Below are 72,089 nucleotides of genomic sequence, written 5' to 3' on the forward strand. Positions count from 1 at the left end.
TAAAGTGTAGTGATTCTATTACGTGATTGAGTCATTTATACTAAACTTATACTAAATTTATAGATCATTTCTTTCAAATATGTAATATTATGTATTGCTTATATGTATACTGTTTTGGTGAATTTAGGGTAGTTGTATTAAAAAATGTAACCAAGGGTATACAGGTTCATTTGTCATATTCTGTAATAATAAATAAACAAAAGCACAGTCGAGGTTTCACGGCTCATAGGTTTAAACATATGTATTCCGACAGTATTTGGCTATAAGCACTTTCCATCAGGGACTAATATATGTAAGCTTTGCGAATGTTATTTTGAGTATGCCGAATGTGCTTGTGTACATTTTCACTGTACTGTACATTTCAGAATTTAATATATCAGAACATATAATACCAGTATGTAACAGAATGTACATACTGGAGTATTTGCACAAAAATTCAGTTTGATTTGGGATAACAGAACACATAGAGTACAAGTTAGCTGTATGTTAATTGTAAATGGAAAGAAAGCAAACAGCATATAAGGTGACAGTAGTGAAGCTGTAGTTGAGTATTGTTTAAATTCCAAAATACTCATTTCCCGAACTCCAGAGTATACATTACGGCATCGGCCCATGTGTGCTGAGCCACTCTAGGTTTTGGAATCAAGCCCAATGAAAAGTCATTCTATGCTGCATTGGGCTGACTGGAGAAAGGGGTTGAGCAATTCAAGTGTAGCTGTTAAATATGTGACAGGAAAAGTGAGAAAGTCTCTGTTATGGCAACAAAACTGGATATTGTGAAGACATATGAATTTTATGGGTGTTACTGACATAGGTAACTATGAGGATATTGTTCTGAAGCTATCAAGCTGCAAAATCGCACATAGAGACTTTATAACCAATGTTTTTTTTTTCTCAGATTATGTCAGCAGATAATTTCCTGGTTGAAACTTCACTAATTAATTTATGTAATGCATTGCTACTTCAACTGTAAATGGTAGCATTATTTGTGAAACATGTCGTAATACATAAAAGCTGTGAAAAATTCCACTATTATTAAATATATATATATATATATACATCCTAGGTATCCTTTTGCCTTGTGTCATATATTCTTCCTGAGATGGACTCCAGGTTCACCATGATAGTGTAACACCAAAACCATTTGGATGGATGGATGGATTTTAAAGGTTACATGAGAAAATACCTTGTGCATATCCTGTGGTCTCCACGACACTCACCAGGAAAATAAAAAAATTTTAAAAAAACGGTGGGAAAATGAAGTTAGTGATGGTGTCCTCTGGTTTATAACTAGTTTTACTTGACAGTTGTTTACTTTTATAATTGTCATCACTGTCATATTGAGAAAGCTCACTTTATCAAAATACTCAAATAAGCCAAAAACCACATTTTGTGGGCATTTTTTTACTTCCCAGAGCATCTCGGTCTGACCCCCCTAAAGCAGTGTGACCCCTCTCTTAGTCGTCATTTTGGGGAGGCAAGAAAACATGATGGATAACAGGCTTTTACAGTTCTGGGGCAAAATGGTTTCCGTCATGTTAAACACCCACAAAGTATCCATCCTTGTTGAGAAATACAAAGTGACCATTAGATATCTGCTGTTGATATCATTATATCAATGTTTTGAGGATTAAAAAGACAGATTATAGAACTCCATGTTCTCTTTGTGTTTTAAGCTGTTTGGTTTCTTTGAAGCAGGAAGATCAAGAAAGACCATGATCATATATCAATTCATTCATTTCTCCATCAATCTTCAGTATATGCTTAACCCTATAGGGTCATAACTGTCTGGAGGGGTTTGCGGTTCACCAGAGCCACAAGTCTTCTTAAATTTGGTACGAGGACCTATATCCATAGGAAAAGGGTAAGAAAACTCCAGCCAAGGACGCATGAATGAAAGAACATTTCCACACCTTCTTGGTTATATACACATTCATTGAGCCATATATAACACATGTGATAATAAGAAGCTTGACAATGACAAGCAAAAAGTTTGTTCAATAGCCTTGAAATCTTATTTAGTTTCATTTTTCAGCTAAAAGGAAGGATTTTAGTTCTAGCCTCTGAAATGTCTGGGCAACTTCCAATATGATGGAGGAAGAAGAGTGAACGTACGACAAAATGTCAGACCAAGGCCAAAGATAACGTCTCGGAAGCAAACGTGAATTGTGTTATTTATGTATTTACTTAGAAATTTGCAGGAAATAGTTTCAGTTAAAACAATATTGTTAATAACATTCAACAATAAGGAACAAAATACAAAATTACTAAGATAGGAGAAAAGGGTTACACTTTCTGTGAGGCTCTCATGTATAATGTATTATGGGCACCTTCATAACGCATTACATAACATCTGTAATGCACGGTATTAGTAGTCTTTGAAACAGGTTTCAGTGAATGATTATTTTTGTTTGAAATAAAATAGAAAGCCCTTTGTGACACAATTGAGCCTTTCATGTTTTACATTTGTGCTTCACATTTGCCATTTGGAATTCATTGAAGACCATTTCAAACATATTATAGCTAGCTATAGGTTTGTAGATATACTTTGTAGATATGTATGTGTCATTACTTTACGTGAAGCAGACAATAAACTGTTATAAATGCATTATGGGATGTGTTTGTATTTTGATCACAAAGAGCAGCAAGGTATATATATTAGAATTAGGTGATCAGTGTTCATCGTTAACACGCCACAGCACAAAGTGCACAACAATGAAATGTGTCCTCTGCATTTGACCCATATGTGACTTTTCGTGACAGCAGGGGGCAGCTAATTCAGCGCCCAGGGGCGGAACATCACTGGTCGGGGATACAAACCAGCAATATACCCTGAGATGGGATGGCGCTCCATCCTAGGTTGTTTGCTGCCTTGTGGCCAGAGGCTTCGGGATGGGCTCCGGACCCCCCGCGACTCTGAATAGGACAAGTGGTTACAGAAAAAGGATGGATGGACTATAAGCAGTTATGATGATGGAGCTTATGAAGTATTATAATCAACACTATAATGCTTTATGAATGTCACCAGAAGATTATGTAATGCTTTATTAATTCTTATACTATGCATTATAGATGATTTATAATGCATAATGAAGGTGTCCATAATGCATTATAGATGAATACTTCATAGACAGTTACCAAAAAGAATTTGAAAATATCTGACGATTGCTGCTTTTTACTTTTTATGTACAGATGTAAAAGTTATAATGTCATACTTCAATTGGAAAAAACAGTATAACCTTATCTTTATTTTTCATCCATCCATCCATCCATCCTGGTCAAAGTCACTCTCATTTTATAATTTTTAAAACTCTGTGAACCTCCTCCTGTGATTAATTATAAGTGCCTCAAAACTGAATTGTCTATGAACACTCTGCAAGCGTCTCTTCAATTTACGCCGTGGAGTTAAAGGCCTTCATCTTAAAGTAGTAGTTAGATTTGCAATGACTGTGTTACTGTGAGATCACGTGCTTTTATAATCACTCTTCAGGTGCGTTGACTCAGGACTCAGCTTTGTTAGCATTTACTTCCATCACTGCTTTCTTCATCTGCTCTGATCAGCTTTAGCAATAACGTCTAGCAGAGCTCCACTGTAAGCCAGACTAATATGCTTCCTGGCACGGAAATATACCATTTCACCTTGGCCTGCCGTTGCATCAGGTTTCCACTAGGCCGTAGCTGTTGTTTTCATTGCAATCTATGACTGCGCTTGGGGGGGGGGGGGGGGGGGTTGCTACTAATCTAATTCCTTCATACAGAAGAAGTTATTCACTGAGGTATTTCAATGCGTCCAATTCATTCAGCTATATCTACATACTAAAAATCTCTTTCAGGCATAATAGACCTGTGTGTTATCTATAAATTGTAAATATCACAATTTTTCTACATTCCCCCTGCTGTACTGTATGTATCTCTTTTCCCAGGAATATCTTCTAGATTTGCGTAGATGGAAGCCTCATTCCAGTTTTACTCATTCCTATTAAAATTTTTTAAAGCAATATATAACTAGAGACATGTAATCTCTGAGCAGGCAGTCTAGATAAGACACTCAGATAAATTTCTCCCTTAAATGAGCTGTGGTGATATGTGCACTATGGAGGATTTGCTTGGTGGGGTTTCTGACTGACATGATGGTTTCTCGCCTGTAGCAGTGACCAGTGGGTAAACTTTGCATGATAAAGATTCTCTGTTCAGGTCTTGGCTTCAAATCATTCATCCTGGATGTAATGAGTGATGTTTTCTCTTTTTTTTATCTGTGTGAATATTATTACCAAGAGAGGTAGGTCGTGGGGGCGGGCAGCTGCACTGTAAGCTAAAATCCTTAAAAACTGGTTCAGGCTCAGAGCATTGAAAGTTATCTCGCTTGAACGATCTATCTGGGTCCCAGACATTACAGCCATCTGAACCCAGCTTGACTCCTCATCTTCCGAATCTGCAGCAGCTGAAGGAATGATGGTTGCTGGAGATAACTGAACTTGATAAACATACTTAAAAAAATGTTAAGCCACCCTGTGGAATCTGGAATATGTTAATGGGATTATAGAAGCGTCACCGTGACACTGAGGAGCCACGTAAACCAGAGGTCAGAATGCTGTACGGCTGCAAGACTGAATCCAAGGTGGGCTGGGACTTTGTTATGGTGCCTGTTACACTGTCACACATCAATGGCTCCAAGAAGAGCCAGTTATATAAATACTTCTGCCAGGAGCTGAAACTTCACTATGTGCTTCAGCAGAGCTCACAAGGCTTTGGTGGAGAAAGATTAATTAGAGCTCTATTTTAAGGTGGGGAAATGCAGCCCAAACGATCGCAAGGTTTCTGTGGTGATGAGCAACATTCCTAATTAAACTGCTGCAGTTCACATTGCAGGTGTGTGGCTTTAACTGACAAAAGTTTGTAAGTGACTTTGGCTACCATTGCTAAGAGTATTTAGTGAATAAAATCATACATCCAATCATCAATCCATCCACCAATCCATCCATAAATTCATATATCCATCTGCCAGTCCATCCATCAATTTATACATTCATCCATCTATCTATCCATCCACCAGTTCATACACCAATCCATCCATCCATCAGTTCATCCATCGATCAATCCATCCATCCATCCATCTCTATCCTAGGCAGTTCGGGTTTGGTGCCAGTCCTTTGCAGGGCTCACACAATCAATCATAAAAATGATCATTATTAACTAAAATCATTAGTATTTCACTCACAACATCTGTAGTGTGTTTCTCTGTAGTTCATGGATTATTGTTCACCTTTAAGACCGAGAAAACACGTGAGCATCATTTGTGTATGCAAACTTTTGTGCTTCGCTTCGTTGTTGGTACATTTTGCCTTGGCTTGCAGAAATGTGGGACTCGAGATAGACGGCCCCCAAGGAGCCTTCTGTTAAGTAAGTGCCATTACTCTTCGCAGTAGACCAAAGGATTTGTAGCCTCCCTAGACCTCAGACATGGATCCCTGTTGTCCACACGACTGTGCAACAGTTGAACAGAAATGTCACCGGATTTCTGGTGGCGCTTGTCACACAAAGACCTCAGGTCGTCCTTTTTTTCCACAGAGATCCGAAAAATCGACCACCGCTGCCGCCTCCTTTCCTCAAACTCCTGCCCGACCTGCTGACCCTCCTCCCCCCCTCCCCATTGTATTCTGCCCAGCACCCTTTAAATGTCACAGTTCAGGTGAGTAGGACGCTTTTCATGAAACTGCTGTCATTGTTGTTGCTGGTTAATGTGCACGGGGCTGTTGGCCGCGGGCTAAATCCTACACCGTCACCCACGGCTCTTCACATGCTTAGACACGGGTTGGAGCTTCATTTTTTTTCAATATCGGTAGGATAAGCGAGCAATTTCAGCAAAGCCTACAGCCGCGGGTGGTCAGCTCTGATTCCCAGACAAAGGTGACCTCTTCCTTGTCCGGCCAGCCATACAGCAAAGAGTGGGACGCTGCCTCTTTTGTGAGGCCAGCACTATTTACTGCCACTTATCAGTGAGCTTCTCTGTCTGACTTCTCCTTCGAGGACACGGTCTGTAGCCATCCGGGGTCTCCCAATGCACTTGCCTAGGTGTTTCCCATCTCTTGTTCTGTGTCCTGCAGAGCTTTGCGTGGCAGTGAGCGAGGGTGACATCACTGCAGCTGAGTCCCTTCATGCTTTGGATTTTATTTTATTTTTTTTCGACACCTTTTCAAAGCTACCTGCGTGCAGCTGGGGGGGCCTCAGCTGGGGGGGGCTGGCGCAGGCATCAGCAGCCCCTCACACTCTGTTTCCTCTCCCTCTCCTTCTTGTCACACCAGCACAGATATTGATCTGTTTCAGGAAGGCTGCTGCCTTGACGTGATATAATTGCCCTGTAACTATCTCCTCCAGCTCCCACCAAACAAATGGCAGCTTATTGTATTTGGGGGGTGGGCTTCCATGGCCGCATTAATTGTTTCATCAGTGAATGCACTTAATTAAAATCCTGGAGCCAAAATTGATAGTGATGCGACAGATAGAGTCCTTCTTTGCTGGGTTTGCTTCCTTATTTAATGGGTGCTAATCACTTTCATGTTCGCAAATTGTTAGTGTTAGTGTTGACACCAAAGCTGGATGTCTTATTGTACTTATTGGGTTGTAAAACGAACTGGCTGACAGCCCGTTGGCAGGATTAAACTTCCCGGAGGTTGTTCTGATGCTGTGAAAATGAGTCCTGTCGAGCGCAGAAATGGAATTAATACACAATGCAAGATATACTGCAGCTGTTTCCAGTACTATATAACAAACAAGTTCCATTGTCGCTATTTTATCAAGGGATGTTGAAAGGCTGTATGATGGCATGGAAGGGAATGCAACTATCCCGTTAATAAATTATAAGTGAACAAACCATTTGAGGTCATTAGTTCTTATACAATGAACTGGGCTACAAACAAAATGTAAATCAGGCAGTCAGACAGAAGCTGAAGCTCTCTTATTAAATCTTATTTTGTTTTATGGTTTTCTTCCTCTGATTCTGAATATGAAAGACATTATGTAACTTAGACTTTATCACCTCTATACTGTCAACGACTACAGTGAAAATCTAACTCATAGTCACTGATAAAATGAGGCACGTTAAAAGCCAGACACTGTGTTCAGTCTGGCTGTAAATTTGCAAAAAAGTCCATTTGATTAATGCATGCAATCAAAAGAGTTGTTTGTTTGCTATTACTGCAATATTTTCATATAAATAATGTATGTAAAACAAAATGATAATTGCTTAGATATGTGCATCAACGATAAGGACACACATTAAGGTAAACAATCGTAATGGGAAAGCATAAGCGTTATATATGTCTGTGTCTGTGTAGCGCACTACCAGGAGTGCAAATTTAGACAAACACTATTTTTTTTGTCTTTTTGCATATTTTTCATGAAATGAAGCAACAGCGGTAACACATTATTTTTATTTATTTCAATGGCAAGCTCCAAAGATCCTCAATGGGAAAATAATTGCCCCAAAACCACTTTGCAGAGGGTCACTGGGGAGGCAGTTTCCATTGAAACTGTACCCATGGGCAGTCGATTGTGATACATCTACCCAGATCAGCATAAAACTACTGAGCCCCCAGCTGCATAATAAAGGTCACGGGTCTTTGGTGCTGTCATTTTGGGGGTCGTGGGCTGAAAAGTTTGAGAGCCTTTGCATTAGTGAACGAGTTGCATCACGAAAATGAAAAGCCACGACTTGTCTGCCAAGGTAACGGGACAGTGTGTGGCTCTGCATGTTAGGGCTCTGAGCCTGTGATCAAAAGGGTATTGGTTCAAATCCCTGGTGGAGTGATATCACTGCCAGGTCCTTGTGAAAGGCCTTTTATCCCAACCGCTCCAAAGTCATTGGCTAATGCTGTTCTCTGGTCACAAACTATGTCACTCAGAGGCAAAAACATTTGATAAATAAATGAAATGTTATTGATGATTTTCCCATAAGTGCCACAGACAAATTTCCTACATTTGTGGAATTACAAGTATGAACTACTCATTCATTGCATCAGCATCACCATTTCAGTGAACTTTAGGTTTAAAATTTGACCAGCTTGTTCCAAAACTTGAATTTAGCATGATATGGAATTCATCATCATTCATCTCTCAGGCCATTACCTTGCTGCATAATCTATCTGAACAATTCAGTTCCAGCCTGAATAACAGACACACACAAGCAAATAATTTACAGATTATCCTTCACTATTAAATATTTTTATAACAAAATCATTGACTGCAGAAGTGAAACTTTTAATTCAGTTAGCTATAACACTTATTCGACTGCCAAAATTGCAATCAAACATTTCCACTTGATTTGAAAGCTATCTAGCATGAACAGCCTGCTTTAGATCTTGGCACAAGATTAGTTCAGGTGAGGTTTACCTCACGACTAATTCCTTGGTAAATATGCTGGAATATTTGCACTATTTGTCGTGCTAGAACTGCATCTCCTCGACCAAGGGCCTGACATTCTCATATGGAATGTTTTGTTAAGACTATGAACGATTCCTTCAATGATGGTAAGTCATCCAGACTCATAGGCAAAAAAGCAACCCAAACCCCAACTCCCACAGCCCTGCTTGACATTTGCGGTGACTTATTTTAGTGAAGGACTGTATTAAGTTTTTTGGATTTTTTTGAGTTAGAGAAAAAGAAAGATCCTTTTCGGCTTATTTATAAAAGGAGAATTTGCTTCCAAAATATACAGCAGAAATATTCTTTTTGACAAGCATTTTTTTCTGGCTAATCTCCCATGATTCTCATTGCTATTCAATGTGAATCACACTGTTGAGGTATGAATATGGACGTTAGCTGAGAGGAGGGAGGTCTCCAGAACCCTGAATGTTGCCCTGCGGTTATTCTGGACATCATGTATGATTTTTCTTGCTGCCAAGTTATTTTGAAGGATATCATTCTGGCCATACAGATTCTCTGTTTGTAGACTTTCAGGGAACCAATCCAAAGGGTTTACAATAGTTTTACAACCATCTGCTGACTGATATGAATGTCCGGCGCTCCTCTTTAAGTCTTTGTACATATTTGTATGGTGTTTTATTCTAAGCCACACAGGTATGAACAAATAGGCCATATTTGTACCTTTATGTAACAAACGTCTACACAGGCTTCATCTTGGTTATTGGTTCTTTCTGGATAACTTGGTACCTAGTTATTTCTATACAGCAGATTACCTCATTGACTGAGTTAACGAACCTTGCAGTTCTCTTGTCTTCTGTAGAGCTACTGATTCTTATTTCCCTATTTTTATTCTATTACATGCATCGGTTCCTGTAAACAACACATACAATTTGTGGGTATAAACCTTTCGTTTTTTTTACATAAGTGAGGACAACTTTTGAATAAACAAGAGTGACCAATAAACCTTGTTTGGGTGGCAGTATGCCTTATAAGGTAGTAACGAGCGTTATTTATAATATATAATATAATCAGTACCTGTTATTTAATTTCTAATTGTAATATAAGACCATGCATGTGATCACATAGCTCTTTTTGTCACGGATATAAATGCGTTGAGGGAATGTACTGGATCTACTGCAACATTCAGTTTACTAAATACATTATAATGTTGTTGTTTTTTTGTTTGTTTTTTGCTAATTGCACACAAAACACAATGGGAAAGCAGTATGAATAACTCATATTGAATTACACAACCTGTGCAATTTGACCACAGAATTAAATGGATTATATCACTCGGTTCAGGAAGTAGAGACAGCAGAAAGTGCAGCATTAGTAAGAAAAGGTAAGTGACCGAGTGGGTGAGATAATGTACCTCTACAACAGACAGCTAGGCGATGAACAGTCCTTTGAGAATTAATTCAAAACAACAAAGCTACTGCTACGGGTAAACATCTATTTTTTCCAACGAAGAAAGAAACACATAACACACTTAACAGCATTTCTGTTAGTATCATTTCCATTTCTTCCATTTTTCAGGTCTCGTATACTTTGCCGTGATGCTATGCTAGATACAGACACTCCTCACTTAACGACCAAATTCCGTTCCTCTGACGAGGTCGTTACGCGGATTGGTTGATAAGCAGGAGCCGCCCCTGACCAATATTTCAAGCATATGTGCTTGGATGTATTTTATTAAATGTATTTGATGTGTTGATCATCATATTGTTTTTATTTTAAAATGTTCTTCTTGTTCACACTGCTTATGTTTGTCTGTGTACAGGCTGGGTGTACTGAGTGCGTATTGATGCACACAGATGGAGCCCTGCTTGGTACTGATGCCAGTTACCTGGGAGCCTTTGATCATTGTCCCAGCCGGACCTGAGACGCTGTCCTCAGAGAGCTGTCAGGCACTGATGGTTCTGTGCCACCAACAGCCTCCATGTACGGTTGGCCTGCTATCGAGAAACTTAATCGATTCCCAGCCACATGAGGCCTCTGCTGAATTTATTAGTGCCTTTATAGGGTATGCTGTAAAGAAGAAAAAAAAAACAGTATGTTTAAGTTTAACAAATTCCAACATTTAACCAAGGTATATTGAGACAAATATAAAGCAATGTTTTACATTTGTTTGACAGTTTGAATTTCTTTCTTTATACTTTTGTCTTTATATATTTTCATTTCAGAAGAAGGTAAATTCTGCATTATAAGCTGTCCATCATAGAAAGACAAAGGCAGAATCAAAAGTAGACTTTAATCACACAATAAGTTTTCCCAAAGTCAACCATGAACATAGAATTCAGAGACCAGAAATACCTGACTTTTGCTTTATATATCCCCTTTGATATCCCTTTGACTATAGGAAATGCAAGAAAAGCACAGATAATCCCTGTGTGTGCTTTGGATCCATGCAATCACACAATGCTAGGGAAGGAAAAAGAAGCACAAGAGAGGAGGTGAGATCAGATGAGAGGAGGACAAAAAGGACAAAACAAAGACAAGAGATAGGTAAATGATTAACACATATAATTGATGTATTATATCCATCCATCCTCTGGCCTCATATCCTGGGTCATGGGGTTGCCAGGAGCAGAAAAGGGTACAGGGTACAGCTGCAATGGAATGCCAATCCAAAATACGTAATTCATGCATTACGTGCAAATATAATCAGACTTACGCAGTTCATATGCAGCACGTGGGGCTACATTAGCGGTCATGCGCACTCAGTGGCCTCCCTACCAGTCATACCCTGCAGCATTTGTCAGGTAAAAATAGTCAAACTGGGAGCGGGACTGGGTGCGTGTAGGGGTAAGTATGTTAGTGCTGGAAGGGATGAAAACTCCCGGCTGTGACTGAGCTAACATGATAGAAGGTGCGTGATCTCCATTGTGTTTTTATACGTGGTAAAGTACACCTTTTCCATTTTCACACCATATCTCTGCCACCCCATGATGCCTTAATGTATTTAAAATGACTTTTTGGTCTACTTAATTACACTATCGATTATCATTATTTGCTTAGATAGCTTAAGATCTCATCGTTCCCCTTGCTTTATGCAGTTGTCTGGCTTTATATTTAGCTAACATGTAAGCTGCAATGGGCTTGTTTTAGCAGCGTTTTGGGGGGAGGGCTTCCTGCAGTCTTGCTGTCCTTTGTAGGGATGCTGTCTGACTGTTACAGCTAAACCCCAATGCCCATCACGGGAGCTCCTTCCTCACATGAGTATGACATCATATTTGTCTCTGCGAAAAGGCAGACATGGAACAAAAACAAGAATCGCCCACCTCACCTCTGCCTCTCTGGCCCTCCTCACACAAACACATGAGCAAATGAGTATTTCTCCAGAGCGATTTTTCCATTTCCATTGATGCAGAGAGCTGGATAAATGGTACTTTCTTTTTAAGGCGCCTGCCTTAAACTCTGCCCCGCATTACTTTTGACCAATTCAGTAGGGTTTTAATGTCATGCGTGATTAAATCTGATATTGCGTACGCGCAACTATAGGCGAATCTGTGTGACATAGCTGCGAGATTAGCCAGGAACCACGGCGGCAAAAGTCAATATTTAATGCCGTGTAAAATACCGGAGGTATGGAAAAGGGCTCCGTTGAAAATTAACTTTTCATCGTCACCCTGACTAGAAAGCATCCGCTCTGTGGGCCTCTTTGTGTGGAATCCCGCCGCGCAACGCACTTTCCGACGCGCACGCTTTCATTAGGGGGCTCATGGTGCGGGAGGTAGTCTTCGCGCAGTGTAAGATTAATGGTGGAATTCACAGGTCCCCCCATTATTTGGTCTGTCCATCAGTACCTCATTATGCACTCATCAATCACTGCTGCGAGGCGTATCACGGGACCAAAGGTGCGTCGTCTCACTGCGTGTGAACGGAACATGAGAAGATCACCGCTCCATTACCCGCCTCTCATTCCCTCCTCTCCTCCTCACCTCCTCCTTCTTTGTCCATCTCCCCCGATCACCTTTTCTCTCAACGCCACACTGACAGTCAAGGCGGCTCCTCCACCACATTTGCTACAGTTATGCATCTAGACCGACGCGTTTTTCTGCACAGGGATGAGCTGTATAGTAGCAGATTTCCTCTGGTACTAATTATAAAGGAATGCTATAATTTCTTTCCACCGTTCCTCCTGCCGTCACCGCTAGGGACCAAAAAAAGGAGGTCTCTGCCTCTGAAGACTTGACGAAAGAATAAAATGAATGTGCTTGTCTCCGTGAGGTAATTTATGACTCCCCGCAGCTGTGTAAATAGGATAATGGCGGACGTCAACCCTCTCTTTCTTTCTCACGTTGGGTAAGATTTGTTTTTAGGGCTGCAGGGATAAAAAAGTTGAGCGGCGAGATAATGCGCATTTGGTAAATAATTCAAAGGGACATTGATGTGCGGAGTGTGTTTATTTGCGAATGAATGACTGGTCGCCATGTGGAGGTCATGGAGCCTCAATGGCGTCATGTGTCAGAGACCCTTCGCACTTCCTCCAAACATTCTGGGAAACACATGGTCTGGCCACCCCAGCATTATGCACGAGCATCTTACCGTTTCATGTAAAACATTACATCACCGGTAGCTGCACTCTAGTTGATTATAGTGCACCTTTGTGCATTTGCATGTATTTGCCGATCGGTGCACCTTTATGCATTTGCATGTATTTGTGAATCGGTGCACCGTTGTGCATTTGCATGTATTTGGGGATCGGTGCACCTTTGTGCATTTACATGTATTTGGCAATCGGTGCACCGTTGTGCATTTACATGTATTCGGAAATCGGTGCACCTTTGTGCATTTATTTGGCAGATGCTTTTCTGTGAAATGGCACCCAGGTTAATGCTCAAATAACAGCTTTAGGCAACAAAACTCAGCACTGACATGATCATATCATCAGTAAGCATAGCATTTTCTGTGCAGCTCTGCCAATTATGGGAAATACTAAAATATTATTCCATAATGAATAATAACATGCTGTTCATAATAGTGCAAACACTGTACATGCAAGTGCTCCATGACACAGACACGTGGGGTCGTCATAATGGGGACACTGTTCCACAGATTTTGGAAAAACCAACAAACTGTGATACATAGAGACAGAAACTAAGAAATATATGGAGCATATCAGTGCAAACATTGATGGTCTCCTGAGACCCCCTCCGACAAAGGTGACCCCCCCCCCCCCAACCACGATTGTCAAAACATAACAAACCAATTAAAACCTAGTGCAGCAGCTTAATGTACAACAGACTGGACCCTAAGTTGTAAGGTACACCTAGATTCGGGGATCTCGGGAACAGCCGTTCCAACTGGGAATTCCCAAGCAATACAGTACCTGGAGTTTACAGAGAATGGTATGATGAAAATAAAACACACAGTCAGCAGCATTTCTGGGCTGAAGACACCATGTTAATGAGAGAGGTTAGAGGAGAATGGCCAGCCTTGCTAAAGGGAAGGTCACACGTGCAACAATAACAGCTCCGTACAACCGTGGTATGCAGAAAGGCATCTCGAACACGGGCCCCTGAAGTGGTTCTGGAGGCAAAGATGAGCCCTAATCGGTACTAGCTATGTGTACCAAAAGAAGTGGCCAGTAGGTATAGAGAATCAAAGTCAATATCCAAAGTATGATATACTCAAAATATTCTATGTACCATAAAGCTTTACATTGAATTTATACTTTTCAACGGGAGCTTTGCACAGGTGTTGCTCAGACATGTGTCTATGCTGTCAGTGCTGGGCTTCATACTTGCTGTTGCTTTATTTCCAGCCACTTGCTTCATGGGGGTCAGAAGAAATGAACTCTGTCAACTCAATGCTGATAAAAGGCCACGAACAAGTAGCTATTTCCTGAAATAATACAGTGGGAAAAAAGTATCAAGTGCTAACTAACAACTGAAAAGATGGACACACCAATGGAAAAGAGTCACTAAAGGGTTGTTACCTAGGAAACGCCAGTATCAGCTTCCAGCAAAAGAAAAAGAAAAAAAACATGGGCCACATCTAATACCACATCTAATACCACATCTCGATGTACCCACATTGCATTCCATTGCTTATTGCCAGCACAGTCCTCAGCATAAAGTGCACTGGCAAAGGAAAGAGTTTTCAAAGCAAAGGCTTATTTTGGGACACTGCGTTGTCATCATGGGGCCTCGTCATGACTGTTTGAATAAGTTACTAAAACAACACGAGGGAAGTCATTTTTCTGTCTAGTGTGGCATGAGAAATGCGCAGCTTTCGGGATCTGGCTTGAAACAACAGCTCAGTTCTCACATTTATATATGAGCATGGCTTTATTTATGAACATCAAGAGTGCAAGTTCAATAAAACGCTGCCAGCAGCCAGGTGAAAAGGACAGAGAGTGTATCACTGATATCCATAACTTACAGGGGCAGCTTTGCCAAACCGCTTCACAGCTCGTTCCCAAAAGAAACACGGGCAGCGAAGTAAAAACAGCGAGAGCGCTGAGTGGGCCAAATAATGCAGACTTTTTTTAATACTGAGGAGCGGTAAGAAGAAAGCCAGGCTAACACCAGTTACAAGCTCAACAAAACCACAAGCTCTTAAGACAACTGCGCAGTATTTAAGGAACCCCAACAGCTGTAAACAGAATCCAAAATAATGCTTCCCATTCACACCATATGCAAGAACCATCTGATGGCAAACACCATTGTCACAGTCTGAGGGAATGACGGAGCTGGAGAAGATAAAGAAGGAAGGAAGCTTCTGGGGCCCCAGTAATGAGGCAAACGAGTGGTGCGCAAGGATGGCAGTGCTGGTCCCTCAATGGTGGCATCTGTTAGGAGGAATTACAGGGACCCTGCTGTGAATGAAATAGTATCTCCAAGTCGGTGAAAGATGTAATAACAAACATGAACAAGGGAAATCAAGATTCCACTGAAAAAGATTTTTGTTATTGAAAGTCCTGTCACATTTAGCGCACTTCAAAAAAACCTTCATTTGCTCGTTGGGCGGGAGGCCACAGTGTCAGAGAGTTAAAATCTTGGTGCCTGGAGGACATAAGAAAACACAACAGAAGATTACACAAAATAAATGGAGGTATGTGGGCAACCTGGAGTACATTGTAAACAACAAGGGTTAATGTTCTTTGGAGCAGGTCTTTTTTCTTATTAGAGGATGAAGCTCTGAGGCTTCTACAGAGCCGGATGCCACAAACATGTGTGATATGCTTGTATTCAAGCCTTAGTCTTTACACTAAACTATTCGCAGACCTGCGGAGGGGTTAGCACATGTGAATGCAGGAAGAAAATGTTTTTTAAATGAGCAGAATTCCCTCGTTTACCTCTCTGTCTCAGACATTATAGTCAAGTCAAGCTGAGTTCAAGTCAAGCACAGTTTATTTGTCATTCCAACCATATCTAAGATACAGTGGGACGAATTTGCTTTCTCAAGACCAGAAAATGTGCAAAAGGTGAAGGGAAAAACCAAGGAACAAAAAACAAAGAAACGAAGAAACAACACGAAGGCCGGGCGTGAATTCATAAAGTGACATCATACAGTGAATGATACAATTCTACAAGGAAAATTATGTGTTTATTGGTATCTTATCAAAATCCCTGTCCTACTGTACGGTTCACACACAGAAGATTACTGGTTGAAGATTTGGTTCGTTGAGCAGGGTTTTTCTACCTACCCCCAGGAATTTCCAAGAAAATTAGTAACTATAGAACATGCAAACTGTTAAGGTGGTGCGTACACAACATGTAACATATAATGAAGTCCGGAAGACGTCTGCAACAGATTTGGTTAAATATAACTGACGGGGAAACTTGCTTTTATGGAAATAAACCCCATAGACCAGAGAGACGCCACAGAGGCTGTAACGAAATCCCCAGAGCACCGCTGCCGATGAAAGCAGACCTACAGCATGCCTTTGGAAATGTCTACCTGCAGATCTGTTCTGTGCAATGGTGCCATGCACATTACATAGAAGCAGACGCCTACTCTACACCTCATGTTTTTGCAAGGGTGTTTGGGGATTGAAGGCTTTCCCGGATTCCTGGTCTCAGGAAACAGTTCCCGGTTTCAGCAGCTGAGTTCGCAGCCTTTGCAAGCTGAGACTTCATCAGAGCACCAGAGAGGTATGGCACCATTCGGGAAAAAAGGACTTCATTGCTGAATGAAGACGAACTGTGGAAAATTCCAGAGGCTCACAGAGCTTCTGCAAAAGTACAGCTACCACTCCAGCTTATAATTTAGTTTGATTTATTACTACAGTGTAGTTTAAGGTATTATTCCAAACTTTTTCACACTACAGGGAAGCACGGTGGTGCAGTGGGTAGCACTGCTGCCTAACCCTCTGGGACGAGACCAAAACAGTCCAAAAACATGCAGAGGGCAATTCCAGTTTCCGGGATGCCCATAGGTGTGAATGGGGTGCGAGTATGCCCTGCAATGGGTTGGCACCCCATCCTGGGCTGTTCCCTGTATTGTGCCTGTAGCCACGGGGATAGGCACTGGACCCCTCGACCCTGAATAGGATAAGCGGTTCCAGAAAATGGATGGATGGTTTACACCACACCTTGGCTATGAGATCTCTAGAGGGATCCCACCTGTCTGAACTCATCTCCACACCACAGAAGAGGAATGGAGGTGGACAAGGGGAAATGTGAATGATACTGGCTCTCGACACACTTTTCGGAGTATAAATTCTGCAGGCTTCTGGCAGAGAGGTACTCTGCACTCTTCGGTCCCATTTGTCTATAATTAACTTTGGTAATACTATCACAACACTCCTTTTCGAGTTTATCCAGAGACCTGCTTTGGCATATCACTGAAATGTTGAGCAATGAAAGAAAAGGTTAAAAAAGGTACAGTATAATGCAAACCTCATTGTAGAACAGGAGATCATCCCCCCGTATCTACCATTATACAGGTAGGGCTATAGTTGATACTTCTTTTTTGGGGTTTTTAATACTTCTAAGGTGGAATGGAGCCCAGAGGAGGCCCACATCGCCCACTCCACACAAAGTGCTGATTTTCTCAGACGCTTCAGAAAAGGGGAGAATAAGCCCCGCTCATCCAACGGCCAACGTGACGGAGCTTCAAGTGTTACGGCTTCGTTTGCCAGGCCTGCTCCTCGCAGCACCCTGAGTCGGCTGTTTTCCATCCATCACAATGACTAATACTGGTCAGTCAAATCACATGACAGCGTATTTCACTTGTGTATTACATGCCATGTGTTACATTTGGCTTTAAAATATTACTTAAACTTAATACACAATTTTATCTATGGTGATAAAGTCCCTTGCCTTAAACATTCAATATATCACAAATTAGTACTTTTTTATTAATTGCACATTTCTGAATAATTTATCAAAATTTTATTTAATACTTAAATGCAAGTTTTTTTGTGAACCACACCACTGTATTAATATCTGCACCTTAAATCTCTTGCAACCATTTTTTTTCTCCTAGAAGTGAATGTTTGTTTTAAACTATAGTGCTGTTCATAGGACCTTGGAACCTAATTTCGTTCCCTAACATGCTCCCCTCAAGTTCTCGGAAAGACAACAAACCTTCTTGAAACTTGAAAAAGCGAGAGACTGACAAAAACAACCTCCCGTATTATCTCATCCATCCACCCATCTCCCAACCGCTTATCCTGGACAGGGCCTTGGGGGGGGTGGGGGGGTGGGGGGGGCTGGAGTTTATCCCAGGCAGCAGTTGGCACCAGTCTGAGGTACATCCTGGACTGGATGCCAGTCCATCATAGGGCACAGACGTGCCTATGCTCACACAAGCTAGAGGCAATTTAGAGGCGCCAATTAGCCGATTAGCATGTGTTTGGACTGCTGAATGAAACCGGAGTACGCAGAGGGAACCTGCACGCCATGGGTAGAACATGCAAACTCCTCAAGCACACACACAGAACAGAGGGGGGAATTCAAAAATATGATAAATATAGATTTGAAGCATGTGAGCTCCAAACAGATGATGTTCCTTAAAGGGCAAGGGCACTATGTGTGTCACATACTCAATGAAGCTTGTGTGTGACTGGGAAGGGAAGTCAAACTTGTTCAGAAAATATCGGCGTTACTTACCTGTAACCTGAAGTTTCATCTCCTTTACTGCATCGAGGCAAAGGCTGTTGTTAATAACTGGAGACTCGTGTTTTGGTAAAGTAATCTAGCACAAATCACAGTCCGAGGCACCCGCATACTTTAACAAACAGAGGAGAGACGGCGAGCCGAATGGAATAATAAGTGTGGTCTCCAACCGGCCCCAGGGTGCGTCGCAAATTCAGATTTAGCCCAGACATTGTGATCGATTGCTCAAATTATGGATTGGTAAGGAACAATGAGGCTGTCATTTCATCCTGGGAGAAAGAAAACATTTCATTCAGGTGCTGGTCTTCATGTTAGCAGCACAGAGAGCCGATGATAAACCTTGGTCCCTTCGCTAAAGCAGCTATTTTGGAATGCCCTAATTAGCCTGAGAGGAATAGATTCTGGAACCGGAGAAACTGGGGGAAAATGAGCTATATTATCAGCTTCAGTGACAGGGATAGATTAAATGAGTCACACTTTCTCCTTGAAGGGCCTCCCTCGGCAGCTGCTGTCAGCAACACTTTATTGAGTTATTGAACACAAATTTGTAACAAATTTATCAACCAGCCAGGGAGAACGCCCGACATAAAGAAAATAAAATTAAAGTCGCACGACTGTTTTCGCTGGAAAAATTAAAATCTGAAAATATGAAATGAAAAAAACAAAATGCACAATAAAGTGAAGCAGTCCTTGTCCTGTCACGTCCAGCAAACTGCCGATCAGAATAGAAATAGCAGCAATGTACGTTCTGGCACAAAACACTGCTGTGAATTGTGATTTGCACAGCTTCTCATTTGCCACAGCAGCCAAAGCTCTCTTACTTGTGCAAAGGGCCCAGGCAATGCAAACTGATTGTGAGCATTTTTTTTTTTTTTCTGGGGTGCTGGACCCACCCCATTGGTCACGTGTCCTGTTCTGGAATATGTGACAGAGTGACTGATGGGACATTTGGGTCACATACAGGCTGGTGACACCTCCTGGGAGGCCAGGTCCATGTTGACTGCAACACCTGCTGGATGCATCAAGACAAGCCCTTTGGCTGGGGGGGGGGTTGCCGCTAGTCTGTCATCGCAGGGCGGTCTGCAGGCCACGAGTGGAAATGCCACCACGGGGACCCTGATCCCCAAATCACCTTTGCAGGGCGAGGATGAGAAAGCACCCTGAGTTTCTGCACCATGCCGGTAACTTATGAGCTGCTTTGAGGACCAGCTGGTCTGTGCAGCCCTTGCCTGAACCTCGAGCCACACACACGCACAGCCATGTACACACATCATCATTACAATTCTTTATGGCTGGACAATATTCTGCCCCTACCAGGTATTTACTAGACATTTCTGTTGTCTTCTGTGGGCAATGCACACACTCTTTTTTGAACAACTCTTTGCTCATAATATGTAAAATTCATTTATTTGGTCAGAAAGTCATGGGATAGAGGGACGCTAACTATACTTAATGGTAATTACACATATTTACATAGCCTACTGGCAAACAAGCCCTTTGGGTTGCTAATCACTGTTAAAACTTGCTGTGTGAAGTGACAGGGTTTAATGTATTCATACAGCAAGCGTGACCTTTGGTGGTGTTACATCTTTAACCCATTTTCCAATAGATTAGTCATTACATGAAAATAAAAACCTTGGGGGTGGGGTTGCTTATCAAGGCTGATAAATCAAGGTTTGTTTACTAATACTACTGGTGAAGACTGCAGTAGTTGGTCAGAGATATAAAAAAAAGGCTTTAATGTCCCTTTGTGACTAATTAGCAGGTGGCATTTCGGCTCTCATTATGAACCTAATTATTTCTGTCAATCAGTCAGAGATTTAGATGCCGTGGACGCGGAATCTAAACGGCTGTCTGTGTTTATTTCTTCTCGGAAAACTTGTGAAACTTAACGCTAACACATTGGAGGGAATGTATTGCCGTCGCACGGGTTTCCCCAATGAGGACTGACGAGTGCCAACAGTTTTAATGACATATATGCCTGACTCTGGATGCAGTGTGTTCCTCCTATCCAAATGCGATCTGTCGTCTCAAGAGAGGGACTCCGTTTAATGGATTATGTTGAATAAGAGAGTGTATATGTTGTTCAAATCCTTTTAGACTGTTTCCAGTACATTGAGGCTGTCTATTGCTTTCTGGCTTGTCGACTCTTTAAGGATTCATTAAGTACTGCACTTGGTTGGAGGCCAACTGTTTTGAATGTGCTTTTTTCCCCGATTTACCAAAGGAAGAATGTCCAGCATTCTTGGCGATAACTCCTCCACCCATTTTGCCCCCAGTCACATGAGCGTGAAGGTTTGCTTCATGCAGTATTTACAGCTGCACTCCATGCGTTGACCAGCGAGCGCCAGAAAATGCCGGAAGTTATACTTCTCGATTCCCCGCTAAGAACGCGTCGCTGGCGTCTCTGGACCGAGCAGATGGAGACGTCAGTCATGTGACGTGGAAGTCTCTTCTGCCACACGAGGCGACGCTCCAGCCGATGATTAATAGAATTTGTCTTGACAAATGTCAGAACCTCTGTTATTTCATTATAGCGTACAGCCCAGGGAGGAGGATCTCCACAAAAATGTGTTGTCCTGTCATTGTCAATATTCCCTTTGATGGATGTACAAATTATTTCCCTTAAAAAAAGATCAAACATTTCATTATGAGGCCACCGGTTTTGGAGTGGCGTCCCTGCTTTTTCTTTTTATATTCCTCGCAGACGTCTATTGGGAATGATAATATATTCCCCCTCTGAAGATGCTAAGTTGAAATGACAGGGCTATTGCGTCGGGGCAATGAGCAACCCTCAAGTCAGCTACCATCTCATGTATCTCTCTCCCTCCCGCCTGGTGCCCCCCCCCCCCCACCAATCACGTTGCCCGCACGCAGGCCCGATTTGAATATTTGCAGGTCAAACATAATAAAGTAAGATAATAATGTGGCATAATAAAGAGCCCATTATTATCCATGAAAATAGCCCGAGCTCCGAGATGGTGTGAAGCAAAGGCAAATATTGGAGGCAAGCAATTAAATCAATTGATTCATAGTGGCTGACATAACTTCTGTTGTGCCATAACTCATCATAAATATGAATAATTTAGGACACAGAGGTTAACACTATTGCTATTCAGCTGATTCTTTTTTTTTGGCCTCTTTAGGCAGGATACTGCTATGGTATGTATCACATGAGCATTATTATGCTATTGTGTGGTTATTATTTTAGTGCTTAAATTACCTTAAGGCTGAATGTGCTGTGTAAGGTGCGCTAACGGCAATTACAGAGCACATATGACGACGGCTATTACAGGAGAAACCATCGTATGTGCATTGCCGACTATTCTCGTTAATTAGGACTCCAATAAAAGTGAATCTCCGACTGTTTGTGGTCTGCCTGTTGTGACAGCAATTACAATGTGTGTGTGTGATTGCTTTAATTAATTAATGTAACAATGAGAGTCGGCATCTAAGTACCTGCATTAATTTTGACAGCCATTAAAGTGAATGAATACTTGCATTAATTATATCAGCAACAAGGCCAAGTCTGAGTACTGGCAATAATTAGGACGACGCTTAGAGTGCGACCCGAGTATTGCGGTCGCATTTAGAATGCCACTGCATAGTTTCATCCAGCGTGGCAGATATTGAAGGTGAATGAGTTGGCTTTGGGACAGAAACCGGACAGCATGAGTCATTGTGAATAATTGTATGGTCCCCCTGCAGAAAACAAAATTATGGATGTAAAATTCCGGATGACGGAAGCTAACAAATTGCACTGAGGGGTAATTCATTCCTGGGTTAGTGGCCAAAAATGCAATACCCATGCAACACGTACCTTTGCAGTCATACGACATAACGCAAACAGGAATAGGTCGTTTAAAGCGATTTGTACAGGACCGAACTAAGGTCAAACCACTAATGTCAAAGTGTGTGGTATACGAGGTAGAGGCTCAGAGTTGGGCTCGTGCGTGAATTTGACTCGATACCGCATGAATATGTTCAGGTGCGCAAGATGCAGTGTGAGGAATGCTGTGTGTGGTGGGTATGTACTTTATCCAGCCATTTCTTTTCGAATATAGAGGAGTTTGTGGCAGTTCGACTGCCATTTGGGGCTGGCTGTCAGCTCACACACGGTGCCGAAGTTCAGCCATCCCAGAAGATTGTACTAGCAGTTTAATGAAATTTTCTACAGGTCTGAACGATCTGTTTTGAAGTTAGTTTGGCACTCTTTTTTTATTATTATTGTTATTACAAATTCAGCCTGAAGAGCTGACACAGTGTTCAATTACCTAAATAACGACCTGCTGTCAGTAAAAGGGGGCAGGAGCCAAGTCACTTCTGAAAGTACTGATGCTCAGTATACAGTACCAACAGGAAAATGTAGACGTCTTTAAAAATGCATTATTTGCAAATGGGAATGAATGGTACATACTTTATGTCTACCTGCTTTACATGCATTGGCTTTATTTATTCATAATTTCCTCAGCATCCATTTCTCTGGCAATAAAGATGAGCTTTAATTATGTGCAGACCCCATAGTTAATGACTGTAAACACTGGGAGAGTGTTGTTGCATCACACGATGGGATCATATAACACTCGTCTAAAAGATTGAATCAAACAAACAGTAACAATGACTGATTCGTGAAGAGCCGATGTAATTCAAGCTTCATAACAGCTTATTGGTCTATTCTTAGCCAATCATGCACAGCAGTACACTATGAGGCGATTAACATACGCTCCTGTCATAAGTCAGGATTAAAAGGATGCAAAAGTAGTAATAAAAAAATCTAAGCAGAGCATCACATAACTAAGAATGGATATGTGCTACATTTTATGACAGTCACGAAAAACAACAGCTGACAGAACTAGCGTGAAATATATTCAAAGTAGATCACCCATAAGTCATCCCAAGATCATTAGCTATGCCTGCTGATTTCTGCTGCTCCCTCCTTTAATTTTCATGTGCCATGTCTTCTGATGTTATCATTTCTACTGTAAGGCCACAAAAAGTATTTAGGATTCTGTTTACCATCTTGGGCAATTTCCTTCTCAAAGGCTATTTGGCGATTCTTATTTAGGTTTTTGCTGAGCAAATTTTTCAGTGTGCTGATTGATTACCTTCTTAATCTAATAACTTATATAAAATTGCCTCTTCATTATAAGCTCTTCCTTAAAGAATAATTAATGACTAATCCCTCACAGTGGAGATATATTATTTGATGAATAAGTGTTGGCATAGTACAGTGTACCTATCTGCTATATTTAAACAGGTATTTGCAAGTTAAACTCAATGAAGACTTTTCTTTATTCTGCCTATCAACCATGCATACATACTTTTAATACTTTTGGCCGTGCAAATTTGGTGAGTAGGTATTGTATGTATTTCTCAACTATGCAATTTCTTTCATTATCTTCCTCCAGAAAATAAATCACATTGTCATTGAGGATAATCCACCCAACAAACCAGGGCAATACGCAGCCTGAGTTTTAGAGGTTAGAGAGATCATGACCATCATTTTAATATATCAGGTACCTTGGGTGTACAGCATTGTTTGCACTATTCAGTATATGAATGTGCCTGACAAAATCTTCCTGTTCGTTCATTGGTTTGTTGGAAATAAACAATGACCTCACACAAATTATTATATTATATTAATATATAAATATATATTATATTATTATATATTAATTGTACAGCTAGCTCTATGATCATTAAAATTCTAGCAAGTACATTTTTAAAAAGAAACATAATGGACCTACATGACAAGAATTAAGCAATAACAGACCTGACAGTTAATCTGAAACCAAATAACCGGACACAAAATGTTTTTCTTATGGCTACTAAAACTTTGTAAGACTTCGAAAGAGAAAAACAGAGGAATCCTCACATTACACTCAGGAACAGCCAGTCACTGGTGGAACTCAGGATTCAGATGTATGCAAACATAAAAGCAGCGTGCCATTTCTGGCCTGTGTATTGACCCATAAAAGTTAAGAGACAGGAACATGCACATTATAATTAAATTTAAGGAAGCGGGAAAAGGCTTCTTGGTTGTTTTATGGAGTATTTGTCACAATTTGCATGCTGTTCAAGGGCAAGGCGAGCACTGGGCATCTTCATCTGGGTAATAAATTGAACAGGACTGTCAGGCGGCCCTATAGGCTAGAGGAAGCTGTCATCGCAGTAAATGCAGATTATCTGGAATGTGACCGTCGGAGGTCTCACTTTCCCCCTCGGCATTAAAAAGAAAACCACTCATCAATTTTGTGGCCATCAGTTATTTCTAGAAATCTTTCGTCATATGATGACATAGTTAAAATAATGTCTACTGTTTATCCCTATAACAGAGTGGAAAAAGGAGAAGCTCTTTATTCAAAGACTGGAGTATGCTTCTATGTCTTTTTAATTCTTGATTAGATTAATATGTTTAATTTTAACTATAGAAGATGCTGTCGAAATGACTACAATGTATTCTCCCAAAAGCACAACCACCCTCTCTGCCCATCTAATCCTTACTCCCCCCCCCCCACCCCACCCCACCCCACCCAACCTGTACAATTTATAGAATTACTGGATGGATCAAATGGGAATGTGAAAGCTATTAAATGTGTTTTTATCCAGCTGCTCTGAGTCCTAGTTGTAACATGTAACACTGAAAATACACCTATTCATGCAGGGACACGGGTGTCTAAATATTTATGCTGTGCTTATTAATTTCCTCGTGTGCACTATCACCAGCATTTTCCATAACAGTATATACTGTAGCAGACAAACTAATGGTATAACTAACACGTAATGACAAGCAGATACACGCATACAGACACAAGCAGACCTCAGTGTAATTTTCTTCTGAAATCAAATGTTACTGCTACTTAGATTGTTTGTGACTGTACACACACCAGCTCCAGTTAGCTGGCAACAGAACTGGCCCACAGGCACAGTGGGATGTGCATAAAATCCGTACAAGGTACCAAATTTCAAACTTGTGAAAACTAAACAGTAGCAAACAAAAAGTTGTTATATGAGCACTTTAACTTTGGAAATAAATATTTATTATAATGCTAGACTAACCTGACTGCAAGAAATACGTTGAACCAACATTCTTTTTTCCACGAACTAATGCAGTGAAACAACATTCATCTCTGACGTCGGAATGAATTTGTGCACATTGATTTTTGATTGATCCAAGTTAGTTTTGATTCAGTGTAATATTTTGATGCAAGGCAACAAGTATATTTTCAGCTATAGGATTAAGTTGATTTGTGGTTGTTTTTGTGTTCAATTAATATTGAATCAGCAGTAACTAGCATACACTGAAATAACATTGAATCAATTTTATGCGGTGCCAACAATATAAACAAGGCATTCAAAACAGTACGAAAATTACAATGTTTTATTGAATTCACAATTAAATTAAAATTTACAATGCAATTAAAATTAAATTAACAAAAACATTCGCCAGTTTTGGTAGTAGGGACCTGTAAAATGCAGCAATAATAATGAAAAACACAGTAAGTGTAAAGCCTTGTCCATTTCAGTTTGCAGAAATCTGATACTAAATTCGGATCAGGAACCAAAACACACGTACTAATAGAGCAAACAGTGTACGGTAAAGTAAGGAGTACAAGAAGTGGACTTATACAAATAATTTAGTGTACTCTAATTTCCAAAAAACTAATTACAAACATTTTATTTACATTCCGATTTTTAGTAAAATTATAGAACAAAGTACAAACAGCATTTGAAATTAAGAAATGCAAAAAAAATTGCTCACTTTGCAACAAGTGACTGAGGCTGTGCAGATCTGAGCTGCTTTCAACCCTCATACTCTGGGGCCACAGCCAGCGCTTAACATCTGAAAACTCTTCATACATCCGTGAAGGAAATACCTTACGAAATATGCCTGTTTCCGCTTGTTTGGGGTAAGCGTTTAAGCATTTACATCTCTAAATGGAAATATGCCGGACATAAAGCTAAAAGCGTCTATTACTGGATGACACAGCTGACTCTCTGTTTGTCCAGTCCGCAGCAGGCTTGCAGGGTTGGGCGATACGAAGGATATAATGGACTTACTGTCATACAACATTTAAGCAATAAAGCGAGAAGTTCGAAAACCTGTCGATGAGGAATGTTTCTTGATAGAACACATCAGCTAATCACATCACACAAAACTCCAATTGTATAGTAGTCTTCTAAGAATGAGCATCCTATGCCCAGCAAATGCACAGCAATGTTGATTGAGTTAAGAGTACACCACATACATGATTGTACTTTATTCATTGTTGCCTTTTCTCATCTTCTGAATCAGTTTAAGGGGAATTCTAAGGGACCTTTAAGCAAAATGAGCCTTGATGCAAAGAAGTAATGACTTGAATTATATCACAATAATAATTAATAGACTGATATGAAAAGAATTATAGTAATAATTTTTCCCCCATATCTCCCTGTCGTACCCTGAACTGTGACTTGCTGCATGCAGAGTCCAACTATGTAAGAGTGATAAGGAAACGCATGTCTGCAGACAATATGAACCCACATTACTTGACTTTCTATCTTATTGAATTAGGTGTTGAAATGGTGTAAGAAAAAGTTGCAGCCAGCATCCAAAACCATTAGTGGTCTAGGCTACTCTGCCAACAACGTTAAAGTTACCGCCTTACAGTCTGTTGCTGTCCAGAATTTTGCAAACCAAGAAATGTTAACTGATGAACAGCTTAAGCTAAGGTCATTATCAAGCCTTACATACCTTTGTTAGCTAAGTGATAGTTGGCATTTTTCTAGTGTAAGATAAACATGCAAAATTTATACTTGTATGTAAAAAAATGGACCCATAGCTCATGACCAGTGAGGGTACGGACAAAGATGGACCAATAGATCGAGAGCTTTACCTTCTGGCTCAGTTCTTTCTTAGCCACGACGAACCGGTTAAGCGCCTGCAAAACTGTAGACGCTGCTCCGATTCGTCTGTCCAGCTCCCGATCTCGCCTTCCCTCACTCGTGAACAAGACCCCAAGATACTAGAACTCCTCCACTTGAGGCAGTACCTCTTCCCTGACCTGAAGAGGGCAATCCACCCGTTTCCGGCTGAGAACCACGGTCTCAGACTTGGAGGTGCTAATCCTCATCCCCGTCGCGACCCGCCCCAGAGCACATTGGAGATCCCCAGCAGATGAAGCCAACAGGACGACATCGTCCGCAAAAAGCAGCAAGGCAATCCTGAGGCCACCAAACTGGACACCCTCAACACCCTGGCTGTGCTTAGAAATCCTGTCCATAAATATTGTAAACAGGACCGATGACAAAGGGCAGCCCTGGCAGTTCCTACCCTCACCTATGGCCATGAGCTATGGGTAATGACCGAAAGAATGAGATCGTGAATACAGGTGGCCGAAATTAGGTTTCTCCGTAGGGTGTCTGGGCTCTCCCTTAGGGATAGGGTGAGAAGTTTGGATATCCGAGAGGGCCTCAGAGTAGAACCGCTGCTTCTCCACGTCGAAAGGAGCCAGTTGAGGTGGTTTGGACACCCGGTGCGGATGCCTCCTGGGCGGCTACCCGGAGAGGTTTTCCGTGCATGTCCTACAGGGAGGAGGCCCTGGGGCAGACCCAGGACACGCTGGAGGGATTATATCTCTCAGCTGGCCTGGGAACACCTCAGCGTCCTCCCCGAGGAGCTGGTAGAGGTAGCTGGGGAGAGGGAGGTCTGGGTATCTCTCCTGAAGCTGCTACCCCCGCGACCCGAACCCCGGACAAGCAGTAGGTAATGGATGGATGGATGTAATAAATGTACATTATAAATTCACAATCAAAAATAAAAATGATACCAGAATGCCATGTGTCAGCTCGCGGCAAGCAGGCAAGCGGTGAAGCAGGAGAGCGAGCCGGAAATACGGACAAACGGGGTTTAATGGAGGCAGACTGACGGACAAAGCACAGCACATGACAATACAATGACAAGTCTCGGGAAGACTGACTCAGACGAGGACTAAATACAAAAGACAAGCTAGACTTAACAGGACACAGGCGATCACAATTAGGGCTGAACACGAGGTAACGAGGTGGGCGTGGCACACATCAGGAGCGGACGGAGCGGATCATGACACCATGTCCATACATAACACATAATCTTATTAGGAATCATTTAACGTTACCTGAGCAAACAATATCCAGACGTCTTCCTCCCGCTTCTTCATGGCACTCACTCCGTTCACAGTGCACATGAGCAGGCGTGTTTGTGTTGAGAGATCTATACGCATGTCATGTGTCAGCATCTCTACCATTAATGGAATCTGTACTTTAGATTAACATTGACAATGTCAAATTTTCAACAATAACTGACACTGCTGAAACAAGTGTAGCTTCAGTAATCTACATTAAACGATAAAGCGCAGACTGCCTCTTTATAAGGCAACACTTACTGGGGAAATGTTCGATCTCAGTGAATATCCATTCGCTACACCTAGGCTACTTTTCCATTAACCTGGTGCAGAAGCTTGTTGACACCGTAAGATGACAGAGCTGACCTCTCCTTCTGCACTATGTGTCTCGCTGGTGAAAAGAGTCTTTCACACGGTACAGTTGCTGCAGGTTGCTCTGTGCAAAATGAGCCAGCTTTCTATGAGCCACTTTATGTGAAGGCCATCGCTTCAGTAAATATTCCTCATAGCGGATCCTGGGCTCTCCTTTGTACTTATATTGGGGATTAGGGGTGTACACACAATCCATACCGTGCTTGAGCACGTTGGACCCCCAAAATCCGGTTCGTTAGACTAGTGCGACTAGCCTTGGCACAGTAAGCTAAAATGCGCCTGGGCCCACTTGAAGAAGTAAACCCCGTTACAGCTGAGTTGCACTCCGGCACTGTATGAATGTAGCGTGATCATTAATCGTGTCCGAGCAAAGAACACTGACATGACGTCAATGATGCGACTAACATGCGCACATGTACATGAGCCGGACCCGGAAGAAGCAGACCGGGTAGCGACAAACGTTTAATTATACATCTTTATATAACGGATGTAAAAATCTGTCCGGACACCGGCTTTTCCTTATGTTTAAATAAATGTGTCGGACTTTAAACTGCAAAAAGTACTGCCTCACCACGGACATCTTTTTACCTTCTTTATCCACAATATCTCATCTTTTAAGATGTTTTGGCTGCTCAGTTGTCTCTTTCTTCACCGCTACTTCAGTTTTTGTTGCTTCCATAATTTACCAAAACAGTAACATACAGTAAAACTGGTCTAAGTCGCCGGCTTGTAACTCGTCAATGTGCACAAGTCGACGCTCAAGCAAAAGTCCCGATTTTTCCTAATGATGTTTCCTTTAAAATTCCTTGTGTAAATCGCCGCTTGTAAATCGTCAAATTCCCTTAGTTGTCACCTAAATCCCGGTCCCGAACAACACAAATGAATGGATTTTCCTACCTGTAAGTCGACACCCCAATCGCTGCATTCCCGCCGCCTGCTTGCACCAAGGCAATGTAGAAACTGGGACGCTCCCTGGTCTTAAGTCTCGCGTGTATAGTGCGCAGTAGTAGTAGAGGTATGGTGTTATATTTACTAGTCGGCAAAACGGCGAGATAGACATAAGTCGCCTAAGTGTTGACTTTATAAGTCGGCAAAACGGCGAGTTATATTTACTAGTCGACAAAACGGCGAAATAGACATAAGTCGAAGCTGGTCCCGCGAGTGTCGATTTAGACCGGTTTTACTGTGTGTAACATAGTTAGTGAGTTTGGTTCATTCGGTTGCAGAGGTAATTAATTCTCGTGAGACTCATAAGACCTGTAGTAGATTTTATAATATAATTTATTAATGTATCAATTAATTAATTAAATTATTTCTTATTTAAAATGCATCTGATCACATTATTGGCCACTGCTATGACTTTTATTATTTAATTCAATTAACTTAGTGTAATTTAGTATCTTTTGGAGCTGCATTTCCCTATCCCTATTTTTCTGTTGGAAATGTATATTTTAGTAAACAATTTTAGCGAACGTGAGGTTTTTCAGGAACACATTTATCGCATTGTAGCAGGATTGACTGTACATGGTCTTACACCATAGCACTTTTCTTCAACACAAAAAGTCGCACAGTGATGTTGAAAGTGTGCTCAGACCCACAACAATAAGCACAATGTGAGTGTAGACAGGGGGGATTATCTTACTCGGATAGGGTAAACAACCAAGCCAAGTGTGAGTATGCCGTAGGTGTGGATGAGGCCTCATCCTCAGACTATGCATCTAATCCCATATAAGGAGGCTGTTTTTTGATGCCTCTGGATCAGTTTCTTCAAAGGGAGATGGGCATGGCTCCCTGTCCTCCAGCATCTTCGTACATCATCTCTCTGCTTTTTGTAGGCATCTCAGGTCGTTAAACTTGGGTTCTAGTATTGTTGACGTATCAAGCCATGCCATATTTGTGTTCCCCTCATGCTTTGCCAAGTCCTCTGTGAACGTAGTTTTGAAGCACCAAGCATAGGCAGCCCTGTCATCAGAGACCTCCATCGTGCAGGACAGGTGACAAAGTACAGGTAGCACCACAGAGCAGGATGCATATTTCTCATGTGTTTGGAGCTCTGCGATGTTCCTGCAATAGCAATAAAACAAATATAATTACTATACCTTTATTTATAGGTATCTAAAAACATTAAGAATGGCATCCCTTACCAAAATATATTTTCCCCTTCCAAAATGAGAGCATATTTCCTACCTGCCTGGTTCCAGCAACATCTACAGCTGAGCTAGTTTATCAAAGTCAGCTGAAGTAAACATGGTTGCTTTGCACTACTGTTGTGCCAATGCTGCTTTCAAAAGTCTTTTGTTGTGTTGGACCTGTTTGATCATTTCCAGGTTTCAATTACACTTAGGAGAAACATCTTGAACCAGCCCCACTTGCTCCTGCTTGCAAGGGGCTGGCTGCACTCAGACCTGTGTTGCGGGACTGTATTTGAAATGACCGATTAATTTACAGCAGTTTGTCAAAACACTGTCAGAACAGCTGTCATGGAGGAACACTGTGATTGCCCTCTGTATAATGTGCACTACACGGTCTACTGTCATACTGCAGGCACTATCAGTTCCTACAGTAGGGATTTTATGATCTGCCACTCTTTTGAAACATGAAGGGACTCCTCAGCAGAAGCGCCAGCAAAGTGCCTTTCCTCAGTTTTCATCGCAGGTAATGCGACCGACCGCAGATGCCAGCTGTCATCGATAAAATGTGCTGTTACGCCCAGCTAGTCATGGCTCCTTATTGATGTCCAGTGATCTCCAGTCAATGAAACAGCTGTTGCTTGTGCTGCTTGTTCCGTTTTACATGCATTTTCTTCATTGCAAAAGCCATGCATTCTGGGCACAACGGTACCCTTTGAAGTTCAAATCTAGTGGGACCATCTTATTAACTGCATTTGTGCCTACATAGGTAATTGTTGAAAACCATATATGACGTCCCTCAGTTTATATATCAAACATATTTTGAAAATATAAATAAAGAATTAAAAAATATCTTTAGAGGGACAGGACATTGCTTCTAGCAAGAGTATAAAGGTATGTTGTATCATTTTAGATTCATTTAAGTGAACAGGAAGAAATTTCCATGTGGTTTAAAAATAAAGTTCAAATATATCTGAAAGTAAAACATTTTAATAGCTTCTCTAGTTTGATGGCAACATTTCCTTGTTATCATCACCATATTTTTGATAATGTGCTATTTTTGATATACTATTAACTCATATAAGAATGATCACACACTAGATTTATACTTTAAATGCTTGTTGCAATTCTTGTAAGGAATTTAGCATGCAAATGATGCCGCGATGAACAATAAATCAAGAGCATTTGGCGGTACATGCAAATGAGCTTGCCATTGTGCCTCAATGGAAATAGAAAAACTCATTTGCATGTGTTGCATTAAATGACGCATCCCGATATGATATTTACCTTAGCAGACAAGATCTGTCTCAGCCCTCAAGGTTGGTGCTGTTAATATTAAGCTTCATTGTAAAAACGATTTGCGGCGTTTAATACCAACAACTTGATAAGCAACTTTAATGTTTTGGATTGGCCTCCTTTTTTAGTAATTTCTGATGTTATACTTTGATGTTTCTGATATCAAAGATTCTTAAACTGGCTTCCAAACTCTATATCAGCAAAGATTTTGATTGCAATGCTTTTAAGACCTGCTGACGAATCCTGTGAACAGCACACAAAGCGTTTAGAATCGCTTGCAGGATTCATTTTATTGTGAGGAAACCGCTGCTATTCCAGTGGCGTAACATGGGTGTTAGAAATCATGCCAGTTTATGGATAAGAACCGAAACATCTGACAAGCGGGCTTAACTCTGTCGATTTTGTTAAACGCTGCCGTGAATCGTCCTGCTTTGTGAAATGTAATGAATGCCGTTTTAAAACGGTGTAAAAGTAAGGTGAGAGGTAACAGACAAAAAACGGAGCTGTGAATTTAACCGCCACTTTATTGAAATGAATGGTTGTGTGGAACAAAGGGCAAAGGTTTTCCGTACCTGGCAGTTTATGTAGCTCTCGTCTAAATCAAAATAGCCGCGCTTTCTAACTAATGCTTTACCGCAGTCCTAAATCTCCTCGACGCAGAGGAAAACAGTAACGTCTGAAAAGAAATAAGCACATGGATGACTACATCTCAGCGGCAGCATCGAGCTTCCTTTCATACTGACCTGTTTGGCTGCCGTGAAACAGACTAATTATCACATTCTCGGAGCGACTGTAATTAACAAGCTGGCCCCCGGAGCGGAAGTGTGAATGTTTCAGGTTGCGGATCTGTCTGCGGCTTCCCGCGCAAGCTGTCACGTTTGTTTGCCGACCGGCGCGCACACACCCCGCTGCAGATTTCCGAAGCCTGCCAGTGTAAATGAAAGGGAAAAACAATGTGGCGCAGCCCGGTGGCCCGATCGAGGGATGATACATGCTGTGACTGCTGCAGGAGTGACCCGGGGTGCACGGCCGGTGCTGCACCTTGAAATCTGAAGGTAACGACGTCCCAGATGTTAATACTTGCTTGTATTACAGACAGACCACTCCACAAGGCATGGAAGTCATGATGTGCAATACTATTTATCACTGTTGTTATTGGCATTGTTGTTCCTGTAAACTACTCGGCCAAGTGAATAAATCTAAATGAAAGTATCAATGCGATGGCTTGCAGGCCTGACACACCCAAAGGAATGAAAGTGGAGAGCCGCTTCCCAGCTGCCCAAAGCTATCCATTTGTTAGGAGTTCAAGCAGCCTGACTGCTACTTGGCTGATGTGGGGTTCAGTTCCTCCAAAGGATTGCTTTTTATTGAGATTTAACTATAATATCACAATAACACTTTTGTTAAATCAGACAAGCTTCAACCAGCATCTGTGTCCACAGTTCTGGCTGCGCTCTTAAAGCATATTTGTTTCATTTGTAAAAAAAGTCAATCTTTTTAGACCTGAAATTGTCATCCCGGCATGGATGCCTCGTAACAGCAGGTATAAGCAGTGGCCTGCCCAGGTTAGCAAAGCTGTGCAGCTATGCTGGAAGAACACAAGGCTTTGTATAAGCTGTTGCACTGGGAATGATTTTACTGTATCCTATATGACCTTGATGGAAGTATGATGGATAATAACTGTCTTCAGCTTGATCAACATGGTCCTCAACCTACCATGGTTATCAAATTAACATCTAGGTCAGTGGTCGTCAAATGGCAGACTCCACAATTGAAACGTCTAGTTCTCCCCTCCCCCTGGTTGGCAAATTTTATCATTGGGGACTGCCCCCCCCCCCCCCCCCCCCCCCCCCCCCCTCCACCCATCCTCCCAAGTTGGCCCTTTTTGCCGGACGCAATGGACCTTGGCTTTGTGTGCTGATGGAGTTTGACCCTCGGGGAAAAATAGTTGGGGACCACTGATCTAGGTCAAGGAGCCACACGACTTACTGACTGGGGAGATTTTGTTTCTTGCTTGTTTGCCTAACACTGCAATAAAGACGGCAAACAATGCTTCCAGTAAACCTCATTTACAAGCATGGCATAAAATTCCCAGTGGCTGTAGCAGCCAATATACCACACTGGAGAAAAAAAATGTTTTATGGATAAAACGTTTTGAGAATGACCCCCTCCCCCCCCCCCCCCGAGCTCCACTCGATGTTAGGGCACCCAGGCTATGATTAAGATTTTGCGGCAGTAGTTTGTTTTCTAGTAGTCTGTTAATAAGATAGAATTTTTAACTCTGAAAGCCTGGGGAGGCGGCCTGATTTAATGCCAACTCACTGGCTTATATGTGACGAATCACAGCAGCTCCAGTTCGCTGTCCATCCAAACCAGCTGGTTTTGTCTTATCAGCATTAAAGCAGCTTCTGTCACAGTGGCGTTTAAGGAATGCCTCTAGAACCGGCTGCGAGAGCTACATCCCCAGTGGAAATCATCGCACAGCACACGCTCATGCACACAAATTTCGCTTAATTGAGTGAGAGCGGCTCCATTCGAAGGTCAGCTCGGGAACGGCTTTAATATACATCTTGCGTGGGTACATTTGGACTGTAGCAGAATTATCCCTGTTAACAGGCATTAACTTTCCCAGTTTTTCGGTTTGGGAAGCTTCTAGAAAGAATCATAAGACCAGTAGAACCAAATGGTGATTATGTATCTGTCTGTCTATCTTGTGCCTTAATTAAGTTTAAACTTTGGAGTGAGAAACGGTACAAAAGTGTATTGAAGCTGGCGGCTAAGGTGGTGATGTGGTCTTTAATGAAGAGGCTGTTCCCACTGATATATTCATAGCACAGTCATATACCCTACCTCTTTCAGGCTATAACAGGCAATCATTTTGGGCGATCATTTGTTTATTCATTTTATTCATTGATTCTCTGATTATTTTTTTCTCCCCGCCGTGCGGCGCTTGATCATTGCCCCACAGGAGGGGCATGTCCCCATTTTTGAGGAATGGGTGCGGAGATTGCAATTGACTGGCTAAAATTACCGTCACACGTCACGGCGACACATGCCCGAGAGCCGGGGCAATGGCCGGTGAGAAGAGGAAGGATGGATAGCTCTTAAGATCTGACAATAAAAAGGAAAAATGTGGCTTCTGGAGCGTAAAATTAGCAATTACATTCCATGTCATCAGTAATAAGTATTTCTATGAGTGTTGGACAGTGAGACCGTAAATCAACCACTACACCTGTGTTCAATCAGGCAGTACAAGTGAACAGTACTGAGGTACGCTGTTAAAAACGTTGCCTCCCCGCGATAAGCAAGATGGCTACCATCTGTTAGGAAAAAGTTTTCAAAGGTAATTTATTTTTCAAGGCCTTTATTCTGACCTTGATCAAAAGGGGACAGATTTGTGTGAATTCACACTAGAGTCGTGCCACGCCATAGTGCCATATTTTGGTTTAATTAGTATTGAGGCAGAAAGTTTCTTTTTAAAAAAAAAAAATAAAAAATAGAGCATCAGGAGCACAAGACCCTCAAATATTGACTTAAGACATTTGAGACATGGAGTATGGAGAACAGACGCAGGCAGAATGAGGTTTTTGTAGCATTCAGGTAATATTTCTTATCAGAGCTACAAATTCAAGTCACACGTGCGTGTGTGTGTAAGCAAAAAGTTTCTTTCACTAAACAACCCTTTCACTGTTCACTGAATGGCCTTTGAAACATTTTTTTAAATTTTGTTTTCTGGATTGCACATTTTTCCTCAGAAGAACCTGTTTTGGCCTCAAGTGAAGATGTCTTCAGTTCATCTGCACTGGGGACTGCATCCTCCTTCATCACCACAAGGGGGACCGGATCGTCTCATTGCATTTCATTACTCCCTCCACCCCGGTGAAAACAACCATCTGCCCTTGTTCTCTGTAGGAAACGGATTTCAGTGTCCGCCCGCTTTCATTCGCCAGCCTTGTGACACATCTATCACAGAGATGAAGCGAATGTGAATTAGATGCATAGCCATTGAGATGCCTGCAGTTAATAATTTACCATTTGCTTATTGAAACAGAGACACGTACTGTTATTCTGACATGCTATTCCGGGTCCTGGAATTTGCATGCAGATGAATCTGAAGAGAACTAAAAAATGAATAAAAAAAATCTCACTCTCATCAAATTCTGATTTGTGCATTGTTGTTTATGCACTTTTACTTAAAACACAGGGTCCTCTGTTCTTGACACATGCAGTTCCTGGGTGTACAATCCAGTGTGGTTATCCTTGCAAATTTCTAAACTCCATAACCTTGATACAAGTGTTTCCATTTGAATCATGGGAGAAGCAGGTTGGTTTGGACAACCAGATGGTGGAGTGTTTGTTGATTGTTATATAAAGGATCATGTTGGCCATGGGATTGCATTGCATTGTTATACTGTACTTTTTTATGGAAACAATTCCAGATTCACAGTCTCCATAGGGACCCAAGGATAAAGCAGAAATGACTATGTGTGTTTGTGTGTCTCTGTGTTCAGATTACTTTTTTCGGGGAGTTTTCCTTTCGAGCAGAACCTCAACTATTTTGAGCTCCAGGGTTATTTAACTTTATATATGTTTCACTGCATCTGGGTTCCCTTTTATGCCTGTTGTGATATATTTGTCTGAATTAATGCAGTGTAAATGCTATCATAAATGCATCATTGTGGTTACAAACAGGCATTTTCAGTCAGGCTGTTTTTTTCCAGCAACACGCAACATCAGGTTGCATGCAGTCAAGGCACAAATGAAGGAAAGCGGCGGTCGCTCTCGTGTTCCTCCTCTCATTACTCCTTGGACTATTATGGTCAAGTACCCCAGGCGATTTTGTTTTTTTTTCCAGCTTATTTTCGAGCCAGTCGGTGTGATCAAGCCACCCGACCACAGAAATTCAATTTGTCTACTGCGACTCTGGCTCGTCCGTCACAGAAAACTTTAATTCAGTTCAGAATGACTCTAGTCGAGCTTACTGAAGATGGAGTTAAGCGGCGGAGTGGCAGGGGAGCTCTGCCGGCTGAGGCAGTGGTTTTCGGCAGCCGTCAGCCACAGTGAACTGGATAATTACCGGCTCCAGACCAGCATCTATCGAGAAATTTTAGGCTCCCTTTTGAAATCATTGACAGAAACCTCTAAAATTTGCGGGAAACCTGGATCTGCAGTTTAACTGGGCAATCACTAATATTACCATGTGCACAAAACGTTAATGAATGGGAAATAGAGCGGGGCTCACTCTCATGAAGGACCAGGTAGCATAAGTTTACTATTAACATTAGCTGACCCTAGTCTTCCTTTCAATCTGTTTTCTCCACTGCCCGTCTAGGTGTATTGCATTCCGAGTGGTTGGCTTCCTGTTACAATTTCATTGCCAGAGAGAAATTCATGAATCTAATAAATATGGATTATCCAACCATTTTCCATAACCACTTATCTAGAGCAGGGTCAGAGCAATCCTGGAGCCTATCCCAGGAAACACAGGCGCAAACTCATACACTAAGGGCAATTTAGACATTCTGGTTCACCTTGAAGCATGCTTTTGAACCGTGGTAGGCAAACAGACTACCTGCAGGAAACCCAAGCAAACTTTGGACTCCGAGCCAGGAGAGGGACTTGAACCCACAACCTGGGTGGTGTGGGACCACCATGCCGATGACCAAGCTGATTACAGAATACAACTGCAGCCCTGCATTCTGTGGATGTTTTAATCCACAACCAATGCACATATGTTCCCCATTCTGGCGTGTGTTGTGTCTATTCAAGCATTAGGAAACGTTGACCAGTCTCTAGCTAGCCTTAGGGCTGCTAATACTGTGGCTGTGGGAGTGGATAGGGCAGATGGCCAGGTCTTGCTATTTGCGATGGAGTCCACATCCTCTCTGGTGCATGTGGCGTTGATGATGGATGCATCATTGCCATGATAGGATGGAAAGTCACGGAAGACAGGGTTAGGACTGATGCGGTGACCCAAGCCAGGGTTCTTTTTCATATACCATGTCCATTACAGTAGAGTTCCCCACTAGAAACGTTGTCGACAGACATCAGCCCCTTTCATCCTGCAAAAATATCCAGCTCACTCTGCCACCAGGTCTGAGACCTTTGCCCCCAGCACAAAGCTAACAAGAAGAACAGTGCAGGGCTGAAAGATTAAAGGGTTTGTGAAAGAGAGTCTTCCTGAAACCTTCTGCAGCATGAGGCACATTTGGAAACTACTCCACTGTTTCCATCTTATTGCACTCTTGGGGAAAGTGTTTCTTACGTGAGGTAAATAGGTGCTGTCAGGTGAAAATACAGTCTTTAGTATTACTCAGGCGAGACGCTGCTTTTCCATTGATGAGCTGTCAGAGTACTGGATTCAAAACATTTCAGACTCCTTATAATTACCCACAATGTTATCTCTGAGGCTACTGAGCCCCAGTATGTCAGTAGTCCTTTCAAAGCTACAATCTAACCCTTAATTTACTGGCTGCCTTTAATTGCGTAGTTGTTCGTTCCTACAAAATTGTGGTAAATGTATCATCTACTTTTTTTTTTTTCCTTTTTTTTTTTTTTTTTTTACTGTTCCAAGCAAATCTGCAAAGATCAATGGCAGGTAATTGACCAATCAGAGTCAATTCTAACTGTGTGCCAGGGGACAATACAGCTAGTCCGTTGATAATGAATAAGACATTGGGCGAAGAATACCTAAGCCATGACCGCTCTATTAGCGCTTAGTATAAAATACATTTTCAGAGTATTTTGCACTTCATAGACAGTGCTTCCTTTCACAATGTGCTTTAATTGGGATTTTTTCCTAAAAAGAACTCTGTAAAGGTTTCCTCGCCCACAGAGCTGAACTCTGAATTGTTAGCAATATCCCCATGCACTGCGAATTATGGGCCAAATGGATCGTATATTCACTTAAAGTTGTCTCTCCCAATATGTCTCTGGTTCTGTTGGCTCAACATATAATCTAAAGAAAGATTATTTTTAATTGTAAATCGCTTGAGTAGATCTTCAGGTGGAAATATGCAAAACCGCACCAGATAAAGGTTTGGTGCTCATTTGATGCAACTGGTGCTGGGTGCACTCTGGGTCAAAGCCCATGAAAGAATCTAAGCAGAAATAGCTGTAGATTTGCTGGGGCAGTCAGAGTAAAGTGCACAAACACGTACATCGCCTTTCTTCTGTAAAGACGCTCACCTGGTACTCTGTCTTTGGGGTCACTGTGAATGTCAGCCAGTCCGCAAGCCCCTTCCACAAGATCTCCAGGATAGCGTAGCCATAGAAACGGGCAGATGAACCGCAGACGTGCCCGTCTGTGCCGCTGACTGGCCCTCCGGGGAGATTTAACCGATGCCACGGTGGAGCCTGCATCTACGCATCCTCTCTTCCATAACTATGGCACAGTGGAGAGACTGGGGAGGGGGACAGCTGGGGCGGAGGGGGGTGAGGTTATCAGCACGGGGAATCCAGTGGACGTTCACCTAAATCAAGCACAGCTCAGCTCGGAGCCCATGACCAGCGCTCAGGGTGAGTTACAGGGCTTATACTTCAGGGAGAAACCCTCTGCCGGGAACCTGAGCGCTTCAAGGGCACGGAGGACTGGGCAGCGCGTTTCAGATGATGGAAAGAGGGAGGAGGTGGAGGTTAATTACCCAGCGAACTGACCACGTTCGGACTTCAGTCCCTTAGAAGGAGAAATGGCTGAGGATCAGGTGGCATTTGAAGCCAGTATAAAATAACGGTGACCCGACGTGACCCAGATTTTGGCCGAAATAATCTCATCTCAACTTAGCTCTCCAGTGGCGAAGAATTTTCATCTCTTTAAAACCCGAGGTGGTCTCAGTCATCTTTACAGTGGCATTTACATTTATTTGCTGGGCTGATGCTTTTATCCAAAGCAAATTACAATTTTTACCCACTTCTGCAGCCGGATATTTCACTGGGCTAATTTAGACCTTTAAGTACCTCACTTAGGAGTACTAGAGCAGGTCCATTCATGGAGCTTAAGCCGGCAAACCTTCAGGTCCATTTCATTCATCCCGAGCTGCCTCATCTGTCCCTTACTCAAGGTATTGGCAATTTGTAAGATTTCTGTGGCTCAGTTCCATTAGGACTTCCAGTCTTTTTCATCACTAGGGTCCACTTCACTGTGCGCATCACTAAAAGCAAAGAATATATGCTTCCCCACACGCAATACTGCTCCTCAGGATGCATTTTAGTCATGGAGAACCTCCTTTTACACAGACCCAGTGTTTTTGTTAGTAGAATATATTTACTCGCAGCTGCAACTCAAAACGACGGAGTGAAGGTTTTTACCTGAAAATACCCATCCATCTATCCATTTTCTATACCTGCTTGCACTATGCCAGGACACGGGGATCCGGAGCCTTACAAGCCGAGGCAGGGAATAACCCAGGACAGCATCTCGAAACATTTGGAACCAATTTCATAACGCAAGGCTGTGTTAGTTCCTGCAAGTCAGGGACTGCCCAGACGTCGCCGTAGTTAAAAACAAAATCCAGCACGATGACGAATTAATTATCTCATTTTGCTGATGTTGGCGTTTTCTCTCGTTATTGGTGCATGTTTTTGTACACTTTTAATAATTTTGATTGTGATATTTTTGATATTCCATAGGTGACCAAGCAAAATAGGTTTCAAAATTAATCTCTGGAATCATGGAGGGCAGACATTTTCCCAGGAGTGCTATAAGTCTCAGTTAGACCTGGTGGCCTGTCATCAAAAGTCATCTATTCAGTGGCTGAAGGTTAGGGCTCTAAATCCACAGCCTGACAGGTGTAAGTTTCTGCCAAGACCGCCGCCTTCTTATTTCTTTTTACTGCAAAATCAATGAACTCAGTCCTTTGAAGTATTAGCTGTTTTTCCAATTCATTTATGATTTGAAACAATGAGGCCCTTGGACGTATAATAGCTCTAAGATATTGAATTTGTGAAGTCACTCAGAGGCGCCGCCTGGTCAATGCGTAATAGAGATGCTGGTAGAGATGCTGAAAGAGGTTGGGCCGCGGATCTAAGACGTGGAGCTGCAGCATTACTGGGAGGCCGCCGCACCCGCGATTAACATAACTGGCGAACATGCCATCCATCTGCAGGGCTGAAACAGGTCCGTGAAACTCCTCCAGTGAGAAGGGGACAGCACAGGTCAGCTTGTGGTGTGAGCGAGGTGCACATGTGATCGCTGTTAACTGTTTGCTAATTGCTAGCACTGTAGCCGCACACCTGTGGGTCGTTGTTGGTTTGATTCCGGCTCCCAGTTCCGTTTGTGTGGATTTTGCATGTTTGCGGGGGGTTTCCTCCCACATGCAGATACATTTCTGTGTGTCGTGTGATGGACGGGCACCCCACCCAGGATGTACCCTCCCTTCCTGGGATGGACTCCAGACTCACCAGGACCTTGGACCGGATAAGTGATTATGGGAGATGGATGGTTGTGTTCATTAAGTTCGGAATTGCTACGTAAGAAATGTACAGTGTGATTTGGTGAGACACCTTGCCAGTGAAATCATAAATATAAAATAAGACAGACAATTAAAAAACCTTTATTTGTCAGGGTGACCCAGTGGCTCAAAGTGGTAATTCCTGGTGTCTGAGTGTGTGTGTGTGTGTGTGTGTGTGCGTGTGTGTGTGCGTGTGTGTGTATGTGTGTGTGAGCAGGTTTACCTATCCTTATGGGGACATAATGTCCCCATAACGTGATAAATATCCGTTTTTTTTCCCTTATGGGGACCGGTTTCCTGGTCCCCATAAGGGAAAACTCTATTTTATAAAAATCAGTGACTGCTATGAAAAAACTAAAAATGCAAAAACTCTTGTATTTTGTTAGGTTACTTATGGTTATGGTTAGGGCAGGGTGGGGGTTAAGGTTGTCATAGTTAGCGTTACCTTTTTTCCCATTGAAATGAATGAGCGGTCCCCATAAGGATATGTTTACCCTACATGTGTGTGTGTCTGTGTCTGTGTGTGTGTCTGTGTGTGTGTCTGTGTGTGTGTGTGTGTGTGTGTATGTATGGCATTCCATGCAGGATGCCCCCCCACTCCAGGTTCTCCACAACTCTGGGATAAGAGGTTATACAAGATGGACGGATGTTGTGTTTAATTTTGTCGCATCATTTGATATATTGTATTTCTTTTCCCTGGCTTTGAAAACATCGTATTGCTGAAGAGTGGAAGGAGCATAATCCTTACCGGATGCTGCATTGTTCCGCTGCAGGCGGGCATACGGCATCACCGTCCTCTCCTTCCCGTCATCATCACGCTCTCCCCGGAGTTTAATATTCAAGCCATATTTTACCAGAGTCCAGGCATCTTCTGCACTTGAGAGACACTTGCAGGATCCCACGCTTTGCATCCGAAAGGAAAAATCCCCCCCCCCCCCGATTAGCGATTTGCAGGAAAACGCTCGCTTATTCATTTCTCCATTCATGTTCATGTCGCTGGGTTTTTCTTTTTCGCTTTGTTTTTTTATTTATTTATTCTGCCACTCCGAGTGTTTTCGCTCCTGGAAATTCCTACAGAAGAGCGAGACGGGAATGGGGACTCTGGGCCGCCGTGAATTCAGGGGCCACTGTTTGAGCACAATCGCGCCTCTCAATCAGTCTTAATTGCCCGGCTGGGCCTATTCAAGCGGCCCTGTTCATTCAGCTGGCCCGTCCTTAATGCCGGACAGGATGGGCAGAGCGGGGATGGCGCCTCGTGACCGGCCGCTTTCGCCCGTGAAGCGGCTGATGTCATCCAACGCGGAACGCCTGGCCTCCGGCGATGTGGGAAACGGAGCTGGGACACCCAGGCAAACGTGAAGAGCTCACACTTTATCTTCGGGGAAAATACATAACTGGCTCCCGTTTTTTTTCTCCTTCTTTTCTGAAAGCCCTAGTGCTTTGCAGTGTGTTTTTTTTTTCCCAAATGAGGATAATTAAGCCGGGGGGTGAAATAATGGCAGAGGATAGCGGGAAGGCTTCTCCATTGAAGAAAAGGGCTTGTATTCAACCATTCAGTTCAGAGAAATTCAAGTAATGTCAGTCGGCTAACCCTCGCATGTCAGGAGCCTTGTGCTGTATGCTGAATGGCTTTGATTTATGGAATGAAATGATATAAAAATCAAAATGAATTAAACAGCACCAACGTAGACTTGTGTAAAGCATAAAGGAGATTACACTCTTTTCACAGTTAATTATGAACACATGACAACTGAGATAAAGCATTCCAAACCATTACACTGTATTCTTGCACCATAAATCTTTATTTAAATGTTCCTGTTGTATACAGTAGCTCTCCAGCAGCTTCTCTGCTACTGCTTTTATAAAAATTCATTAACGTTACATTCAGCAAGCTTGGTCAATTGCCTTAACAAGTGGTGTGACTGTCAGAGAATGCATTACTGGCAAATAAGAGGAACGGTTATGAATGTAAACTTGAGAAAAATAATTGAAAAAATAAGTGCAGTGCAACCAAAACTTCGAGGAGGAATGAGCGATAGCCCATAATGATAATCATAAATTAAAGGCCTAGAGGCTGTTAAGCTGAATAAATGCAGTAATTGCATATATTGCTCTTGATACTGATGCCATGATCATCATTTTATATTTAAAGACGTAACAGTCCCAAGTCCTAATGGCTTAATGCGTTGATTTAATTGCAATCTATAAATGTGTTGCTAAAGTTATCACTTCAGTTCATTTTAAACTTGCCTTTCTTTATGGACTCGGGCAGCATTTAAAGAGTTTGCATTTCATGGAGTTTCCGGTGTTTTCCAGCAGCACTCGCGGCAGGGCGGGGCATTCGCGTGGACAGATTCACGCTGGGTGGCACCATCTTGTTACGGAATAAAGAGACCCGGCAGGACAGTCCGATCCTAAGAGAAGTGACCCAGGATCAGCGGGATGGCAGCAACTGACCAGCTCAGAAACGGCAAAGCCCGGCCGCTCACGCCAGCCAGGGCGGCGCATTCGGCCCGCTGATCTCAGCAGAAACGAGGCACGCAAAACCCCAGGTCCGCGGGCCGCCGGCACTGCCGGGGTAATAGCTGTCAGCCCAGATTCTTCAGTCTCGGGATAAAAAAACTGACACTGTGCTCTTGAAGTCCAGTAATGAAGCAGCACTGCCTCAGTAAATGGATAAAGAGTCACATTTAGGCGATGATAGCCTAGTGCAAAGTTGCAAGTCTGCCTCGCAAATGGATAAGAACTCCACCTGGCCTCCTCTCTCGCGGGGAGTTTAATTACAGCGTGTCCATGGTGAGGCATGGATGTTCTCCTGTAATTTTATTTCCCAGTAATTTCATTGCTCGTGTCCTGGATGGTACTCTGAGTGGCCATTTCCGGCAGGCATGGCACACTGGAATTACACAGGCAGACGACTGATCATCAACTGGCTTATTTAGTTTTAACCTGTACTCAGTAGCTGGGTGATAAAATACAAACAATCCTAATAAAAAGTAATGTCTTCCTTATCTTCTTGAATGTTTATATATTAAACCCCCCTTTAGGAATATATCTTACAAAAGGCACACTGAACATGACATGATCACCACCCACACCCTTCACATCACTCTCCAGGTAGTTCTAGCCCAGGAAGCTCCATAAGATGCCCGGGATTTTATGGGATAGAATAATTTAACTAGGTCTACCAACCCTTCCCCCCCGCCCCAATAGTCTAAAGCAGTATTTCTCAATCTTGTTCTCGGGGACCCACAGACAGGCCACATTTTTGCTCTCTCTCAGCTACTGGGAAGGAGCAAAAATGTGGACCGTCTGGCAGGGAGTTCGGGGGGAGCGAAAACATGGGCCGACTGTGTATCCTCGAGGATTGGATTGGGGAACACAGATCTACAGGTCTCACACCTTGCTGTACCATCTCCTCCACAACTGTTCCTGCCTCTAACTGAAAGTCAGATCAAGTTCTGTATCAAAGATGCATGTAATTAAACTATTTTTTGTACTCATTCCTTCATTTTCTTAGTCAGTGACTTCCTTGTCTTTTAGATGCAAGTCCAGATTAGAATGCCAATCTTGTTCCTTTCCAGCACATCGGTCAGGATGGCGTCCAGTCCTGTTCCTTTCCGGCACATCCGTCAGGATGGCGCCCAATCCTGTTCCTTTCCAGCACATGGATCAGGATGGCGTCCAATCCTGTTCCTTTCCGGCACATGGATAAGGATGGCGTCCAATCCTGTTCCTTTCCGGCACATGGGTCAGGATGGCGTCCAATTCTGTTCCTTTCTGGCACATCGGTTAGTATGGGGCTGTTAGATGCACCTGTTCCCTCCATTGACAGGCAACACCTGTTACAAGGTTGAAGAAGGTGACCTGATTATGTATTTGATTTGTCCCCTATCGTAGACAAGCTGTGGTCTGGATTTATTTAACTGGCAGCCAGGCGAAAAAAAAAGGTCTGAAAGTTACATCAGATAGGGGAAGCCTTTCGTAGCATTTAGACCGAAGAGATGTTCAGGTCATCGCATCCATTATGCGATACTCTGTCACTTTCCCCAGCTGATATTAAACAGAAATCCAGGAAAACTGCTCGTATGTCTTTTACTACCCCTCTTCGAAAAAAAACAGAAATACTGTAGGTACATTTTGACTTTCAGGCTGGATACGAAGGTGTACAAAAACAAATGTGTCTTTCAACAAGGGCAGATGCTCAAAGACAGAAAGAAGCAACGGTCTCTTCTTCGTCACGCGATCCACAGCACATCACTGCGTTTTGATGACAATATGACAGAATTTACTCTTGGGCCTTGGATGTGTTGACAGCCTGAGCTTACTGAATTTCACATTGTTTATTTTTTCATCCGAATCGACCGTGTCTATTTATTTCCTCGTGTGTATTTACATAGCTGACGCCTTATCCATGGAACATACAGATTTACAGCTATATGCTGGTGTACAGCAGCTTTTAATTTTCTGGATTTTTAACCCATGACCACCTGATCACAGGATAAGCTCCCAGCACACACACACACACACACACACACAACTTTGTAATAATATCTTTGTGGGGACTCCATTCATTTCTATGGGGAAAACTATTATCCCAACATGACGACTTTAACCCCTTACTTACCCAGCACTAACCTTAACCATAAGTAACCAAACAAAATACAAGACTTTTCGTTTTTTGATTGCATTCACAGATTTTCATAAAATTGAGGTTTATATTGTGGGGACCTGAAATATATCCCAAGCTAAAAGTAATATGTTTTACTACATTGTGGGGATATTTGATCCCCACAGTGTAGTAAATACAAAGTCCATCCCCCTCCCCACACACACACACACAAATACACACAGCTGCAAGTGTCAGTCGAAGGACAGAGCAGTCAGTTTAATGATGTGCAGGGCACTGTGGTCCGCGCAGAGAGGGATAGTCTTTATTACATCTAAAAATGCACTTTTTTCAGGTAAAATGGTACGACAAAAGCCGGCAGTGGTCTGAGGAGCAGGAGAAAAAAGCAATATGTTCAGATGAGTCATCTTTCACCTTGTTCTCAACAAGCAGACAAGTATCTGTGTAGAATATGCCGGAAGAAGCCTGCAGGCTTGAGTGCTTTTTCTCCTCACGGTGAAGGATTCTAGGGCCTGTTATAGTGCTGCTGGATTTTCCATTTTCCTGCCATGGCTGGGGTCCATTCAGGCCCCTAGAGGACAAGGTAAAGGCCCTGTTGAGTGATCACCTTCATCCCACGGTGAAGCATTTCTGTCCTGATAGGAGTGGATTCTGGGCTGGGTAATGCATGGCGTGTGCATTGTGCTGTGGCCTCACACATCCTGGGTTCAGATCACATCTTCCTGTGATCTCCCTGTGTTTGCATAGATTTCCTCCAGTCCAAAGACATTGTTTCAGGTGGAATTGTATTTCCAGATGCAGGTGCTTCCTGGATCCATGACTGCATGCCCTACAATGGATTGGCACCCGTTACTGGGTGTCCGTGGTGTGTCCTGAGATGAGCTCCAAGCTCACCGTGGTCCTGTTTCCAATTAGCAGTTACAAAAAAGATGGATGGAATAATGGATGGAAGTGGATGACTGTCCCCATCGCCAGTCTGGAAACAGTCATTGAATGGATGAGTGCGCATGAAAACAACACAAGCCGTATGCCGTAATTCTTCCAGTCTCCAGATAAGGACCCAGCTCCACACATGGGAGATTGTGGAATTGTGTTTTTCCACTGGTACCAACAAAATGCCAAATGGCTGCACTCTGCAGATACTTGTAGAATGTTGCTAGTATTTTGAATTTTCTGTCATGAATGCTGATATGTTCTTAAAATATTTTCTCTATGATACATACGGTACTAGTCAAAGGAAATTGCATTTAAATTATCCTTGTGAAATTATGTCTAAGTGTTTGTAGTAACCATCCAAGATGGTTTGTATGTATTTCAAACTCTAGCATGGCATATTTGGCTAATCAATACTTCTTTGACTTATTTAACTAATTAAATCAATTAATTAATTGAGCTGGAGGTGAAATTTGCATGATACACATGGCTGAGGTGCCTCACATATACATTAATGTTAAGTAGCATTTTTTTGCACATATATATGCTTACTCTGCGTATAAATAGCTTTGCATGTTTTCTTTGCTTACGACCTTTGCACGGTACTGTGTATCAAACTGTGTACAGAAGCATTCTGGCCATGTGTGATTTCGGCTTAGTGTGGTTGAGTTTATGGCCCTCCATTATCTTCATTACTCTTTCCTCTCTGATCATGTGCAATTAGCATAATCTACCCTGTAACACTAACGTATAACTTCATAAAATCGTTTCCTTCACGGGATCCTCCCGCAAGATCACCGCACGCCAATATTAAGTTTCTGCATGTTTGCGTTGGGATGAATATGCAGACTGACAGTCATATCAGAAACACCTGTTGGCTGTTTGGAGGTGCAGATGTGCCGGCGTGGCCCCCCCCCCCCAGATGTACGCGGCCCCTCCCCCGGGGCGCTATGTCTCCTGGTGATTACAGCTCACGAGAGCCCAATCATCCCCAGCGGGGAGGCCTGCGACAGCACTGTCCTGCTTATAATTAGGACACTGATTAAACGGGGGGCCTCCACTGCAGGGAGTTCTGACTTCATTATTCCAGCGTGGGCCCCTGCTCTCTCCTCTGGCCCGGGAACGATAAGGTGTGGTAACGTGCCCCTGCCTGCTCGTCGGCCCCTCAGCGAGACCCCAGAACGTGGGCAGGCCAGCGTGCCCGTCTCCCTCCTTGCATGTTCGGCCTCGTGTGGGCCCCACCGCCGGCAGGAGAGCCACGCTTGGTCCTCCGCTGAATTCCCCTGGCCAGCCCACACCGCTCTGGCTTCAAAGCCCCGGTGGACGAAGACCTCCTCATTATGTGTGGTTCTGCTGCACTGAATAACGTGAGTCCTTTTTGTTTTGTTTTTTCCCAGCATGCTCCTTAGAACATGACATGAACATGTCAGAACAAAACATGTGCCTACAGTGAGATGCGTAGATCGGCATGGGCATGAATATCTGACACCCAGAAGCTGATTCTTATAGACGTGGGCAACTGCTGTTCAAGGCCTTCCTCTGACTTTCCATGAAACAAGGACTTTGAGAGGGGATGCGTGCACACCATTGCCTTCGCTGTTTTTTTTTCTTCTATCATCGGAGACTGTCGACCCGTCTGCTAATCTGAAAGCCTTATCGTTGGATTTCACTGAAGCCCTCTCCCTGCGCTTGCTTGGCGACCCCCCGCTGAAGGTCGTTATCATCGCGGGGCGGGCCGGCCGGGCTCCGCGCTGCTTCAAAGCCCCACACATGTGGGGGCGATCCCAGGGCCCCCCCGCATTCACAGGTGACTTTACAAGTCATCGGAAAGTAACTCCATGTGCACGCACAGGCACTGAGCGGAGCTTCTTAATCCGTCGATGCAACGGAGAGCAGCCAGTCATGGTAATCTGTGCTTGGGGCCCGGAGACAGGAAGTACGTGGCTCGTGAGGGCGGCCTGGATGTGGAGTGTGACATTCAGCTGGCAGCTAAATGGCCGAGAACAACGCACGACCGAAACCGGCATCGCGAGTTAGCCAGAGAGCGTTAGGCGTCGTCATTATTTATGCAGCTCTTGTTAGTAACTTGTACAAATGAAATATGTTTGCATTATGATCCAATAAGAAATGGTGTATAGCATTATTGGGAAAATAACCAGCCATAATTCAAAGCCTTAAAAATAAAGTAAAAACTAAAACTAAACTTTACTGCTCCTGTACGTAAACACGTAAACAGCAGGTGAGCAATAATTAGCTTGCATATTTAAACACAACATTTATAAACACAGACTCCTGTTAGCAATGTAATTATGTATTGACCTGTTTTATGCAATAGAATCCCACTTATCATTCCAGAACATTCACTACATGTCTCTATTAAGACACTCTGAATAGGTCCCCACATAAAGCGATATTCGGGCATGGAATGTGGATGACACATTTCTCCAGGACGGATATCCCCCAGCATCTGATTTCCACAGTTCTTTCAAGGTTGTCACAGTCGATGGATATAATTTATCTGCAAAATGGACCTTCGAGAACAATGGTCAGAACATGAAATGAATTTAAAATAAGAGACCTTTGGAGCAACCGCACGGGCTAAAGTCAAAAACATACTTAAATATGTTGCGGGACGTTTAAGATGTACGTGTGAGTCTGCGCTTTAGTGTTTGGCTGCTCTCACCGATTAAGACAAAGACGAACTTGCCTGATGAGCCGATTCGACTGTCAAGGTCAGTTTAACATTTGTGATGTTGTTTAAACGGCAGCAGTGATTTTCCGAAAAAGTCACACATTGCCGGTGACTGCTATGTTAAACAAGGGCACAGAATATAACAAAAGAACAGAAAAAATAAAAAGTGCACTGTGAACTTTACCAAATCCTTGAACCGCACAGAGAGAGAGGGTATGAGAGAAGGAATGTTAAGTAGTTTTTGTAGTCTTGGTATTTCTTTTCAAATAAGAATGCATTGATTATTGAATGGTTGAGCGCCCCCAGTGAATATTGATCTGCTGGGGACCTTACAGACATTGGGGGCCGCGTGAGACTTGATAGATTGGATTAGCCGCTCATTAAATCTCCATGTCCTACAGTAACAGTCACATAAAAAAATACATACAAAAACATACCATTCATACATCAGAGGCGAGGATCTGGTCTTGTGTCACTGGGGAAAATGTCTACTTTGGGTTTGTTTTTTATAAATGGATGTAGCATTGCAAAGCCTGAAAAGACAAAGATTTAAATGTTAAGCTGCTGTTGCTGTTACCTTTATAGCGTTTTACCTGTCAGGCTATAGCTTTTATATGTGTGTGTATGTGTGTGTGTGTGGTCCAGGTATACATTACATTGTGGGGAATACCCTTTTTTTTTACCTTATGGGAAAACTCTATTTTATAAAAACCGGTCCTCATAAAGATATGATGTGTGTGTAAAAGATACAGCATCACAGGTAACTATGTCTGTATGTGTGTATCAGGTGGTTAGCACTGCTGCCTCTGTGTATGTGTGTGTGTGTGTGTGTGTGTGTGTGTGTGTGTGTGTGTGGGGGGGGGGGGAGTCTGCATGTTGGTTGGCCACTTGGTTGTTAAAATGTAATCTGTACTACACAATGTGGTAATTTCTTATAACAATCCAATGATATCTTGGTTCATTTCCTCGGTACTGAATTTAAAAAAATCAAAGACAAAAAAAAATAAGAAATTATCTGTTAGAATGGTGTTTTGTTCGCATTTTTGCATTATTTCTTCATTTTACGCGCAATTTAAATTCACTTTGTTGAACCCACGTGACCGAATTGGTGGATAAAATGGCAGTCTTTCAAACGACCAAATTATCTTATTGGATGAAAGTTATATACACCGGGAAAAAAAAAATGGTCAGTTTCTGATGTATGAAAAGAACATCAGCAAATGACCCCCCCCCCCCAGTAATCCTTTTAATTTTTTCAGCTTTTTTCATTGCTTTGTGACTTCTGAGCTGCCCTTTCACTCAAAGAGCAGCGCAGCCTTGGCAGTCGATCCACGTCTGCAGAACTTATGGCTGCACTTGAAAATTTTTTAAAAGACGTGCTTTGCTTTTCTTTCCCAGGCCGCTCGCATTTAAAATTTCACGGTGGAGCTTTCGCTACGCGCCCGCCGTCCTCGCCAAAACAGACGTGGCGCTGCCGCCTCCCCACTCCGTCTCCCAGACTCCTGACTGGATGGGGCCGGTTCTGGCGAGCGTGCCGTTACATAAGGCTCTGCTGCCCGGGACAGGTGGACCGGCTGTGCATGACGGCCCAAATGGGAGAGCGTCCACTTCGGTAATCACCGCAAACGGGCCGCGTCGGGCAGAACGAACCCAACACAAAGCCTCCAGATCAGCTGTTCTCCAGGTCTGGGGAGCTGTGATTCCCTCTGCCACGAAACCATGGCTAATCTGCCGGCCCTTCCCATCTCCCATCTTCTCCTCCATCCAGTGCTCCTCTTCTTTTCGCCCTTCCTGTTTCTCTCTCTGCTTTTCCCCGTCATTAAGTCCTGCCCTCGTTTATATTACTATCCGTCTCCTGACTTCTCCTACGGGGTGCACTCTAATAAAAAAAAGCCCCCCTTTCAGAAAGCCCGGAGACGGCGTCGATCCCGGCAGGCGGATCTGTTGCCGCTTTCCCGTCCAGCCTCCAGCGTGCGCCGTGAGCACGAGCTTGGCATTATTGTCATCTGTCAGCCTGCAGCACAATGCCCGCCTCTGATCCCCTTGCAGACTGTAATCGCTGGCGTGTCACAGCCATGAAACCTTTGTCAGCTTCGGAGCCGCGTCTACAAAACTCACCCCCAATATGTCTTGGCGGCCCTCCTCTTCCCTTTCTTCCGGCCTCCTTCTCTCTCCTCCCATTCCTCCGCTTCCCTTTATTAAATGCAGATAGGCTTTGTTATCATGCTCGTATATTGTGTTACCACGCCACTTTAACGACAATGCATTTCAGTCTTTCTACATCTCCGCCTCTTTCATTTTATTCTCCTCTCAATTTCGTTCTTTCCCACCTTCTCTTTAAGAAGCAAATAGTGATTTTTCCATGTAAGCCCTCTGGGCATCAGTGTTGTTTAAGACCAGCGTGCCATTAATTTCTTCCGTCGCTTGTGCACGTCCCTCCTATCAAGCCGGCACAGCGGCTGTAATGAGCTGCTTTGGTGCCCGTGCGTTACACTACTGCAGCTCACCTGTTCGCCTGTTTGCAGCTGTCATTGTTTTCATGGAACTCAAACCCTGTCTGAAGCGGACAGAAAGCAGATGCAAATCACTGGACGTGTCATTTTACGATGCGTTTCCCTACCTCATGGCACCATGACTGCTAACGGCGTAGCCCGGCCACATCTCGCTGTGGCTGCACCTCAGGCACGTGGACAGCCCGGCCCTGATTGCGAAATCCATCAGGCGTCGCCGTGGAAATGCAAAGCATGGCCCGACTTTATTATTAATTTCTCCCTCCCTTCCCTCTGCTGATTAATTTCAGAGGTGTTGTGAATTTGCATGAATGAATGTTAAATTACCTCTCCGACCGATACGGCCTCCCGCCTGGCTTTGGCTGCACTCAATTCAACCTTGTTGACATTTATTGCAAATAAATAGGTAAATATTCTCATTCTGGTGTGGGGCAGCAGCTGCTGAGGGCCCCGCGCCGGGGGTCTAAGCTGCTCGTGGCAGTGGGTCGGCACCGCCGCTCGGCAGACGCCTAATCCGACCGGCGCGGCCCTTTAATAGGTGGCCCGCGGTGAGGCATACCGAAGGTAAACGGCACATTTCGAGGTACCGCTGCCCAGAACCGGGCCACGGCAACACGCCCCGCGCGCCATTGGCTCGTTCAAGCTGTTTGTTTCGCCACCCTAGGTCACCGCGCCGAAAAACTATCGCTATGGCAACGACGCCACCGACGGCGTCCGCGTCGGAACCGCGCCGCGTGAGGCTCGCGTATGAGCAGGCCGAGAGCAACCTGCCCACAGAGCTGGCGCCTCCGAAGAAGGAAGAAACTAATTTGATCCCAGAAGGGGAATCAACAACACAGCAGGACCTTCAACTGGCATATGATTTCCATGTAAACAATAATGTCATTATCTGTTATTTTGCTGTATTATAAATCACAGTTGGCACGGGGGCCCAGCGGGTGGCACGAGGCCTCGCAGCTCCAGGACGGTGACTTCAGCGCCACCCAGGCTCCCCCTTAGTGCTCACAGGTTTCCTCCAAAGGTTCAGTTGCAGCTCAGACGGGCTGGCGGCTTTGAGACGTGTCAGTGTGTGTTCTGCCGTGAACCGGCATCCCGTGTCTTCTGCCCTATGCTTTCTGGGATAGGTTCCAGGCTCACTGTGACCTGGTACTGGATAAGTACTTAAGAAGGATGATGGATGGATTATTTGCTTCAAGAAATGAAGGATCCTTTTTTTTTTGCCAGCGCCCAACAGCATTTTCAGGACATGATCACTAGTGGTAGTCTGTGGGCACCGGCACTAGTGGGTGTGAGTAAGCGTGGCGTTCTGCTGCGGAGGGAAGATGATGGTTTCCAGGCCCACGGCTCCTGCATCTCTGCCGTGCCGAACATAGGGAGGCGGCCTCAGTGTTTACCACTCCTCAGGAGCTCAGCTGCATGATCTGTCAATTCCAGAATTAGGGCAGTTGGAAGAAGATAGAACCCGTAGGTCCTGCCTGTTCTCGTCAATATCCCAGTTTTGAAAACAAGGTGATCCAACGTGTCTCGCACGACGTGGGCCGGAACTCTTTTGTGCCACAGGCCTTATGCCAAGGCGTCAAACTTGATCCTTTTAAACAGTCCCCCCCCCCCTCCGCCCTGACCACGTCTGGTCAACCCAACTGTTGAGTGGCACAAGGCAAGGGGATGCTGTGCCAATGGAGTAAGTGCCCCACCCACCAGGAAAGTGAGGCTGCCACCCCACAGAACAGAACGCAGCCATGGTGTGCAGCGATCGCCCCATCGGACACATAAACAAACCGCTTGCCAGCCTCCTCCCCCATGTGCCTTTGTGCTGCAGCCACCACGAGAAATAGAAAGTAATCATTGAAATAACAGATCTTATACCTAAACTCCCTTTGTTCTACAAGTCAGATTGTTCAGTGATCCCCACCTCTCTGGAGATTGTTATAATTTGCTTTCTCTAAAGGAGGCAGTATTAGCAATTAAATGTTTCACTGACAAGCCGGCTTCTTAGCCACTTTGAAGACGAGGCCAACTGAAACTCAGTAAAAACACTCAAAGCGGTTCTCATGAGCTTTTTTTTCCCCCCATAATGTCCTCCACGGGAGCAAGACGCCGTCCGCATGCCTCGCGAACGCGGCGAACTGCTGACACGCGCCTTATGGTGACTAACAGCGTGTGAAGAAGATCCGCCATCCATCACGTCCACGGGAGCAAACCCAGAGCCGCTCTCTTCAAAATCCAGATTTCGCTCATGGCTCAGTCGATCTGTGCTTCCTCAACCTAAACTCCGAATCAATATGTATGATACAGACCAGCAGTTCAGGCCTTTGGCCTGCATCCCTAATGTCCACTGCGAAGACAAATGGAAACAACAATGAAATAATTTCACCGAGATCCATTACACTTTCGGTACTGCAGTTACAAAGATGTGGTCAACATCTTAACCGGAGGAACTCGCCAGGAACACCACTCTCCACGCCTGTGCTACAGTTCATTCTAAACAGCAACTGAATGTCCGTCTCACTCTGAATATCCTTCGTTCCGCTGCTTTACTTATTGTAAGTCGCCTCATCATGGCTCTGGAAACCTAACGTGTCTTCTGCCTTTGTATATAACTAATTATATCCTTACCGTCCTCTGATATATCCTAGCATTGTTCATAAGAGGCTTTTGAAACATATTAGTAATTAAAAAAGGTATTTTTTTAAATTTATTCTGTTTATTCCTGTTCTTTGGAATTAATAACAATGTTAAGCATAATTATGGCAAATTAATTAATTTTTGATTAATTAATGAGTTGTCGCACAACCTGAGTAATGCCTCCCTGAACAATTAGGTAACAGAATGATTTATTAACCTTAATTAAGTTGAATAATAATTTGTAGTCTTTTGTTCTATGTGCACAAATGCAGTAAATCCAGCTAAGAAAATACTGTGTGTTTGTGTGTGTGTGTGTGTGTGTGTGTTTTGTTAGGGGGCCAGCAGCCCATAAGCAGCAACGGCTCTCACTGCGATCGGTATCCCGTAACTGCGCGATCAAAGCTGATTAACGCCGAGGATGGCCGGCTGGAGCCACGGTGATTCGGCAGCCCTGAGAACGCCGGTTATTTGTGGGTTGGGAACGTGGCGAGAAAGCAGCTAATTCTGGATGCTGCGTCGGCGCTGACCTTACATAAGGACGAGGCGTGGCACCGGGCGGGACGCTCCCCGTCGATGTTTTCTCAACAGCTCCACACGGCGTAGCGGCTTTGGCGGGCTGCCTGCCGCTGTCACACGCCTCCATTCCGACACCGGGGGGGCCCCCGCCTGCCTACCTGAGCTCTCCTGACGCATTTATTAACCTGTCACCTGCCTGCGGCCCCCCGCCTCACCCGAGTCATTTCTGCGCTGTTAACTCGGCGCGCCTCGGCACGGCCCCTCCTGCGCGTCAGCTGACAGGCGGCCTCCTCCGGGTTTGCTTACACTGGAAAAATCGACGGGTGGGGGAGGCTGGCGTTGGGGTCGCGGGTCTGAGAGCAGGTGTGGGAGACCTCGTTCTCCCCTGTCCAGGCGTGGCTGCTGCAAAACCTGAAATATACCAAGATAGAATCCAGAGCTATTAATGCTTTGCAATTGTTTAAAACGCGCCCCTGAGTGGGGGGCCAGACCACTGCAATAGCCTCACACCAACAGGGTTAGGGGTTCAAATTCCCCAGCTGCTGGTGTGTGTGTGTGTTACTCTCATGTTCTTCCTGTGTTTGCAGAGTTTTCCTCCAGCTACTCAGGTTTTCTCCCACGGCCCAGATTCATATGACAGGATGTATCTCCAGAAAGCCCCCAGTTTTGGTGTTTGAGAGTGTGCCCTGTGATGGATGGGCATCACCCCCGGTGGTGCCCCTCGCCCTGCGATCCCCGGGACAGACTCTAGGCTCACTGTGATTCCGTTCCGGTTAAGTGTCTCTGGAAGACTGGTTGAATGGTCTGTACTGAGAAGTTTTTGAAAATGGCTAGACGGATGTCTGCCTGATGCCGTCATGAGTTTATTCATTTATTCCGCATTAAACTCCCTTTAATGCAGAGAGCCTTCTTTTATAAGCATAAAGTTTAAAAAGGCATTTTTCCCTAACCCACATTTTGATGTCGTAACAGGAGTTTATGTCCTATATATCCAGGCTCCACATGAAGCGAAGGCAGGACAGACGGCACAGACCCAGCGTGTTTGTGAGGACCAAAGCCCGAGGGTGTTACCTCAAAGCACATTTTCTCTTTTATACAGACAGAGCGGCTCCCCCTGTCTCTGACACATGCGCATATGCGGATGCACACCCACGTGTGCGCGCGGTCACCAGTGAATGGCACGCAGGCTTCTCTGGGAACTTTCCGGAGCTCCTGGCTCAGTCTCATCTGCCCTCTCACCTCCATCCCTGACAGAGGGGGCAGTCTGCCCAGGACCAGTCTCTCTCATTTCCTGCTCCCCACGTTTGGGGGTGAGACTGAGGAATTCCGCAGGGATTTCGCTCCCTCTCCCCTGCGCCGTTTCCCCTCCTAAACGGACATCATGTCAGATTACAGAGCGCTTCTGTTACATTCCCTTTTGTCCGTAGTTTTAAAGTGAAATTCTGTAGCAACATTAATCAAACACCGGGGAAAAAAAGAAAAACATATTCCCTCACTCTTTGATAGCTACAGACCGGCCACATAGACAATGATTAAAGTGATACTGCAGCTCACACTGTACTTTGAAATACATTTTAATAGCATTTTGAACACAGTAATGATCGGTAGGTTTTCCTACATGAGAACACACACCACGTCCATCACGTTTCACCGCAAGTCTGTGCCTTTAAACTGCGGAGCCCCGATTATTCCGGCGGGCGACCACCCACACTTCATTTCTCAGTTTATTTTTCATAATTAAGTTTCACAATAGTCTGGGAAAGTATTGTTTTGCCGGGGCCGTTGATTTAATAACAACCCTGATAATTATTTCATCCCTTTATCACGTATCAAGTAAATTGATAGATTCATGCCCGGCATCTTCTCCCTCATAAGCACTAGAAGGTAGTAAGCTCGCACTCTTGAGGTGTAATGAACCGCACCAAGAACGCCCTTTATCTGTTTATTTATAAGGCATCAATGATACCTAAGTAATCATCCAACTAATATAATAGGCATGTTACTGGTACAGTAGGTCAATGATGGAATATTAATGGCTGAATTTTTAATTAAGTACGCTTTATAATTATCATGATAATTACCTGGTTGAGAAATGGAAAGCCTTTTGTTTGTCGCTTTGTACTTTTTTATCCAAGTACTGCTGGATCTTAACTGCCCCCTTGTGGTGGAGAATGCACATGCGCATTTATTTTCATACACGCCTTTCATACGCGCATGAACGTAACCTATGGTCCGTTTATGCACTGCTTTATCTGTGACTACGCTTTGAAAGATCCGTTTGTCGTATTACGAGGTGGGCGGCTAGCGCCTATGTTGAAGTGAATGGCTTTTGGTTGTTTTCTCATGTGTTCTAAGGGCTGTTGACTTGCTCTTGAGGTGACCGTCACACTCTGAATGTGGTCTTCCGGCTTGTACCTGTACAGGAATCCCAGATAAGTACCTTCTGTACTTTGTTTCTGGTCTGCAGTTGAATCAAAAGCTCAGATGGTGTTGGGATGTGTTTTAACCCCAGATAGTCTGAGAGGACCCTGTGGACGGAAAAGACATGAGCACTCCTACAATGTAATATTTTTCACGTTTCAACCACAAAAAGTAATGATGTTGTCTTCAAATTTTTAAGCAAACGTTTGCAATCGTCATATTTCTGCCACAAAGGAACATGCCGCATGACAAAACATGACCAACAAAAATACTTGGATGGGCCTGAATTTCTTTTCTGGAAGGAAGTAATGCGATCACCCCTCGGCCATCATGTCCCAAATCAGGCCTTCTGCGACGGCAGGCCTGCTGCCGAGACCGGGGATGCTGCACGGCGAAGATCTGCAGACGGCGCTCCAATCTGCCCCACCCCACCCCGCTTCCCGTTTTCCCCATGCTTACTGGGAGGCCTGTTGCACCACATCTGTGCCTGGGCCGCTCCCTCGCAGACGCGCTGCCAAGGTTAATTCGTCCACCAGGTCAGAGTCTTGGGCACAAAGCCTGCCCCCCCCCTCCGCCCCCCAGAATCCACCTTGGTCCCCCAGCTCAAAACATAATCCCACATCCCACTCCCATAGTATTATGCTCAGCAGTTCTGTACTAGAGCCCAGAACTGCACCACACATCTCCCTGTCGCAGTCCTGAGTCCAGTTTCACTATTCCGCAGCTAAATCCCGTAGCCAGGATCACAGTCCAGAACTCAGAGGCCCAATTTACTCCCACGCCATATTCTAACAATACACAAAACAGTCCGACAGCCTCCAACATTCCAGATTCCAGAACCCCCGTATTCATTTCCAGGGTATTGATCTTACAGAGATCTGTGCTTTGAGCTGGTCAGGCCCCAAGTAATGATGCAGGTGCAGGTAGGTAAACCACTTTAACATTCAGGGATGGGTTAGGATATTCATTACCCGCTGACCCGTACTGAGGACAGTGTTTATGTGAACTGGTGCTTTTCTGTAAAAATCCATCCATCCATTTACAAACTGCTCATCCAGTTGAAGGCTACTGCACAGGGATCCAATCCTAGATAAGAGGGCACAAGACCCTGGAAGGGATGCCAGTCAATCACAGGGCACATACACACTATGGGCAATTTAGACACCAATTAGCCTAACTGCATGACTGCAGGAGGAAACCTGAGTAGCAGGAGCAGTCCCATGTAACATGGAGAACACATGCAACCTCTACAGACAGAGAGGGACACAATTGGAATGCTCAGCTCTGGAGGTGTGAGGCAACAGTGCTACCCATTAAGTCACCCGCCTATAAACATCAGTAGCACTTTACTTAAAGCAGCCATGCATAATGTACTATAAATACCTTCATTACACATTGTTATGCATTCATAAAGCATTATAAACAAGAATATAAATGTTTATAAAAAGGCATAACACATTATATGCATTATGAATGCTATATGAAGCTGGCATCTATAATGCACTGTAGATACCTCCATAATGCATTATAATGGCTTATACTGACCATTATAATGCATTATGAGGGTATCTATACTGCATTATGATGATTGCTTTAAGTCATCTAATAAATTTTTTAATTTCTTAATACTGCTTTTATACTTCTGGCTGTCCTTTTCAACACACACATATACTGTATATATATATATATATATATATATATATATATATATATATATATATAAATTATATATAATTTATATTAATCAAATAATTCAGAAACATGTTTACTTCCATGCATGAAAATCTCTTACACACAAAACGGGATGGTGTGTCTCTTAGTGGGCTGGAGAGTTTGCAGGACCAAGGTTGCAGGACCAAATCCCCTAGCTGGAAAAGTAGCCATGCCGCTACTGGGCCCTTGTGCGAGGCCATAAACGTAAACTTCTCCAGGGTTACTAGATGCTGGCAGAGCCTGCACTTTGGCCACAAGTTTCCCTCACTGGTATGTCGCTTTGGACAAAGACATCTGCTAAATTAAAAAGAAAAATCGATGTAATATTCTTACCAGGCCCTGGGACAGAGTGAGTCCATTAAATTCCACTAGAGGGCAGTGTTTAGTAGACCGTGGAGCCTTGGGGTATTAGTTCAGCGTTATTTTGAGCGTGCAGTGGTCTGTTATTTTGTTTTGTTACAGAAAACCATGGTTGAACTCCCAGTTCTGTTGCTAACCAAATAAAATAGGTAATTCATAAAATAGTATTTCGTTTACCTATTTAAGTTGATTTATTTTTTATTTAGGGCTACGGGCTTGTGTCAATTACGTATTAGGCAGATAAAGCGCTATTATTTGCTTTCTTTGCTAACGCGATGAGTTTCCTTCAGTCCTGCTAGGTTTCTCTTGGAATCAGGGAAGCAAACCTACAGTAGGTTGGCCAAAAGGGACGTTTGTTTGTCGGAGCTTAATTAAACCCTTCAGGTTCGAGCGCATTGCCGGCTGCGCGCTGATCCGATTTTCCCAGCATCTGGTACCATCGGGTCATTGGGTTTTTCCCAGTGAATCAAACACCTGATCATTTAGCACAGCTCATTCTCCGGTCGCATTCGCAACAGGCTTACATTGTATGTAAGATCATTTGTGGCGGAAGAATGACATATAGCAGTTAATACTGCATCTCAACTAAAACTTGAATATAAACATATAGTGGCTGGGAAAAGTGCAGCAGGTGTTTTGTGTTTAAGTCCCAAACAGCTCTTCTGTGTGTACATACCCATTTCTGACACGTAATGATACCACGTCCAAGGGCCTTTGATCCCTATATTTATTTTCTCCAACAGCCACTCATCCTGTTTTCTTTTTTCTCTTCTCTGTCATCTCACAGCTTCGTCCTCGCCGGCCTTTAATATTGCAGAATATTAACCGCTGTCATGTTTGTTCAGGATGCTGTTCTTAATTTGCTTTAAAAACCGCTTGAAATGCCGCTGCCGAGTCGCTGTTAAGCGCTTCAGGGCAACTTTGTCGGGCGGGAGCGCTACATGAAAGGAAAGTAAATAAATTGAACTGAATTGAATTGTAAATTTTAAAACTGGAAAAATATTTTCGAATCGCTGAAGCAGAGATGATATACTAAGATAAATATTTTAAATGCTGTCAGCTTACATTAATTTCAGTATGGAAAGCACAACTGCACTGTTCTGTACAGAAGACTCAAAGTGGAATCTCTGTGTTCTGCTTTTTTTCTGTGTTATTTATTTTAAATAGCGGCTTGATATGTATATGTGGCAGGCTGATTTTATCGGAATGCTAAAAGAGCGGACAGGGTTTTGCACATTACTCTGCTGTAATTCTTCATGCGTTGGTAAATAAAGCCAGATACCTAATTAGGTCGCTTTCATAAGAAGGGTATTTTAAAGTAAATGTTAAGCAAATGGCATCTGTAACGGTCGAACGCAATCATCATCGGATCCATTCTGTCCCAGTGCATGGGTAACAGGGTTGTATCCCATCTCCAGGATTCGAACCTCACCTCTGCTCTACATGTGTGTCCTTTATAGCATGCATGTGACCTTTGATGTCCTGGTATCCAGCCCAGTCTTGTGTTGCCAGCTGTTGGCAAACCACACAGATAAGCAGTTGGAAAATTGATTAATGGGTATTTTTGTTGTTTGGCAGGAAATTAATTTGTATAAATATATTAATTATCATTATTGGTTGGATTTATGCCCTCACCTAAAATTATGTTGCAAATTATGACATGACCTAGCTAATCTGGCCCTCTAGTGGTTCAGGCATCAGGGAGAAACAGGAATGCTTAAATGTAGGCCTCATTTGATGCCTTTTTAAAGGTTTGGCGTGACACGTCTCCGGAGAGCAGTGCCGGTGAGCTGAATCTTACAGTTCTCTGCTTAGTAAATGCAGGCTGTCTGAAGCAGGTCCTTGGAATTAACAGATACAGTTTCACAATTTCTGTACTCAGCATTTGAAAATCATGGTAACACTATATTCACCTAGGCAGAGACCTCGCGTTGTTTTCCAGTGATGTGCAGACTAATATCATAATGGACTTTGGTTAGAAAGATAATATTGTCTTTCCTGGAGTCAATTTGTGCCCAATAGCTCTTCTGGGTTTTTGCCGTTCCAGGGAGTGCCCCTCCTGCAGGAGGCCGAGGAGCGTTCTCGAGAGTCGATCTCACTCTGGGTTCTGTCGTGACGTTTGCCGATGGCAGCTTTTCTAAATCCAGCTAAAGCGTCGTTTCAAAATGCCTGTAGAAATAACAACGAAGACGGCCGGTGTTTGGAGAAGTGGTCCCATTTGTGGTGGCATCTCAGCAAGATCCTGACATCAAGGGCCTCATTGTAAGCGCAGTCCTTTGACAGCCTGTCACTGTAAGATGGGGGGGGCTGGCTGCAGAATTTGCAGGCTGACTGCCAGTTTGAAAATGTGTCCAAAGACTCTTCTAGGCAAAATGGTCTGTTATAAATAAGTATCCTGCATGACCCTTATAAGAAGGAGCATAATAGTTCACAATTCTTTAGTCGATATGTACTTCAGGTAGAGAACAGGACATTCGAAAAAATATTGCAACATGTTTTTAAGCCTAAATTCTGCTTTTAAATATACTATTTCGCGCATATACCAGTAATGGATTAAAAGACTATGGCTATTACTTTATATTATATAAATGCAAATTAACTTAACAAGTTGTGGCAATAACCTTATATTAACATCATATTAGCAGTTAATATATAACTTCGAGAGACACAGGTCACATTATTGTCAGTGCACCAGGTCAGGAGCTTAATTACCCAGAGGACGGCACATGTCGTCCAGCTTAAGACAGGTGATTCCTGTCTCTCCTGCTTACCTGCAGAAGAGAGTCCTGTACAAAATGTGTGGCTGAGGGAAAGCCTGAGAAGCCCCCCCCCCCAGGGGCTTGTCAGCTGCAGGGGGGGGGGGGGGCACACCATCTGGCAGCCTCTCCTCCACAGTGCTCTCACCTTATCCCCTTTGCTCACCTTCACAAACTTGCTGACAGCATTAATTAATATCTTCCATGTCAAATATCTTTGCCTTTAATTCCCTGGACATTGTCTTTAAATAGCACTGTGGCAGGCAGTGTGGCGTGTCCTGCACAGAGGAGCGCAGAGGAGCACAGAGGAGCACAGAGGAGCGCAGAGGAATCTTTGTTGAAAAACCCCGATTGTTTTCATTAATAGTATTCAGTAAAATGAATTAGTCTGATTATTGGCAACATTCGCTAATCTGGTTCCTGGTAAATAGTACATGTATTATACGTTTATTTTTCTGCTTCCAGGAAATGTTTTTTCTTTTTTTCTCAAAAACATCGAGCCCCATTCAGACATGCTATGTCACTTGTTCTTGAGATTTAGGGGGAGTCAGAGAGAGATATTCAGAAAGATAAATAGAGTGATACCCGTAAGCGGATGGTGTTCGGTTGCCAGACGCTTGTTGCCAGGAAACGGGATGCTAGCTGTTCCGATTGGCCCTGCCTCACTTCTCTTCCATCACAGGATGACTGGTAAATGCTGGCCACGGCTGATGCTGGGAAAACACGTGAGTGCAGGCAGTCAGAGCCGCTTCAGGAAGGACAGCTCATATGAGTGGCTTCCAGTATCACGCTCGTTACTGTTAGAGTGCTGTTTACGACCATTCCTAGCTGGACCGGCATTCCTGTGGTATTCCAGGAACACAGAGGCAGGAGATACAAAAAATGTGACAACTAAGGGGGGAAAAAAAACGAAAATATAATCATAAAAAATGTAGATATTTACATAATGATGAATGGAGATCTGATTATTCACCACTAGATGGCAATATATAGCTAGATTTTTTCTGTCTATTCCCACAATAAATGATCATAACAGGTCCAACAAAGCACAGTATTTTAATTAGGAAAATTCAGAGGATTTAATTGGGATAATTCAGAGTATTCACACACAACCATCAACTTAACGGAGGCAAGTTTAATGACTGTGAGGTCTTTACTGTTTACTGTCAATATTCTTATTGCCTCCTTGATGGTGTGACAAGGGGAATAATGTGCATTATTTCCTGTATGTATTCATAAATCCCTTAAAATAAAGTGATTTCTTTGCATTAAGAAAATAAACAGGAAGAAGGATGCACGTTACCGGAGTGAACATGCCATTAGAGGCCTGAACATGCAAACAGTTGATTTTTATCTAATAATATTGATAAAGTGATTTAGTCATAGATAAAGTTTTCAATGTAATGTATTTCAATGTACAGTCCTCATATAAATCCTCTGTCCTCAATATATTTCCAAAGTTCTGCTCTGCTCATTCCTCTGACAGGCCAGCAGGGGGCAGCACTTGCACTTGATGTGGGCCCGATGCAAGGTTTCCCCTCTGCACGCGCGTGGTCAGGGTGAGTAAGATGTTGTTGTGATCCCAAGTGTGCGTCACCAGCTGAGTCAGAGTCTCCCCCTCCCTCTCTGACCCCCCTGCAGGACAGCAGGATTTGCCAGGCTCCTCTCCGCTGCGCTGCGTACGCCGGGTCCCGCTGACTCCGTCACGCTCACTGACATGATGCCCCCGCCCAAACCCCATTCTCCACGCTCCCCCAGCACACCCGGCTTCCAGCCTCCCGCTGGCCCCTTCGGCTGGGGCACATGCTCTGCTCCTGCCTACCTGTCATCCGCCGCAGCCTATTGCAGAGGGCGGCTGCTTGAACACATGCTAGCGGGCGGAATGGCAAGCATCACGTGTACGGACCGAGTCGGCCCTTGCCGGCTCTCCCTGCTTTTGTCAGCGGCACGGCGGCCACAGGGGATGGGCAAGGCGTGAATTTTACTAAACGATCTTGTGTTTGTACTGGCGGTGCTAGCAAAGGCAAGTCAGATCGCAGCTGCAGCTGCTGGATGTTTATCGAGGCGACTGTGTCTCTCAGCTTGCTGAAAAGCTCACTGGCTACACATTATGTTCCAGCCCAAGACAGACTCATAGTGTTTAAAAGAAGGCTAGTCGTACGAAAGTGGGAAACGCTGACTGGGTCCAGCATCTCCACCCAAGCTGCATTTCACTTTAGAGTTGACTTTGTAGCATTTCCAAAGCAAGAATGCACAAATTCGTCCACTGCAGACCTAACGTGCAACAGCCCATTGGACCCGTGCAAACCATCTGTTCACCGTTTCTTTAAAGTGAACCTTCGATTGCTGATGCTTGGGAATTAATAGCCTAACGCAGCCTGCCGCAGAGCAATATCAAATGTTTTATTTTGAGCATCTTTGCGGGCATCAGTTGTATCGTTATGACCTTCGGTGTGGCTGCTTTCATTCCCAGTGATATAGTGCCACTTGAAAAGGTGAGGAGACGATTGCGATTAATGTGGATGGAGACATTCCATCTCCCTGTTTCTCGCCTATAGGGTATCCAGTGATTGCAGGCAGCACTGCCCCAGTAATTTAGCTGTCCTCCAGCTACGGTCCTCAATCATCTGATGGCGAGCAGATTGGCCACGTGCCAGTCCGTCAGTCCAACCTGCTTCCAGCAAAATCACTCACGCCGACGTGGGCATATGAATAAGAACTGTGAGAGGCGTGAGCGTTGAGCTCGTCTTTGGGCTGAGCAAACAGTACGGTGTATCGGATCCCTGCCCTGCGTGCCCGCCGGACTCGGAAGTTGTTCTGTGGGCAATCTGGAATGCTGGGAAAGGGGCTTCCCTTCACAGCCTTGGTTACTCGCCACTTCCTTGCGGATGGCGCTCAGGTTTGTGGAGGCGCCGTCAGGGAGTTAAGGTCAGTCGAGGCCCAGAGGGATTTTGTTTTTGTCTACCCAGCATGGAGAGGAACGGAGCTGATATTCTAGGTATCTTCCCTGGGGTCTCCCTAACCTCCTCAGCTCCCCTCCCCTCCCCCCATACTTTCTGGGACTGTCTCACTGTTCAAAGTGTCAGCAGACTGGAGTAATTAACTGTGATTACACCGCTTTGAAGCGTATCCACCGGGGTTTTCTGCTTCTCTCATGTCTTTGCTGACAGGAAGTTGGGAGGTACAGGTGCAGTATGGGACTTTCTGATGCTCCTGTAAAGTTTATAGGCTTACAAAAGCACCGTAATCTTTGGGGCTATCTGCTATCGGGTTTTTTTAAATGTGTTTACTGAGGCCTGTCACAAACTGACACATATTATCTCTTCAAATCAAACATTTGTGTAAAACCCACAAATGCTGCGCTGCACAGACGGGTCACTTCCTGTTGAATGATCTTCAACACGGCCTCCAGCTTCCAGTGTCTAAATCAGGGCTCTTCAAATCACAGTCCTCAGGGTCCAAATACTGCTGATTTTCCAGCCTTCCTTTACCTGTGAGCCAGGTGTGGAGCCTCTGAGGCCATCAGAATCAGTAATAATGAAACTAACTGCCCAGGAGAATGGAAAACAAGGCCTGGATTTGGAATTGAGGGCCAGATTTGAAGAGCTCTGGCATAAGTGGTCAAAGGGCAGGGTGTCTCATAGGAGAGTGTCCGCTCAGCCTTTACTAATGATCAAAGGACAGCCGGGCCCCTCCTGCCGTCCATCAGATGGGATCTCTCAGATGCCGGAGTGAGAACCGGTCCTGTGACCAAAGTGTCAAAGTTGTCCTTGACCTTTGCTCTACTGCGCTGGGCTGCTGTTGGGTCCTGAGGAATCGGCGACGTGTTCCTGCTTCCTCCCTTTTCTGAGGATGGCACTTCCGAGGCCCAGTCTTTGCTTTGTTTTCTTGATCTTTAAGGCTTGTCGCTTCAGCATCAGCTGGGCATTGACCTCTCATCCACCACCAGCTCCACATGAGCCTGCTGGGGCTGTGAGCTGCTGCTAGCTGAGGTGCAGAGCTGTCCTGCTAAAGGAAGCTGGCCCTGCAGGGTAACCCCCCCCCCCCACACACACACACACACACACACACACAGAGCTCCTACTGCTGCAGAAATTGTTCATTATCTATACTCGCTTGTCCTATGCGGGGGTCCAGAGCCTATCCCAGAAGCTGCATGCACAAGGTGCGGAATAACCCAGGATGGGGGGGGGGGGGGGCGCCAACCAGACTGTTTGCCAAATCCAGTTCACCTTAGCATGTTTGTGGATTGTGCAAGGAAGCTGGAAGACACAAGCAGAGCAGCACAAGGACATGCAGAGATTCAGACACTTGTCCTGGAAGTATGAGGCGACAATGCTACCCACTGCTCTATTGTTCAAAGATGAGCAAATAGGCTAAACACTGTCTCTAAATTGCCGGTAATATGTATGAGTAGGTGTGGATGTGGATGTGAATGTATGTTCCCTGCGATGGGCTGGCATCCGGTACCTCAGTGATGGGTCCTGTGCTTCCTGGGGTCGACCAGGATTAGAGGGGGGAAGATGGCTTGTTGTTTTCATTGTCTAGCAGTAAACTGATTTATTATTGTTGTTGTTGTTTTGTTGTTCATCTTATTGCCATGATCTTGCATCAGATGATACAGGAAACTAGAAGGATAGTAATTGTTATACTATAGCAAGGGTTACAGGTTTGTAAGCAAGCTTTTAAAGTAAAAACAGTAACATCTGAGTGTCAGGATCTCACCCGACCCTGTAAAGGAGCCGGAATGTAATATTCTTTGTGTAATATGTTTTTTTTCCCGGAGTCCTTCATATGTGTTTTTTTTCCACAAGGTCAAACAGCTTCAGCTCCCAATCATGGCATCTGCGTCTATTTCTGATCTTGGTTATCGAGGGTCGGAGCGTCACGAAAGCTTTTCAACAGCGTCCCATTTTTAGCAGGACCCGATCTTCTCCCATTGACACGTCTTGATAAACATTAAGAGAAGGTTATGCAGTATGATTTCTAGCAAACTTTTCTTTCCTTCGGCAGATGATGAGTCACAGTGCTGTCATATTACTTCAGTAGCTGAAATGCTAACCAGCTCGCTGCCCTTTTAGGGGTCACGCTGCTCAGCTGGCTGCTGATGTTAGCAGCATTATTTATTTATTAGAAATACCCGGAAAACAGTCTTGTTTGTAAAACAAGATTTTCTGTAACATACATCCATCACCCATAACTGCTAATCAGTGGTGAACCTGGAGCCTATCCCATCAAACAAAGGCCTTAGGGCAGGGGCACACCCTGGACGGGATGCCAGTCCATTACCGGGCACAGGGCAGGGGCACACCCAGGATGGGATGCCAGTCTGTTACCGGGCACAGGGCAGGGGCACACCCAGGATGGGATGCCAGTCTATCATGGGGCACAGGACAGGGGTACAGCCTGGATGGGATGCCAGTCCGTTACCGGGCACAGGGCAGGGGCACACCCTGGACAGGATGCCAGTCCGTTACTGGGCACAGGGCAGGGGTACACCCAGGATGGGATGCCAGTCCGTTACCGGGCACAGGGCAGGGGCACACCCTGGACAGGATGCCAGTCCGTTACTGGGCACAGGGCAGGGGTACACCCAGGATGGGATGCCAGTCCTTTACCGGGCACAGGGCAGGGGCACACCCAGGATGGGATGCCAGTCCTTTACTGGGCACATGGCAGGGGTACACCCTGAATAGGCTCCCAGTCTATCACGGGGCACAGAGTCTCAAACTATGTGCAAATTAGAGACATGGAGTCGCCTAACTGAATGTGATGGGGCTGGACTCCCCGAGCCGTGGAGATGTGAGGCCATCCGGCTGCCCTAGCACACCTGCCTGTTCCCTTTCCTGAAGCAGTTCCTGTTTATTAGCCGGTGTGAGGCAGCAGCTACCACCTCCCCTGCAGACCTCCATAACAGTAGCAGTGCCTATCGATAGCTGCTGTTGATGCTGTGCACCGAATGTTGGGGGGGGGGGGGGGGCTGGGGATTGATGAGCAGCTGACAGGTGAGCTAAGCACCAGAACGAGTCATCTTCTAAATAGCTGGGTGAGGGGGGGGTTGGGGTGATGACATCATGTGCCCAGAGTGGGGATGCAGCAGAGAGTCTTGTGTGCTTCGCACGCACTGAGCATTTCAACATCCATAATGCCTTTGCACGCCTATGCAATGAATCATCCAGTCACGTATGTCTGAGGACCTGCCGGCAGACACGTGGTGCCCTTGCCCCACCTCGGAAAGTGACTTTAACCATGTTACTCCGTGGTCTCACACGCAGGCTGCTGTCTGTTATTCTCGTGGAGTCGCTGAAGGAGAGGTTCAGACTGCTGGAGGCTGACCAAGATGCAGCCTGACTGATTTCAGAATGTTCTGTTCCCTCTCGAGTGAGTCTGTTCCAGTGTGACCTGGCCGCAGCCTGTGTCCCTCTGGGCCCGACACCAGCCCTTCTCGTACGGTGCACCACAGGGATCGGTGCTTAGCTGTCTTTCATTTTCTTTGTACATGTCACCTCTAAATCGCATAATATCAAATTATCTCTGCCACGCTAACGACATCAAAACCCGACAACCCCCGATACACTGCAACATTTGTTCCACTGCCTAAAAGACATAAAGCAGTGGATGCCGGCAAATTTCTTAAGCCTGAACGAGATCAAGATGGAGATATTAATATTTGGATCCCCGGTTGCGGTCAGTCATGTAGGTTATGATTTGGGCCCACTAGCAGATCACGTTAGACCACAGGCTACGAATCTCGGTTTTTTATTTGAATCAGATTTTAAATTTAACGAACAAATAAATGCGTTCGTGAAATCTTCTTTTTACCATCTCAGAGTTTTAAGCAAGGTCAAGCGCGTGTTCTCTTTTAGTGATTTTGAGGCGTTGATCCATGCTTTTATTTCCTTGCGCCTGTAATACACTTTATTTTGGGGTCAGCCAGACTGCACTGTCTTGTCTGCAGCTGGGGCGAACGGCTGCCGTGCCGCTACTAAGTGAATCCAAAAAATTGTGCCGCATCGCTCCGATTTTAGCATCGTTACGCTGGTTGCTGGTGCAACTTATAGCAGAGTTTAAAATTTTACTGTTAGTTTTTAAAGTGTTGAATGGGGGAAATGGGGGAGCGCCAACCTAAACCAGGGACCTCATACATCCGTACTGTCCACCGAGAGCCCTGAGGTCATGTGATCAGCTGCTGCTCTCTGTACCAACCAGCCGTTTGAGGAGGAAAGGCGACTTTCTCTGTGGCCGGGGGCCCCAGCTGTGGAACCACCTCCCTCTCCATCTCCAATCTGCCCCATCATCAAGTCGAGACTAAAAACTCATTTATTTGCTGAGGCATTTTAGATAAATGTGCTGTGTGTTTTATTACAATTTTTGTAAGCGTTTGTTTTATTATATTTTACATTTTACTTCATTTTGTTTTTTGCAGTTCGCTTTTTCCCCTCTCATTTTACGCATATAGTTTTTCTGCATATCATTTTTATTGATGTGCAGCACTTTGCTCAGCCACTGGTTGTTTTTAACAGTGCTCTATAAATAAAGTGACTTTACTTGACTTAAAGGCAACAAATGAGACTATGACCCATAGAAAGTTGCATATCGGATTTTGCTATGAAATTAAATAATGAAACAGATAACAGCTGAGTGCGTGTGTCCCAGCAAGAGCTGAGTGCTATTGATCCCTGTTCCTTGGAAGCAATACAAGGCCTGTAGCAACCACTATCTCTCTCTGATTCGCTGGGCGAGAAGGCATCAATCTCTCTCTCTCTCTCTCTCTCTCCCTCTCTGGTCAGCGGCTGCTGTTACAGGAAAAACAGAGCAAACACAAAGTGAGGGTTTTTTTTTCTGTTACAGGAAGAGGCTGGGCCTGCTGGGTAAACGTCTCTGCAGGTTCATCTTTCTCGTGAGCTTCCCTTCTACTTCTTCCTCCGAATCGATGCAGAGTAGCCCTACCTCTGGAAAGCCCGTCGAACCCCGGAATGCCCCCAGCCCAAACAATACATGCTTCTCAGGTACAAGGGGGTTATTCTACAAAGGAAACTGCAAAAACTACTTTGAAAATGTGACCCAAGTTTGAATGACAGTACTCATGAGACTTTGAGCTTCCTGCTCTGCTTTCCAGAAAATGGCTTCTCAAGGAAATCAGTCATTCAACAGTATGCAAAAATGCTTGCTCCAGGTTTCACTTTCCAAGAAAAGCGGTACCTTGGTCTTCAAGTAGCAAATGCACGTTTTTCTGTCCTATAAAAAGAAAAATGAAAAGGTTTCATTTCAGCCTGACTTTGTCACTTGAGTTTGTGCCACGGGGCTGAAACGGCGGGAGTGACCTCAGAGGAGACGGGCGGCACATGACAGAGGCCCCCGAGTACTTAGCACCCCCCGCTCAAGCCATTATCTGCATTCTTGGCCCCCAAAAAGCTTTTAGTCGCACCCTGTCGTGACATATAGCACAGGCACGATGAATGTGTCAGTATCCAGGTGCCGAATAGGAGTCGGTGGGTTTTTCTGTCCAGGGTTTACTGTGAAATTTGGGTGTGAGAAATGGCATTAAATTGGACGGCAGGGGATCAGAGATGCACAGCAGGTGAAGACAGGCTCAGGTTTAGGGCTCACAGTGTGTTCTGCGTCGCTCACTGCCTGGTTCCCTGACGCTGACAGGTCAGCGAGACACCCCCCCCCCCCCCACCAAAAGGCTCCCTAAGCCCCTTCTGACCACTGTGCTGGGCTGGAGCAGTGCCATGTGCCATGCCCCGCTGCAGTGCTTCTCCAGTTTCACTGCCCGGCTCGTGTGAGTCAGAGGCGCAGCCCCCGGGGACGCAGCATGAGTCAGCGTGGGGGCGGAGCATGACACACCGGAGCCTGGGGCCACCGGAGCGGGGGGTCAGACTGAGACTGAGGTGTGGGGCGGGGCCACGCCTCCCATCTGCTCCCTAGGCTGCAGGGGAGGGGGTGACATATACCAAAGGGCATTCTGCGGACGGCTGCCGCTGCAGGTCCGAACCCCTTAAAGTGGCAGGCCCCCCATTTTATTGTAACCTGTCCATCAAACTCCTCAGT

General features: G+C 44.1%; 2 long non-coding RNA genes across 4 annotated transcripts; one reads left to right on the forward strand and one right to left on the reverse strand.

Annotated features, from left to right (window-relative positions):
* Positions 1–10,176: 10,176 nt before the first annotated feature.
* Positions 10,177–30,161, reverse strand: LOC111839156 (uncharacterized). 3 transcript variants are annotated; one of them, XR_002837038.2, is made up of 4 exons: positions 29,903–30,161; positions 28,628–28,722; positions 10,735–10,842; positions 10,177–10,449 (listed from the first exon to the last, which is right to left on the reverse strand). It is a non-coding gene; the product is annotated as an uncharacterized lncRNA (long non-coding RNA). The 3 variants fall into 3 exon arrangements; XR_011988673.1 differs by lacking the exon at positions 29,903–30,161 and adding an exon at positions 28,895–29,623; XR_002837037.2 differs by lacking the exon at positions 29,903–30,161 and having other exon boundaries at positions 28,628–29,623.
* A 3,179-nt stretch (positions 30,162–33,340) lies between these two features.
* On the forward strand, positions 33,341–36,588 carry LOC111839200 (uncharacterized). Its single transcript, XR_002837051.2, has 2 exons — positions 33,341–33,485; positions 36,186–36,588. It is a non-coding gene; the product is annotated as an uncharacterized lncRNA (long non-coding RNA).
* Positions 36,589–72,089: the final 35,501 nt, after the last annotated feature.

Source organism: Paramormyrops kingsleyae, chromosome 2, assembly GCF_048594095.1.
Source record: "Paramormyrops kingsleyae isolate MSU_618 chromosome 2, PKINGS_0.4, whole genome shotgun sequence".
NCBI lineage: Eukaryota > Metazoa > Chordata > Actinopteri > Osteoglossiformes > Mormyridae > Paramormyrops > Paramormyrops kingsleyae.